Source organism: Pleurodeles waltl, chromosome 3_1 (assembly GCF_031143425.1).
Source record: "Pleurodeles waltl isolate 20211129_DDA chromosome 3_1, aPleWal1.hap1.20221129, whole genome shotgun sequence".
Lineage (NCBI taxonomy): Eukaryota > Metazoa > Chordata > Amphibia > Caudata > Salamandridae > Pleurodeles > Pleurodeles waltl.
The window spans coordinates 967656424-967728512 of NC_090440.1; positions in this window are offsets into that span (position 1 = coordinate 967656424).

Sequence of the window (72089 nt, forward strand, 5' to 3'; positions counted from 1 at the left end):
CCCATCCAGAACCGCAGTCATACAACTCTGCGCATGAACATAACTCTCCACCTGCCAAAAACTTAACAAAAAGGGAACCTGAAACATTCCCAAATTAGCCCCATCCTCCCACCACCCACGCAGGCCCCCCAATCGGACCCTCGCAGTGACCCACCCAACCGACCCCAAAGCCCACACTGCAAACATAAAACAAATAGCAACCGGACTCATCCGTGGGGGCAGAAGCCTGCCAATCGACTCTCCACCCAGATGTTCTAGGGGAGAGGGGCCACGGGCCAAGCAACAGCTACACATCAGGGGCCAGATCGCGGAGCGGACCCACACGCCCCCACAGCTTCAGACGTATAGGTGTCCCGCATATGACACTTAATCATTATCACTAAGAGAGGCGTCCTCAGCACCCACTCCCCCCGACCCCCCCGCCCCCGACTGCTTGGGTAATCGTCTAACGAACTTAGTCGCCTGCTTTGGGTCCAAGAAGTACAGCACTTTGCCTTCATGTCGCACCCTCAGTTTAGCTGGGTATAACAGGGCAAACCCAACTCCAGCTTGGCTGAGCAGGCGCTTTGTCGATAGGAAAGCCCGCCTCTGGGCCTGTATACCTGGGGTATAATCGGGAAAAAAGTTAATTTCAGAGTTCTTATATACTAAAGGTCTTTTCTCCCTAGCTAACCGGAGCACAGTATCTCGGTCCCTATAATTCAATAGTCGTGCAATAATTGGGCGTGGAGGAGTGCCAGGAGGAGGGCGAGGACCCAAGGAACGATGTGCCCTCTCAATCACCAACAGCCGAGAGAACTCGCCAGCAAACAGCTCTTGTAACATATTCTCGACGAAGTCCTCCATGCGGCCCATGTCGTTTGCCTCCGGCAGCCCCACGATATGGATGTTGTTGCGTCGGGACCGGGCCTCCAGGTCCTCATTTTTGTTTTGTATCACCTCCAGGAGATGCTCCATCTGCGCGATCTGTTCTCTATCACCACTGCGCGCATCCTCTACCTCAGATGTGCGAGTCTCCAGAGTCTCAAACCTGGCATCGTGGTCATCCACCCGGGCTCTGATGCGGTCAAGTCGCTCCGATACATGGTCTAGCTTAGCGTCTATACCTGCCAAGCTGGTCTTAAGTTCCATGAACATGGATCTCACAGACATCTCTGGAGGTTCCCCTTCGGCGTCTGCGTCTCCAGGCCGGGAGGCGGGAGGGGCACCGTGTTTTTCTCCTCCAGAGAAGGAGAGTTTAGCCTGTCGCTTATCTGCCTTGCCCATCTTGCAATACTTCACGAATAATGCAACTAGCGCCAGTCCAAGTGGACCTAACCAAGACTGCAAGTCTCTGTCTCCGAAAAATCACCCGGACGGCAACTTCGTTCTCCTCACCAGGCCACCAGGCGGCCCCCAGGCGCACTTAACGGTCTCTCCGTCTCCCAGGTCAAATCCGTTTTCTGGATAGGGGTTCCACAAACCCCACCAGCAGCAGGGAGTTCCACACAGCCCAGGAGGAAAGGGGGAGGGGGGCCAGCCGGGCACCAGATTCCAAAACCAGGATGTTTAAGCCCCACGAGCCAGGGGAGAACTCAGGAGCACGCTGCCGTACCAGCCAGGGCCTCCGCCCCCGCCTCACCTCTCGCATCGCCCTTCACCTGGTTCTGTGCTGCCAAGGCAGTGCAGGGCTCCCGATGCAATCCGCAGGGCCTCAGCCATGTTCGTATGAAGGCAACCGGGGGCCAAGCCGAGGTCCCCCCAGGTCGTCTCTCCACCAGGGCCCCGAATTCAGGCCCCCTCCTCCTCCAGTCCCAGCACGCTCCCAGAGCACCTATTATCGACCGGGCCCAGCGCGCACCTGCCGGGGGCCCGGGAATCAGGAATCCCGGAAGAACTCCCTAGTCGATGGTCGGAAGAGGCCCAGGGGGGCCGGCATCCCCAGCCGCCGCGCACACCCGAAGTAAACAGCGAAAGAAGGGGGGGGGAGCCGCGGCCCGAAGCAGCCGCTGATCAGGCTCCCCGGGATCCCCCGCACTCCCGTCTCCTCTCCCCTCGGCCGGGAGCAGCTGAAGCATCTCTCCTCTCCGCACGCACTGCAGGAGTCAGCGCGCATGGGCGACCGCCGGCGCCAGGCCCATCAACACGAATCCGGCTCCCGGGCGCCCGCAGCAGCCACGCCCGGCTCACGTAGCGTCGTTGGGGTCCCCAGGGGGGAGTCTCAGTGGTCCGCTCCCTTCACCGCCGCCTGCAGGATAAGTTATATCGCATAAATTGCCCGGCCCCGGCAGAGCCTCACAATGTGACGGCCATCTTGCCCGGCGGCCAAGCCACGCCCCCCATCGCACCAGGAGTTAGATCAATTTGACAGTCCTAAGGTCTATGAAGAGGCAAGGTTTCTGCTTCCCTCTCATCGGACATGTTCTTCGATCTCCCCCATCACAGATCACCGACAAGGGGACAGTCTAAAGAGTTACTGGGCCTCCAGTTAAGAGTTTTCCATCTACTGCTTGTATTATTTCTGGAGTCTTCTTCTTGGTGCATGGGATCCCCCATGCGCGAACGAATTGGGCTTCAACAAAATTCCCGGTAGCCCCAGAATCTACTTTTTCTTTACTTGAACTTCAATGTCCAACTTGAGGTGTCTAGACTGTGAAGGGTCTATGGTGACACCCAAGAGCGACCCTTCTTTACATCTTGGGTGATCTAGTTTTTCTGGCTCGACTTGTACATTGGCAGCAATTTTCTGGACAGGACCTTGTTTGCTCTTTGGTTTGATTGGACAATCTTTGGCGAAGTGACCCTTGCGCCCGCAATAAAGACATTGTCCGTTCTTTCTGCGGATGTCCTTTTCGTCTTTGGTCAAAGGTCTCCTGTTAGTTCCGATTTCCATGGGTTCTGGGATACTCTCTTTCTGAATTCTTGATGCTCTATGTTCGTGAACACGCCAGGAATGTTTCTCAGTCTTTTTGCGTGTTCCCCATCGTTCTGCAAGACGATGATCTAGTCTCAAAACAAGGTTTATCAGATCTTGACAATCTGTAGGCTGAGGATCTATTTGGACATGAATGTCCTTTAGCTCATCCTTGAGTCCTTTATAGAACAAGGCCGCTTGCTTTTCTTCAGGCCAGGATGTCTCTGCTACTTGCCGATTAAAACTAGCTAAGTAGGAAACTAAGGTGGTCATTACAACCCTGGCGGACGGTGTTAAAGGTGCGGTAATACCACAAACAGGCCGGCGGACAAAAAAAGGGAATTACGACCCTGGCAGAAACCGCCAACAAAGACAGCCACTTTAACACACCGCCCGCCACGGCAGTACAGACAAGCAGCGCGGCGGTTACCGCCAACAGACAGATGGGATCCAATGTACCGCCCACACTATTACAACCCGCCAATCCGCCACCTTTTCCGGGGCGGATTCACCGTGGATAAAAACGCGGCGGAAACAGTTTCTGCAATGGGAAATCGCTCACCTGAACACCTCCCATGAGGAACGAGGACACCATGGAGCCGGAACTACAAATACTCCCTGCCCTTGTCTTTCTGCTCCTTTAAGACCAACAGCTACGTAGGTGCAGAAGATACCGGTGAGTACTGCATCTACGACACAGGGGAGGGAGGAGGCAAAAGTCAGGGGGACACCCACCAAACACCCCCACCCTCGCATTATACAACATACACACCAATGCAGTCACAAAAATCACATTAACAACCCACAATCCCCCCGGAAGAATGCAAAGACAATGCAAAATTCGGGCAAACATTGTAATGTGCCAATATACATGTCATACAAAAATATACAGATATATATCTCTAAATCACTCTTATTTACACATACAGTCCAAGAAGTAGTGCAGATATGTACACAACAATGTCCGTGCACCAACAGTCCAAAAATGCATGGGCGAGGCCCACAAAAGATGCCTGACCAAAATCGGAGAGAACACTGCCGGGGCATCAGATGGAAACACTACAGGCACCTCAGGGGGAAGGGAAGGGGGGGCACCTCAGCCACATGAATGTGAAGCCAGATCCACAACGGGGCTCCATGCCCATTGATGTATCCTGGGGAGTGCAAAGCCACAGTCTCTCAATTCTCTACAGTGGGTGGTTTGCCCACTGTGCCATCCTGGGGAGTGCAAAGCCACAGTCTCTCAAGTCTCTACAGTGGGTGGTTTGCCCACTGTGCCATCCTGGGGAGTACAAAGCCACAGTCTCTCAAGTCTCTACAGTGGGTGGTTTGCCCACTGTGCCATCCCGCGGAGGGCAAAGCCACAGTCTCTCAAGTCTCTACAGTGGGTGGTTTGCCCACAGTGCCATCCTGGGGAGTGCAAAGCCACAGTCTCTCAAGTCTCTACAGTGGGTGGTTTGCCCACTGTGCCATCCTGGGGAGTGCAAAGCCACAGTCTCTCAAGTAGATGCAGGTCTCCACTGGTTCTGGAGGGGGACTGGTGCCCAGACTGGATGAGTCTCCCCGTGAAAGTTCCTGTCCTGTGACTGTCCCAGCTGCACATGGGATAAGGATGCCTGATGTGGCGGTCCATTCATTCCTACACGGCGCATGCCCTATTCAGCGGTGCTTTGACATGGCGGTCTTTGCCCTGTTCAGCGGTGCTTTGACATGTCGGTCTTTGCCCTATTGAGCGGTGCTTTGACATGGCGGGTCTGGACTGTTCAGCGGTGCTTTGACATGGCGGTCTTTGCCCTGTTCAGCGGTGCTTTGACATGGCGGTCTTTGCCCTGTTCAGCGGTGCTTTGACATGGTGGTCTTTGCCCTGTTCAGCGGTGCTTTGACATGGCGGGTCTGGACTGTTCAGCGGTGCTTTGACATGGTGGTCTTTGCCCTGTTCAGCGGTGCTTTGACATGGCGGGTCTGGACTGTTCAGCGGTGCTTTGACATGGCGGTCTTTGCCCTGTTCAGCGGTGCTTTGACATGGCGGTCTTTGCCCTGTTCAGCGGTGCTTTGACATGGCGGGTCTGGACTGTTCAACGGTGCTTTGACATGGTGGTTTTTGCCCTGTTCAGCGGTGCTTTGACATGACGGTCTTTGCCCTGTTCAGCAGTGCTTTGACATGGCGGTCTTTGCCCTGTTCAGCGGTGCTTTGCCATGGCGGTCTTTGCCCTGTTCAGCGGTGCTTTGACATGGCGGGTCTGGACTGTTCAGTGGTGGTTGACATGGCGGTCTTTGCCCTGTTCAGCGGTGCTTTGACATGGCGGTCTTCGCCCTGTTCAGCGGTGCTTTGACATGGCGGTTCTGATACGGACATTGGTGTGTGGCATGACGATCTCCACACTGGACATTGGTGTGTGGCATGACGATCTCCACACTGGACATTGGTGAGTGGCATGACGATCCCTACAATGGGCATTGGTGTGTGTGGCATGACGATCCCTACAATGGGCATTGGTGTGTGGCATGACAATCCCTACAATGGGCATTGGTGTGTGGCATGAAGTTCCATCATTGCCCAGTGGGGCTGTGGCATCCTGGCCCCTCCTGGGCTGTGACTCCGGCAGTGGTTTCTGGACCAGTAACGATACTTGTGCCCTCCTGGGCTGTGACTCCGGCGGTGGTTTCTGGACCAGTAACAATACTTGTGCCCTCCTGGGCTGTGACTCCGGCGGTGGTCTCCTTACCAGTAACGATACTTGGGCCCTCCTGGGCTGTGACTCCGGCGGTGGTTTCTGGACCAGTGACGATACTTGGGCCCTCCTGGGCTGTGACTCCGGTGGTGGTTTCTGGACCAGTAACGATACTTGTGCCCTCCTGGGCTGTGACTCCGGCGGTGGTCTCCTGACCAGTAACGATACTTGTGCCCTCCTGGGCTGTGACTCCGGCGGTGGTCTCCTGACCAGTAACGATACTTGTGCCCTCCTGGGCTGTGACTCCGGCAGTGGTTTCTGGACCAGTTACGATACTTGTGCCCTCCTGGGCTGTGACTCCGGCGGTGGTCTCCTGACCAGTGACGATACTTGGGCCCTCCTGGGCTGTGACTCCGGCAGTGGTTTCTGGACCAGTGACGATACTTGCGCCCTCCTGGGCTGTGACTCTGGCGGTGGTCTCTGGACCAGTGACGTGGTGCTGACGGTTGTGTCTGGACCGCCGGAAATGATGGCGCATTTCTCCGCCGTGACACTCACAACAGGCTGGGCAGACTTCCTCTGGACCTTCCCAACCTTTTTTCGAGTTACAGCTGACTCACCAATCGCCTTCGATCCCATGTCACTTGATGTCCCACCAGGAGTCTTAACACGGTCCCATCGTTCACTCTCCAATTTCAGAGCCTTTACAGGGGGTGGGCTGCCAGTGCCTTTGCTCCGGGTCCTACTGCCTGCCCTGGTGGCCGGTGCACTCCAAAAACCTGGAACACGCACCACTGGTACTGGAGGCTTTTTGGCTGAGGTGCTATGACGGGACTGATGAATTGGAGGGGGGGTGGGGGCAAAAAGGTCAATTTGACATAGGGACAGTTTCTGACGGACACTGGGATGGGTAGCTGGAGGGGGTCTGGGAGTGAAGGAAGAGGAGGTGGTTGTAGGAGGTGTCACTTTAGGTGTTTTGGGTGCAGGTGTAGGTACTGGAGGCTGTCGTGAGGTGGATGGATGTTGGGTGAGTGATTGCCGGCGTTTGTGTACTTTGGGAGGGGGCGTCACAGACACAGGGGACGTGTAAATGGCAGTGGAGGTGGTGAGTGCAGGTGAGCGGCTTGTGGTGTTGGGTGTCCCGGTGTGAGTCCTAGTGCCTGTAGATGTGGTGCATGCAGGTGTGTGTGTAGAGGAGACTGGGAGGGCGGAGGGAGAAGAGTAGGAGGGGGACACAGTGGAGACAGTGGATGTTGCTGTGTCTGTATGTGGGGTGAGGCTTGCGTGAGAGCCTGTGGTGTGTGTGGTTCCTATGTTTGCTTGAGCTACTTGTGTGTGTTGACTTGTGTGCATGCTGGTCTGTAGGTGTGCTTGGGATGGGCTGGGGTACAGGGGATTGGGTCTGGGTGGAGGAAGTTGGAGGGGGGAGGCTGGACATAGGGACAATGGCTGCCATCAGTCCTGAGGCCAGAGATTGCAGGGTTCGCTGAAGGGCAGCCTGACCAGAATGAATGCCCTCCAGGAATTCATTACTGTGTTGCAACTCTCGTTCTACACCCTGGATGGCATTCACAATGGTAGACTGCCCAACAGTGAGTGACCTGAGGAGGTCAATGGCCTCCTCACTGAGGGCAGCATGGGTGACAGGGACAGGGCCTGAGGTGCCTGGAGTGAAGGTGATGCCCACCCTCCTGGGTGAGCGGGCACGGGGCGAACGCTGAGGGGCTGTTGGGATGGCGGTGCTGGTAGGGGAGGTGTCGGCTGTACCTGTAGAAGTGGGGCGCACAGATGGTGCCGCCACCACAGGGGAGCTCCCATCAGCAGACGAGTCTGTGTCGCTGGTTGGTGATCCGGTGGCCGACGTGAAGCTCGCCTCGCCCTCCGTCCCACTGGTGCATTCAGAGTCTGTGGTGTGGCCCTCCATGGCCATGTGGGATGCAGCTCCCTCGTGCTCCGGTGCCACTGTACCTCTGCCTGATGATGCTGATGTACAAAAGGACAGGGAGAGCAGGAAAAGGGGGGAGACAGAACAAAGAGAGTTTTAGTGCATGGCATACCGCTACCGTTGGCGGACAAGACAGACGCAGCAGCCCCATGCATTATGCCGTGCTCCTGACCTCTGCACATGCAATTTCTGGGATATGGCCTACATGGCAATGGTGGAAATCTGCGCACATGGATGCCACAGGGGCAACTATACCTCAACTTGGCACTCTGATGAGGTGGGGTAGAGTGCCACATGGCCTACATAACGGAGGGGCCTTGCCTACCTAACTCGCCCTGGCCTAGGGACACCCACAGCCCACCACCCCCACCCAGACCCCTCCACTGCACGCAAAGTCCACAGAATGAGGTTGTACTCACCCCCTTGTGCCTGCTGTGATGTCCTCAAGTGCCCATCCAACTCCGGGTAGGCCACCGCCAGGATCCGGAACATCAGGGGGGTCATGGTGCGACGGGCACCCCTCCCACGTTGGGAGGCCATCCCCAGCTGAGCCTCCGCCGTCTTCTTGCTGCAGCGGCGAATGTCCTCCCATCTCTTCCGGCAGTGGGTGCCCCGTCTCTGGTGGGCCCCCAGGGTCCAGACCTCCTTGCCGATGGCACGCCAAATGTCCCTCTTCTGGTGGGCGCTGACCTACATGACATGCACAAGGAAAGAGGAAGAGTCATTACCAACTGCACCGTCAATGTGAGTGGCCCTCTCCCTACTCTGACCATGGGGCCCATTAATTCCCATGCATTAATGTACTATAAACTCTGGCCCCTTCCCTCTTCCACCCAGCCCTCTCCACCCAGACCTAGCCCATACAACGTGCTCCCTCTGTACTAGCCTGTTGGTCTGGAGGACCGTAGAGTAGCATGTACTGGGGGATGACCCCATCCACAAGTTTCTCCAACTTCTGTGCAGTGAAGGCAGGTGCCCTTTCCCCAGACGCAGCAGCCATCGTCGCTTCCAGACCGAGGTCACAGCAGCACTAGCAGTGTAGGTCCTCTCCTGTCGAAGGTCAGGTATCTAGTGATTGAACAGATAGAAAATGGCGGTGACGTCCGCGGCGGGGCGCATCATCACCGCCGGCGCACCTGTTCATGGGCTCCTGGGACCCATAGGGTCCAATGTTAACCAAAGCAGCAGTGCGCCGCGGTCTACGATCGCCTACCGCGACGGTGTGCAACGCCAGCGCAGTTACCCCACAATCCCATTGTCCCAGTTTAGAGGTCAGGCAGCCGCCATTTCAGGGGCCCACATGGCTTCATTTACTACTGCTTCACACATAGCGAGGCCTATACTCAACACACATACAGGAAGGGTTTATTGTCTGGTGTAGTCTTGTGTGTAACTGTGGGTACATACCTGGAGGAATAGTGACTGGTTCTTCGCTGTTGTCCTTTTTAGGCACCGTCAGCTGGGACATTTGAGAAGATGGCAGAATCCTCTGGTGTACCGACCGCTGGTGGACCTGTTGACAATGGAAGAAAGACATGCCATCGTCACCTACAGGTTTGACCGTGTCACAATCCAGGAACTATGTACCCAGTTGGAGCCAGACCTGATGTCACCAATCCGCCATCCAACTGGAATCCTCCCAGATATGTAGGTGCTGTCAGTGCTCCATTTCCTTGCAAGTGGGTCTTTTCAGACAACTGTGGCCATGGCATCAGGGATGTCCCAGCCTATGTTTTCCAACGTCTTGTCCAGAGTGTTGGCTGCCCTGCTGAAACACGTAAGGACATACATCATATTCCCTCAGGTGGAGGATTTGCCTACTGTGAAAGGTGACTTCTATGCCCTTGGACATATCCCCAACGTCATAGGTGCTATTGATGGGACCCATGTAGCTCTGGTCCCCCCCCACAGGAGTGAACAGGTGTACAGGAACAGGAAGAGTTATCATTCGATGAATGTCCAGAAGGTCTGTTTGGCAGACCAGTACATCTCGCAGGTAACTGCTATGTTCCCTGGCTCTGTGCATGATGCCTACATCCTGCGGAATAGCAGCATCCCTGATATGATGGGTCAACTCCAGAGGCACCGTGTATGGCTATTGGGGGACTCCGGTTACCCCAACCTTTCCTGGCTATTGACCCCAGTGAGGAATCCCAGGACCAGGGCAGAAGAACGGTACAATGAGGCCCATGGGCAGACTAGGAGGGTAATCGAACGCACCTTCGGCCTTCTTAAGGCCAGGTTCAGGTGCCTCCATATGACAGGTGGATTCCTATTCTACTTACAGAAGAAGGTGTGCGACATCATCGTCGCCTGCTCCATGCTCCATAATTTGGCATTGCGACGCCAGGTGCCTTTTCTGCAGGAGGATGATCCAGAAGACGATGTTGTGGCAGCTGTGGAGCCTGTGGAGCCTGTGGACAGTGATGAGGATGAAGCTGAGGAAGAAGAAAACGACAACAGGGATTCAGTCATACAGCAATATTTCCAGTGACACACAGGTGAGAACATTTTCTGGTTTAACATTACATTAACTTTCACACGTTTACCTCTATCCTATACCTACATTTCACTCACTATTTGTTAATTGAGTTGTACCCTTCCATTTCAGTTTCATAAGTGTGGTAACCTACGTGTCAACTGCTTGCATCCTTGAAGGGCTTGTGATGTGTGACATTGGTATGTTGGCCTTACAATGGGTAACCCATTGTGACACTGTAATTGATAATACAAAGTTCCAAATCATAGACTGACTCCAGATTTTTGTGTGTTTCAAGGGTGTTTATTTAAGTGCTCAAAAAATGAAGGGGGGTTGTAAACTGGTGATGGGGGATGGTGGAGGAATGTCCATGGTAGAGTCCAGTCTATTAGTCTCACAGGTGCACTGGCCATCTGGGCATTGGAAGTGGAGCTGGGGCAGTTCAAGTATGGACAGGGTGACAAAGTGGGACAGTGGGAGGACAATCAGGGTGGTCTCATTTCCTGGCGGGGGTCTTGCCATCTTGCTCTGTCCTGTTCCTGGATCGCAGAGACCACTTGCGTGGTGGTTGTCCATCTGCAGGGGGTGGGGTGCTGGTGTGGTGGTCCTGTGGCGGGGCATCCTGTCCACTAGCGCCGGTGGAGCTGGTGGGCAGTTCATCGTCGTGGCTAGTGTCAGGGGCCCCTTGGAGTGCCATGGTGTCCCTTAAGGTCTTTTGAATGTCCGTCAGCACCCCTATGATGGTTCCCAGGGTGGAGCCGATGGTCCTGAGCTCCTCCCTGAACCCCAAATACTGCTCCCTCCTGCTGACGCAGGGTCTCCTGCAACTTGTCCAGGACCGTTGCCATCGTCTCCTGGGAATGGTGGTATGCTCCCATGATGGAGGATAGGGCCTCGTGGAGAGTGGGTTCCCTTGGCCTGTCCTCCCTCTGTCGCACAGCAGCCCTCCCAGTTCCCCTATGTTCCTGTGCCTCTGTCCCCTGGACCGTGTACCCACTACCACTGCCCCCAGGTCCCTGTTGTTGTTGGGGTGGTGGGTTACCCTGGGTGCCCTGTAGTGGTGAACACACCGCTGATTGACCTGTCCTGGGTAGGGAGGTTTGGGCCCGCTGGGTGGGTGCTGTGCTGGTGTTACCAGAGGGTGGAAGCTCGGTGTTGGGCTGTGGCTGGGCAAGGGGAACCGACTGTCCTGAGGCTGACGATGGTCCGGGCTGGCCATCACGATCCAGTGGGGCAGAGCTGCTGTCGTCACTGTAGGACTCTTCTGTGGGTGGAGTGGTGTTGTCTGGACCCTCTGGTGTGGTGACATTCCTTCGGGTTCCTGCAGGGGTATAAGAACATGATTATTGCATGTGTGTGTTTCATGGTGTGCAATGGGTGGGTGTGCGTGAACCCAAGTGCAGGCATTCCTGTGTGGGGGCTTGTGTGATGATGGTTGGGGGGTGTTCTGGGTATGTGCAGTGAGCATGCTTTGGTGAGGGGTGAGCATGCTTAGTTGTGTCATGCAGGGCTTGGTGTTGGGATGGGTGGTTTGTGTTATGGGTATATTACTGAGGATTCAGGGTGATATGGGAGGGTGTGAGGGTGGGGGTGTGTGAGAGCATGCAGGTAGGGTGGGGGATGTGATAGTTAAGATTTGACTTACCAGTGTCCCATCCTCCACAGACTCCTCCGAGGCCCTCAGGATGCATGATGGTCAAGACTTGCTCCTCCCATGTTGTTAGTTGTGGTGGAGGATGTGGGGGTCCGCTGCCAGTCCGCTGTACCGCGATGTTGTGCCTGGAGACCGTGGAACGCACCTTCCCCTGTAGGTCATTCCACCTGTTCCTCCCTATTTCTTGGGTGCTGTCCCACGGCGTTCACCCTGTCGACTATTCTTCGCCATAGCTCCATCTTCCTGGCTATTGATGTGTGCTGTACCTGTGATCCAAATAGCTGTGGCTCTATCCGTAGGATTTCCTCCACCATGACCCTGAGCTCGGGGTGTCTTTGGCGTGACATGGGGTGGTGTGTGTGATGTGTGGGGTGGTGTATGTGTTGATGAGTGTGGTGAGTGTAGTGGTATGTGGTGTTTTGTGCATGGATGTTGTGTGCCTCAGTGTGATGGGGTTGTCAATAGCTGTGCTCTATCTCTTGCCTTCTCTCAGAATTTTTGGTTGTAGGGGTTTGTGGGTGATATTGGTGTGTATTTTATATTGTGTTGGGTGTGTAGGAGTGGTGTGTGTATGTGTCTCAGGTGTGTGTATTTGGAATTGTCCAATGTGGTGGTGTTTTGGAGCTGTGTGTGTATTTTGAGCGCGGCGGTGTGTATCGCCAATGGAATACCGCGGTTGAAAGACCGCTGTATGGATTCGTGGGTGGTATTAGCATGGGCTTGTTTCTGTTGGCGTGGAGGTGGAGGATTTGTTTCCGCATGTTTATCGCTGACCTTTGGTGTGGAGGTGTTGTGTGGGTGTCTGCATTTCGGCGGGTTCCGAGATGTGTGTCATAATAGCTGTGGCGGTCTACCGCGGCGGTGTATTGGCGGTCTTCTGCACGGCGGTAAGCGCCTTATACCGCCAATGTTGTAATGACCCCCTAAGTCTTGGTTACCTTGTCGCAAGTCCAACAGTACTTCATCTGCCGACAAGGTCACTGTTCTTTGATCAAACACTCGTTCAAACTCACGGACAAAATGTCTCGAATTGTAAAGCAGAGGATTGTCTTTACGCACAAGAGGGATTGCCTAGGTGGCCACGTCCCCAGTCAGGTAAGATAGCAAGAAGGCCACTCTGGATTGGGCAAGTGTTTGGTCGACAGGTAAGAGGTAAAATGTAATTCCAATTGAACCAAAAAAGATTGCGCTTTCAGGGGATCACCTGAAAAATGTTCTGGAGGAGCCAGGGGAATAGCTAAGGGAACATTGAGGGAAATGTCTGTTGGAAGATTAACTCCTGAACCTTGAGGAGGAGGACCAGGCCAAGCCGCACCCAAAGGACTTTGTGCCTTCTTTTCTACCCTTTCCTGCAACTGACTCACTCTCTCAGCTAAGCTAGCTGCTATGTCTTTAGATGATACTACTTCTGCTTGGAGCTGCGTGATAACTTTAACTAGCTCGTCCAATGTGGCCATGCTGAGAACAAACGCACACCGTGAGGATATTAAATTTGTGGGCTCACTTTTCTGTCAGGGAGACCAGATCCTCGGGGCCTGCGCACGTTCCCAACATGTCCACCACTAGACAGCTACAAAACTCCAGTAGATATACCACAGAGCCTGAGAGAGTCCAAGTGGGGAAAAGGGGATTAGGTAGGTGATTTTGGTCAGGAGATCGCTCCCCCATGTCCGCAGCACCACCAAGCTATCCCCTTGACCCCGCACACGCTGGCGATCGCGTGTTCGAGGCCCTTCCCAACCCGCAGGCATCCGCCTGCGCCTCATACCTGGTGTCTAGTGGGCTCTGGTAAGCGTCACAAGACTTGTGCTTTGTGCCTTTTTAACTTTTTGTGACTCGTTCTCTGTGCCTTTGTGCTGTTCATGTTATTGTGACTCGTTTTCTGTGCCTTTATGCCGTTCATGTTATTGTGACTCGTTTTCTGTGCCTTTGTGCCGTTCATGTTACTGTGACTCGCTTTCTGTGCCTTGAATTATTGTGCCGTTCATGTTATTGTGACTCGTTTTCTGTGCCTTGAATTACTGTGCCGTTCTTTCCTCAGTTTCATTATGTGCCTTTTTCTGCCACTTTTGCCCCTTGTGCGCTCCCCTTGCCGGCTCTCTCTGAGCCGCTTTCCCCACCGCTGCCTCCCTGCGAACCCGCCCCACTCGCGCCCCCATTCGCTGCTCCCTCCCGCCTCCCAGCTGCTCCTCCCTCCCCCCTCCTTTCTTAATGGCGGTCGCTGCGTGTCGAGAGTGAGCGAACCTCTGACCTGATTTTTGTCAGGAGATCGCTCCCCCACGTCCGCAGCACCACCAAGCTGTCCCCTTCTCCTTGACCCCGCACACGCTGCCGATCGCGTGTTCGAGGCCCTCCTCCACCCGCAGGCATCCGCCTGCGCCTCAGCCCTGGTGTCTAGTGGGCTCTGGTAAGCGTCACTAGACTTGTGCTTTGTGCCTTTTTAACTTTTTGTGACCGGTTCTCTGTGCCTTTGTGCCGTTCATGTTATTGTGACTCGTTTTCGGTGCCTTTATGCCGTTCATGTTATTGTGACTCATTTTCTGTGCCTTTGTGCCGTTCATGTTACTGTGACTCGCTTTCTGTGCCTTGAATTATTGTGCTGTTCATGTTATTGTGACTCGTTTTCTGTGCCTTGAATTACTGTGCCGTTCTTTCCTCAGTTTCATTCTGTGCCTTTTTCTGCTGCTTTTGCCCCTTGTGCGCTCCCCTTGCTGGCTCTCTCTGAGCCGCTTTCCCCGCCGCTGCCTCCCTGCGGCTCGCGCCCCCATTTGCCGCTCCCTTCCACCTCCCAGCTGCTCCTCCCTCCCTTCTTAATGGCGGTCGCTGCGCGTCGAGAGTGAGTGACCTCTGACCTGATTTTGGTCAGGAGATCGCTCCCCTACGCCCGCAGCACCACCAAGCTGTCCCCTTGTCCTTGACCCCACACACGCTGCCGATCGTGTGTTCGAGGCCCTCCACCACCCGCCAGCATCCGCCTGCGCCTCATCCCTGGTGTCCAGTCGGCTCTGGTAAGCATCACTAGACTTGTGCTTTGTGCCTTTTTAACTTTTTGTGACTCGTTCTCTGTGCCTTTGTGCTGTTCATGTTATTGTGACTCTTTTTCTGTGCCTTTATGCCGTTCATGTTATTGTGACTCGTTTTCTGTGCCTTTTTTGTTGTTCATGTTACTGTGACTCGCTTTCTGTGCCTTGAATTATTGTGCCGTTTATGTTATTGTGACTCGTTTTCTGTGCCTTGAATTACTGTGCCGTTCTTTCCTCAGTTTCATTCTGTGCCTTTTTCTGCCGCTTTTGCCCCTTGTGCGTTCCCCTTGCCGGCTCTCTCTGAGCCGCTTTCCCTGCCACTGCCCCCCTGCGGCCCGCCCCCCTCGCGCCCCCATTAGCCGCTCCCTCCGGCCTCCCAGCTGCTCCTCCTTCCCCCCACCCCCCTCCCTTCTTAATGGCGGTCGCTGCGCATCCGCGCCGCTGGCGCGCCAGAGGCGTACCAGGGCAAGCCCATCTGCGCCCGTCCGCCCCTGGACGATGCCCAGCGCCACACCCCTCACTCTGTGGATCAACAATTGCGCCAGCACCCTCGCGCCACTCAAGAAACCCACCGACAACCAAACCAGAAAAAAAGCCACCTGGTTCACCTACGAGCTCCTAAACTCCAAACGCGACTGCTGGAAGCTAAAAAAGGAATGGCTCCTCAAACGCACACCCGACAGCCTCAAAGCCCACAAGGACGCCACCCGCAAGCACCACCAACTCATCAGACAAGCCAAACGATTCCATTTCAAAGACCGCCTGGACAACAACGCACACAACAGCAAAGAGCTCTTCAGCATAGTGAAAGAACTCTCCAACCCCAGCGCCAACGACATCCCTCCATCCCGAGAACTCTGCAACGCACTGTCCACCTTTATCCACTGGAAGATCACCGACATCCATGACAGCTTCAACGCCACTCCCACGCCAGACTCCACCCCTGAACACCCCACCTGCACAAACCACCTGACGTCCTGGACCAACGTCAATAACACAGAGACACGCAAGATCATGAACTCCATCCACTCAGGATCTCCGTCAGACCCCTGCCCCCACCACGTATACAACAAAGCCGGCTCCACCATCGCCCCCCAACTACGGAAGGTCATCAACATCTCCTTCGAAACAGCGACATTCTCGGAAAGATGGAAACACGCCGAAATCCGCGCCCTCCTCACGAACCCCAAAGCAGACCCCAACGACCTCAAGAACTTCCGACCCATCTCCCTACTCCCTTTCCCAGTGAAGGTGATTAAAAAAATCGTCAACACACAACTAACCAGCCACCTTGAATGCAATGACATCCTGGACCCCTCCCAGTCCGGCTTTAGACAAAAGCACAGCACTGACACCGCCCTTCTCGCCGCCACAGACGACATCAGACGGCAAATGGACAACGGTGAAACATCAGCCCTCATCCTCCTGGACCTATCTGCCGCCTTCAACAAAGTCTGCCACCGCACCCTAAAATTAGGCCTCCAAGAAATCGGAATTCAAGGAAAAGCACTCGACTGGATCATCTCATTCCTCTCCGGCAAAACCCAGAGAGTCCGCCTCCCCCCCTTCCGCTCCGAAGCCACCGACATCATCTTCGGCGTCCCCCAAGGCTCATCCCTCAGCCTGACGCTGTTCAACATCTACATGGCCTCCCTCGCACAAGTGTTCCGACAACACAACCTCAACATTCTCACCTACGCCGACAACACCCAGCTCATCCTTTCACTCACCAAAGACCTGCGCACCGCCAAAACCAACCTCCATGAGGGAATGAAATCCATCGTCGAATGGATGGGAAGCAGCCGTCTGAAACTAAATTCGGACAAGACGGAGGTCCTCATCCTCGGACCCATCCCCTCCGCCTGGGACGACTCCTGGTGGCCTACCGCACTAGGAACCAGACCGACACCAACTAACCACGCTCGCAACCTGGGCTTCATCCTCGACTCCTCCCTCACCTTGTCTAAACAGATCAACGCAGTTTCTTCCTCCTGCTACAACACACTCCGCATGCTCTGTAGAATCTACAAGTGGATCCCGACAGAAACCAGAAGAACTGTGACACAGGCCCTCGTCAGCAGCAGACTGGACTACGGCAACGCACTCTACACAGGCATTCCAGCAAAAGACCTACTACGCCTCCAACGCATCCAAAATTCCTCGGCCCGGCTGATCCTCGACGTACCCGGCCACAGCCACGTCTCCCACCACCTGAGAAACCTTCACTGGCTCCCCGTGGACAAGAGGATCACTTTCAAGCTCCTTACCCACGCTCACAAAGCGCTCCACGGCGCCGGTCCAGCCTACCTGAACAACAGACTCAGCTTCTACACCCCCACCCGTCAGCTCCGCTCCACTAACCTCGCCCTCGCCGTCGTCCCCCGCATCCGAAGAAAGAACTCCGGCGGCAGATCCTTCTCATACCTCGCTGCCAAAACTTGGAACACCCTCCCCACCAACCTACGACAGACCCAAGACATACTCACCTTCAAAAGACTCCTCAAGACCTGGCTCTTCGATCAGTAACAGTACCCCCCCCCCAGCGCCTTGAAACCCTCACGTAGAGCGCTTTATAAATCCAATGATTGATTGATTGATTAATAGGGAAAAGCTGGGAAGGAGACCTTTAGGAAGCAAGAGGTTAAAAAACACAATGTAAAGATATAATCACATTGACTTTCAATAGACTATGGTTTTAAGAATTCTTATACTGTAATCATGGATAACCTAGGACATGACTATAACTAGGCCTCAAGAAATCTAGATACTTGAAAAAGTCAAGAATGGGTTAATACAATGTTTCATTTGAGCTTTTCAGGAAATACCACATACTGTCTAGAATACAAGAACCTTCTTCAAAATAGTTTCAGAATAAACATTGCATTTTTACAGGACAAAGGCTGTCTGAACATTCCATGAAAGAACAACAGGAAATGTACTAGGAGCTTAATTGGCACAAAGAATGCTGCACTTTGAATTGAGCATTTCGAGAAAACCAAAAGCTCAGGAGAAATGTGTGCACCTCAACAACACTGCACACCCAAGTATTCAATGCCATGAAAAGATCGCGCGCACAGCCGATCTGAAAATCAAGAGTTTACTGCCAGAAAAGAATCACGCACCTTGCTGCCGATTCAAAGTTTTACAATGCTAATGTCATGAAATGATTGTGCACACTGCCGATCTTAAAGTCTAGAGTTTTTATGTCAGGAAATGAATCGCGAACCTTGCCGATTCGAAATACACAATGCAAATATCATGAAATGATCGCGCATACTGTTGCCGATCTGAATGACAAAGCTAAATGCCAGTAAATGAATTGCGCATCCTTGCCTATTCAAAATACACAATGCAAATATCATGAAATGATCGCGTACACTGTTGCAGATCTGAATGTCAAAGTTAAGTACTAGGAAATTAATCGCGCACCTCGCCAATTCGAAATACACAATGCAAATATCATGAAATGATCTCGCACACCGTTGTGATCTGAAGGTCAAGGATCATATGAAAAAATTGAATTGTGCACGCTGTCGATTCAAACAAGAATATGTAAATGTCATGAAAACACAATCACACACACAAAGAGTTTCACAACTAGGTCCAAAACCCGAATGTCTTTGAAAAGAGGGGTCAGGGGCCAAGCACGACCTCTGCCTTACAGCCCTGCTAAAGGATTGTCAATATAGTGAGGGCAGGCCTGGAAATATAATTGTAGGCCTCCAGGACCGGAGCTCAGGAAGATGCTGCTGCTCTGCACCGGGACCTCTGAATAGTGATCACATGGAGCTGGGCTGACTCCCTTATATAGAGTCAAGCCCAGGCCACAGACCACACGCAGTCATGGGCAGGGAAAGCTTCTAGAAGGTTCTAGAAAGGGACCACACCCTGACACACTCGGTAAGCCTGCAGCAATACCTTGCAAATTAACAGTTATTACAAACATCATTAATAGTGGTTTTCAAGGTTAGAATCTGCAATGCAAAAGGTTAACAAACTGCATATAAACATAATGCATGAATTATGCCTTTGCATAAAGACTGGGTTTTTGCATTTTAGTCGCCCATAGAGCGCGCACTTTCCTGATGTTGACAGATAGTGTCAAAGTCTTTTGCCATTTGTACAGCAAAGTCTTTAAGCATAGGTTTGACACAGTGTCAACCTTGCCGAGCTGTAAAATAACAAAAGCCATTTACTACTCCAGGTACAGTATTACTGCTTTGGACTGGTAAAATGCCATCCAAGCCAACCTGGAATGAGTAAAAGCAACCTCTGACACGTGTTTCACTCTCATTAGAGCTCATCAGAGAGGTTTAGCTTTGTCCAGGCACAAGGGAGCACCCAGTATAAGTCAAAACAAATCCCTTTCAGGGTTAGAGTGATGCATAAATTATGCAAAAAAAGAATAGAGAACTCTTGGTAGTTCCCAAGTTTAGGTGGAGAGTAGCTCTAGTAAGGAGCACCCTGCAACACCAGCTACACTCTAGATTTGCTCACCTCAAATGTCTGTTTATCTAGGAAAGTTTTTAAGCATAAGATCAACACAGTGCTATCCAGGCTGAGATAGATAGTGACGAAGTCTTTTGCCATTTGTTCAGCAAAGTCTTCAAGCGTAGGTTTGACACAGTGTCAACCTTGCCGAACTGTAAAATGACAAAAGCCATTTATCACTCCAGGCTCTCCACCTAAACCTGGGAATTACACAGAGTTCTCTATTCTTTTTTGCATATATATATCTAACTATCTATATAGTTTCACTTAAAAAACTAAAAAAACAAAAGGCTACAAGTACGTTATAGTTAAGCTCACATCACACCCGCGCCATGCACAGTTTTTTCGTCAGAAATATTACAGCAAATATTACATTGATATTATCAATGATATTATCAAAGATGTCATGAGTGCCACAATTTAGTGCATGGCGAGGGCGCAAGTTATAGTAACCTTAGGCACGAGTTATAGTTATTTAAGATAATTCTAACCATAAAAGGTGAATTTCGATGGTTTTGTATGTTTAAAATGTGAGCCGAACTATAACGTAACTGTAACCTTTGTTTTTTTCAGTGCAATTCTATGTTTTTTTTTTAACATATAGTAATTTTCATTATCATACATTAATTCAACTACCCTTGTGCATGGCCTTTGAGAGAGAGTGATTAAAGATTTGGTGAATTATATACTTAGAATGGGATATTTCCAGACAAATTGAGATGAAAAATATTTTTGTCAATTAAAAGGAATGAGATCACCTTTCAGTATATAACTTTAATATTTATAGTTGAAAAGAAACTGACGCAGGAAATGACCACAGACTCACCTAGATTAGAACACTGAACCTTTAGTTTGCATATCTGACACATCAACCACTAGGCCAGAGGTAACTCTTTAGTGTGCAGTCTCCAGACTTAACTTTTACATTTAAACCCCAGATTTTGAGGGGGAAAAGAATTCAATGCTCCATCACTAGGAATGTTTAACTATAAAAACACTAGAAAATAAACAGACATGCTGCAAAGCAATACTAGGATTTGAACCTTCATCCTACTGAGTGACAGCGCAAGACCTTGACCATTAACCCAGAAGTGATTATTCTGCTCTGTATTCAAAGTTAAGTATAACATTCTTTCCAAACATCTTCTAGTCTGACTCTTTAAAGTCACTGCATGGAGGGACCATTTCAAAGACAATCTCTCTGTCTCTTCCATCCCATTTTAGGACATGTATTGCTTCAGGGAGGTTGTGGTCCCCGGGCAAGGAGTCCAAACATTACCCCCCTCATTTTGTTTCCCCAGGGAGGTGGCGGTCCCTGAAGCTGCAGGGAACCATACATCTCCCCACATAGAATATTACATTGGCCCCAGGGAGGTGGTGGTCCAAGAGGCTATGGTGGGTTCATGCGGCTCCACATGCACGCATCTACATCTTTTCCTCAGGGAGGTGGTGGTCCCAGGGCTGTGCACCCCTTCCACACATTCCTAAGTAGTTTAGCTGAAGCCGAGTCCCAAGATGGCTGCCAACACTTCCTTATGGAAGTGTTGGCAGCCAATCAGATATCTTCATGGGACCAGTTGGATCTGTGGAGTATCAACGTGCCCAGATATCTATATTTTTTTAACTTCAATTTTCCTAAACTACTGAATGGATTTACATTGAATTACAAAAAGCACAATCTGCATAACAAGAGCTACCTTCCTGCCAAATTTGGTGTATTTCCGTTCAGCAGTTTGGGCTGTACGTGTGGTTAAAGAAGCTATAGGAAAATCAATGGGAACCCTACCACTTTGTTCTCAGCTTGCACTTGTCGTATCACCACAAAACTTACAAGACAGCAGCTGAACTGAGTAAGTATAAGTTTTGAAAATGTTGTGAAGAATCGTTAATTCGTCAAGGGGCGCCAAAGTTATTGGCAATACAATAAACTCTCTTCCTATGGAAATTAGGTCCTAACTATAATTACCTACTGGCGACCGCAGGTTGTACATAAATATATATACATATATATATACATATATATATATATATATATATATATATATATATATATATATATATATATATATATATATACATATATATATATATACATATACATATATATACATATATATATATATAAATATATTTATATGTATATATATATATATATTTATATATATATATATATATATATATATATCCAAAAACAAACCGCACTCCAGAAGGAAGTTATTTCTTTTCATTGCAGATAAGATTAAATCACCATCCTTCACCACCGACACGTTTCAACCTACTGGTCTTGATCACAGTAAATTAGTCCTATCTCCATGTCACCTATTTATAGTGTCTCTCCTATGACCCCTATTAGTGCATTGTGGGACATGTAGTCTATGAAAAATAAATTAAATGTTGTGCATTAAAAACCAAGCTCCCCACCACCACAGAAAGTGCCCAACGCTACACAAATTGTCTAAATCAATATGTACAAAGAATATCACTATTCACAACAATCATTATGTCCATTTCTATTCGGTTGGAACTATTAACCTTGCTTAATGCAATTACCTCTGTGATTGCTATATATACCTGATATCAGATTATTATTTTTTTCATACTTTCTTATATACATCCTAAATTTACCTCATTTTCTCCTTGATATTTATCTATAAATGTCCTCTATCCACACATCCACAGGTAATCTTATCTAATACCTGTTAGCAAGAGCGTTATATATCCTCAACATACAGATGATAATGCAATTCTTCATCCCCATTCAGACCCCTCGGGCTTTTGGTTTTGAGCTGTATTATGAAGCGTGACTCCAAACGTCTCAGTTGTAACTCTCTATCTCCTCAACCTTTCATTGCTATCTACACTCGCAATACCAACAAATCTCATGTCTGTCCATTTAGCTCCATCATGAGTCATAAGGTGTTTTGCAACAGCATGGGTTGTATCCTTATTTTGCACGGCTCTAATGTGTTCCAAAATGCGTTTTTTTAAAGGACAAATTATACTGCCCACATAACGCAGACCACATGTGCATTGAATCACATATACCACATAATTGGAATTACATGTGATCTTTTTGTTGATAGTCATCTTGTTACCACCAGAGTCCTCAAATTCCTTCACGTTAATCCCAATGCGGCATGCTTTGCACTTCTTACAGCAAACAAAATCATTTGTTTGGCTCGAGAGCCAGTTTGACTGTTCTTTGATCTGAAAGTAACTATTAACCAAAAGGTCCTGTAGAGATAGTACTTTTTTATTGGTAACCATAGGTTTTTCCTCAACCAACTTTCCCACCTCTGGGTCCTTCCTTATAATGTACCAATATTTCCCCAGAATTTTCGAGATTAAATGGCTCTCCTTGGTGTATGTCATCACAAATCTGATAGTTGTATCTTTCTGAGGTTTTTTCATCATTGTTTTGTTCAATACATTATCTCTGGTTCGAGCTCTTGCTTTTAGTTCCCCAGCTCTAATATCTTTGTATTTGTATTTTCTTTGAAGAAATCTCTGTCTCGTTTAATGAAAGAGCACGCCAGAAGCAGGACCAGTTTGTTTTCTTATATATATATATATATATATATATGTATATATATATATATATATATATATACATATATATATATATATATATATATATATATATATATATATATATATAAGTATATATATATATATATATATATATCAAATCCAAAAGGTCCAGAAAAGGCGTGCTTGCTTTATGTCAGGGCCTACGCCAGGGAAGAACCTATTCCCTTCTTTAATCTTCATACCAGTTTGACAATTATGTCAAGGATGCAGCACTCACAGGATTGCATTAATCTTCTTTTAATACATGAAATGACCCCAAACAAACTGTTGAATGCGCGATTAATTTCTTGTGTTGAACTCATGTTATTCAGCGAGTATTACCATTTCATGGCATTTACTTGGGGGTGCTTGAATCGGCAATACGCGCAATTAATTTCTTGTGTTTACAATCAAGGTGTTCATTATGCGCTACCACTTCATGGCATTTCCTTGGTGACCTCCGAGTCAGCAAGATGCGCAATTTATTTCTCGAGTCTAACTAATGTTATTCATGGTGCACAATCATTCCATGGTATTTACAACCTTTGTGAAAATCTGCAATGTGCGCAATTCATGTTCCTGCAATTTTGAGGAAACAAAAATTCTAGAGTTCTAAATTTGATGTTGTATGTACATAATAAATTCCTCAACCACGATTCATATGATGGTTTAGAAATCATTCAGATTATTTCCTGATCCTCATGCAAAAGATAATACTTGAATTTGAAAGTTGCATTTAACCTTTCTTGATTCCCTCACAGGTATTTAGTCATCTTGAAGCTTAGATATTTAAGTCTATGCTTAAGTTGTCCATGTTCTCAGAATGACAATGCTTACGGTCATAGCCTAGTACTGATTAATATGATATAATCTTGATATTGTGTGTTTTTACATTTTTGCTTCCTACAGGTCTCCTTCCCAGCTGTTCCCTTCCTAATCCCCTTTTCCCCACTTGGACTCTCTTAGACTCTGTGACAATTCTAATCAGAGTATTGGAGCTGTCTTGTGGTGGAAGTGTTGGGAACGTGCACAGACCCGAACATCTGGTGACTCTGACAGAATCAGATTGGCTGTCCATGAAATATTATGGCATTGCGACAATACAAAAACATGAATGGGGAGGTAATAGGGTTCAGAGATTGAGACGTTTGGAGTCTAGATATATCATCAGACTGAAGACTAAGATGCCATTTGGGATCAACTATGATGAAGAATTATAATGTAATCTTTAATTTTGGTTGTACAATATGAACAATATTATACTGTTGATGGAAAAACAAATAGATTATATTATTTGTGAAAAAATTAAATAGCTAAAAGTCAAAACAGTTGTGGTACTAAACCCTATAGGGAGGTGATTGAATATGAGCTGAAATTTTGTTCGAGAAATTTTAGAAAAATGGATTTACATAATTGTGACATTGGGAGTTAAATAATGAGGATAGTGTAATATCATAATTAATTGGAGTAATGAGTAGAGTATTGGTTTTTATGTTTATTTTACTATTTTGCTATTACATAGTTGTTTGTTAGTTTTCTTTGTCATAGGAATGTATTGGGTGTAATTAAGGGTATTGGTTTGGTGTTGATAGATGTACACATTGTGAAGACTACATATCCCAGAATGCCACATAAGGGCATGGCTTAGAGGATTAGTATAAATAGTGCACGTAATGGACTGTGTAATCACCGTGATCAAGACTGTGAAGGTTGAAACGCGTTGGTGTTAGTTTGTTTGGGGTCATTTCATGTATTAAAAGAAGATTGATGCAATCCTGTGAGTGCCGCTTCCTTGACATAATTGTCAAACGGGTGTGAAGATATATATATTAAGGGCCTGAGAGGAGTAGCCTCTCCTGGCCTCTGGAAATGCTTTGGAGGGCACAGATGGTGCCCTCCTTGCATAAGCCAGTCTACACTGGTTCAGGGATTCCCCCCAGCCCTGCTCTGGCTTGAAACTGGACAAAGGAAAGGGGAGTGACCACTCCCCTGACCAGCAGCTCCCAAGGGGAGGTGCCCAGAGCTCCTCCAGTGTGTCCCAGACCTCTGCCATCTTGAATGCAGAGGTGTGAGGGTACAGTGGAGGCCTCTGAGTGGCCAGTGCCAGCAGGTGATGTCAGAGAGCCCTCCTGATAGGTGCTTACCTGGTTAGGTGGCCAATCCTCCTCTGAGGGCTATTTAGGGTCTCTCCTGTGGGTTTCTATTCAGATAACGAATGCAAGAGCTCACCAGAGTTCCTCTGCATCTCTATCTTCAACTTCTGCCAAGGATCGACCGCTGACTGCTCCAGGACACCTGAAAAACCACAACAAAGTAGCAAGACGACTACCAGCAACATTGCAGCTCCTAATCCTGCCGGCTTTCTCAACTGTTTCCTGGTGGTGCATGCTCTGAGGGCTGTCTGCCTTCACCCTGCACTGGAAGCCAAGAAGAAATCTCCTGTGGGTCGACTGAATCTTCCCACTGCTAACGCAGGCCCCAAACTTCTGCATCACCAGTCCTCTGGGTCCCCTCTCATCTTGACGAGCATGGTCCCTGGAACAGAGGAGCTGGATCCAAGAGAACCCGACAGTCCAGTGGTCCTTCTGTCCAAATTTGGTGGAGGTAAGTCCTTGCATCCCCACGCCAGACAGTAATCCTGTGTACTGCGTGATCTGCAGCTGCTAGGGCTTCTGTGCACTTTTGCAAGGATTCCTTTGTGCACAGCACAGCCCAGGTCCTCAGCACTCTGTCCTGCATTGCTCAACTCACTAAGTTGACCACCGGCTGCGTAGGACCCTCTTTTGTTGTGTTGAGACAACTGCCATGCTCAGATTTCCTGAATGCTTGTTCAAGTGCTTCTGCGGGTGCTGCCTGCTTCTGCATGGGCACTCTCTGTTGCTGAGTGCCCCCTCTGTCTCCTCCTCCAAGGGGCAACCTCCTGCTCCTTCCTGGGCCCAGGCAGCATCCATTATCTTCAACCACGACTCTTGCAGCTAGCAAGGTTTGTTTGCAGTCTTTCTGCATGGAAACAACTCTGCATCCTCCAGCACACCGTGGCACATCTTCTGAGCAAAGGAGAAGTTCCTTGCACCGTCTGTTGTTGCAGAAACTTTGGCATCTTCCACCCAGAGGCAGCCCTTTTTCACCTTCATCCGGGGTTTAGTGGGCTCCGGCCCCCCCTGGACACTTGCGTGACTCTTGGACTTGGTCCCTGTTAGAAATGGGGTCTTTGGTTGGCAGTCAGGTTACCCCCTGCCCAAGGAAGGACCTTCACTCTAGTCAGGGTAAGTCACGCACAATCCAACTTATCCTGTGCCCACCCTCTGGTAGCTTTGCACTGAGCAGTCAGGCTTAACTTAGAAGGCAATGTGTAAAGTATTTGTGCAATAAATCATACAATAACACAATATAGCACCACAAAAATACACCACACAGTAAATATAATATTTATCTGGATATTTGCAGGCCAAAACGATCAAAGATGCAATAAGTAAATGTAGAGATATCACTGAAAAGTGATATAAAGTGTCTTAAGTCTTTTAAAAGCAAACAAAGGGGGTAATTTTGACCCTGGCGGTACATGACCGCCAGGGCTAAAATGACAGAAGCACCGCCAACAGGTTGGCGGTGCTTCCTGGGTCATTACGACCCCAGGGGAAGCACCACGGTCGCACCACCGGGGCCGGCGGTTTTCCGCCACAATGGCCCCAGCGGTAGTAATCCACCAGGGCAGTGCCGCTAGCAGCGTTGCCCGACCGCCAGCCTTTTCCTGACGGTTTTAACCACCAGGAAAAGGCTGGCGGTACGGGGAGTCGTAGGGGCCCCCTGACAGGGCCCCATGCAGCTTTTCACTGTCTGCTATGCAGACAGTGAAAAGCGCGACGGGTGCAACTGCACCCGTCGCACGGCTGCAACACCGCGGGCTCCATTTGGAGGCGGCTCCCATGTTGCAGCCCACATCCCGCTGGGTCGGCGGGCGGAAACTCGGTTTCCGCCCGCCGGCCCAGCGGGGATGGCGAAATGGGCACTGCGGGAGTACGGCCGCATTGGCGGCCGCATGGCCGTTACAACTTGGCACTGCCCGCCAATGTTGTAATGAGGCCCAAAGTCTCTTTTTAGCATAAAGTACCTGGTTTGTGTGAAAAATCTCTGCAATGGGCCGCAGAGGAGGAGAAGCATGGAAACAAAGGGGGTGTGAGTCGATTTCTCGGGCCGCACACGCTGATGTGTACTTTAGTTTCCATGCAGGGACGGCTGTGCATCGATTTCCGGTGCTCGGTTGTGGATCTTCTTCAGGTTGCGGGGTTTTCAGACGTCCCGGGGTCTGTGCGTGGAATCCTAGGCTTGTGGAGCGGAGTCACAAGCGCTGCGTCGTTCCCGGGGGCATTGCATGGAAATTTCCTCCGCACAGCAGGCGCTGCGTCGATTTCCCCTCTGGAAGTCGGGCCGCGTCATCCCAGGTCAGCTGTGCGTCGATCCGGTGGGCCATGCGTCGAAGTTCCGGTCGCAATGCAGGCGCCACATCGATCTTCTCCTTGCGAAGTTGGGCTGCTTCGTTCCGGTTCGGCGTGCGGTGAATTTCTCACCGCAGGGCAGGCTGTGCGTCATTTTTAGCAAGGTGTGCATCGAATGTTTGCTGCACAAGAAGTCCAGTTGCAAGAGAGAAGTCTTTTTGGTCCTCAGACTTCAGGGAACAGGAGGCAAGCTCTATCCAAGCCCTTGGAGAGCACTTCTTCACCTCAGCCAGGGAGCAGCAAGGCAGCAGGGCAACAGCAAGGCAGCAGTCCTTCACAGAAAGCAGTCAGTTGAGTCCTTTGTGCAGCCAGGCAGTTCTTCTTGGCAGGATGCAGGTTCTGGTTACAAGTTTCTTCTCCAGGAAGTGTCTGAGTTGGAAGGGACAGATGCCCTGTTTATATACCCAAATGTGCCTTTGAAGTGGGAGAGACTTCAAAGAGTGGCTTAGATGTGCACCAGGTCCCCTTTCCGTTCAATCCTATCTGCCAGGGTCCCAGTAGGGGGTGTGGCAGTCCTTTGTGTGAGAGCAGGCCCTCCACCCTCCCAGCCCAGGAAGACCCATTCAAAATGCAGATGTATGCAAGAGAGGCTGAGTATCCTGTGTTTGGGGTGTGTCTGAGTGAATGCACAAGGAGCTGTCAACTAAACCCAGCCAGAAGTGGATTGTAAGGCACAGAAAGATTTATATGCAGAGAAATGCTCACTTTCTAAAAGTGATATTTCTAAAAATCTTCTCTTCAGATTATGGCTTCGTAGAATCCACCCTGACTCCTCTACACTTCTCTCTTTGACTTCTGCCAAGGATCGATGTAGGAAGGTAGCCTCTTTCTAGCCTTGTTACCCCCACTTTTGGCCTGTTTGTGAGTATATGTCAGGGTGTTTTTACTGTCGCACTGGGATCCTGCTAGCCAGGGCCCAGTGCTCATAGTGGAACCCCTATGTTGACAGTGTGTTTTATATGTGTCACTGGGATCCTGCTAGCCAGGACCCCAGTGCTCATACGTTTGTGGCCTATATGTGTTCCCTGTGTGATGCCTAACTATATCACTGAGGCTCTGCTAACCAGAACCTCAGTGTTTATGCTCTCTCTGCTTTTAAAATTGTCACTGCAGGCTAGTGACTAATTTTACCTATTCTCATTGGCACACTGGAACACCCTTATAATTACCTAGTGTATGGTACTTAGGTACCCAGAGTATTGGGGTTCCAGGAGATCCCTATGGGCTGCAGCATTTCTTTTGCCACCCATAGGGAGCTCAGACAATTCTTACACAGGACTGCCACTGTTTCCTGGTGGTCCATGCTCTGGGGGCTGCCTGCCTTCACAATGCACTGGAAGCCTCAAAGAAATCTCCTGTGGGTCGACAGAATCTTCCCCTGGAACACAGGTGGTGGACCCAAGTGACCCCGACTGTCCAGTGGTCCAACTGTCTGAATTTGGAGGAGGTAAGTCCTTGCCTCCCCTCCCCAGACAGTAATCCTGTGCACAATGTGATCTGCAGCTACAAGGGCTTCTGTGCACATTTCCAAGAAATCATGCATGCACAGCTGAGCCTATGTTCCCCGCACTCCGTCCTGAGATGCTCGGCTCCCTGAGTTGATCTCCAGTGTTGTGGGACCTCTCTTTGCAGTGTTGAGACGACCGCCATGTTCAGTCTTCTTGAACCCGTGTTCAAGAACTCCTGTCGGTGCTTCCCTCCTTTCAGTGGGCTCTCTACTTTGCTGAAGGCCTCCTCTGTCTCCCCTCCTGAATGGCGACATCCTGGTCCTTCATCGGCCCAGGCAGCACCCTTTTCTTCAACAGTGACTCTTGCAGGTAACAAGGCTTGTTTGTGGTATTTTGGCAAGAAAACGACTCTGCGTCCACCAGCACGCTGTGGGACATCTTCTGCACAAAGCAGAACCTCCTACCTCCTTTTGTTGGTGCAAAACCAGCATCTACTTCCAGCCGGATTAAGTCATTTTGCACCTTCATCCAGGTTTTAGTGTGCTCCTGCCCCCTGGACACTTTAGCGACTCTTGGACTTGGTCCCCTTCCTTGACAGGTCTTCAGGTCCAGGAATCCATCTTCAGCGCTTTGCAGTCTGTTGTGGTCCTTGCAAAATCCTTTATCATGACTTTATTGTCTTTCTGGGGAAGTAGGGTAACTTTACTCCTGCTTTCCTGGGTCCTGGGGTGGGGTCTCCTTTACACCCTTGGTGTTTTCTCACATTCCCAGCGACCTTCTACACACTACACTTGCCTTGGGGTGCATTTGTGGTTCGGATTCCACTTACTTAGGATATGGTTTGTGTTGCCCCTAGGCCTGTTGCATTCTATTTTCTTTTACAGTGTTTGCACTACTCTCTGACTGTTTTACTTACCTGATTTGGTTAGTTGTGTATATTTGTGTGTATATTATTTACCTCCTAAGGGAGTATATCCTCTGAGATATTTTTGGCACATTGTCACTAAAATAAAGTACCTTTATTTTTAGTAACTCTGAGTATTGTGATTCTTATGATATAGTGTTACATGATATAAGTGGTATAGTAGGAGCTTTGCGTGTCTCCTAGTTCAGCCTAAGCTGCTCTGCTATAGCAACCTCTATCAGCCGAAGCTGCTAGAGCATTACTAATCTACTAAAAAGGGATAACTAGACCTGGCACAAGGTGTAAGTACCATCAGGTACCCACTATACTCCCAGCCAGCCTCCTACAAAAGTTACATTGGCAACTGGATATAGCTTTTGATCTCCATGGACTTAAGTAATTAAGACATGTGCACCCTTTTCCCACTGTCCAGGTTGTACGTATGTTTCATTTACTACACTTTGATTACATCCTGAATCCACAAGCATGCACCTTCTTTCATTATTGACAATTATGGGGATGGTATATTTTGCTTTTCCTGAGCCAGCTCACAGGACTCGTCCCTTTGCTAGTCCTATTTCCATTGGCTCTTCTGCTTCTTTCTTAAGGGGACAATGTCTGGCTATATGTCCCCACTCTGTGCAATGGAAGCATTGGGGTCCTGCATTAAAGTCTCTGGTTGGGGCACAGAGAACACTAGGTTTTACCAGGCTAGGGCTTGTGATAGGTTTTACAAATAGAGGTTTAGGGATGGAACACCTGCTAGAGGGAGGAGTATTTTTGATGGTAGAACTCCTGAATTCTGGGGCTCGATGAAAGGCGCATGCTGAATCAACAGCAGTTGTGTTATTGAGATTTGGATGCTGCCGGATCCAGTTTTTAGTGGATGGAGGAAGAACATCTGCATATTGTCCTAACACTACAGTATCAAACATAGTGTCCTTAGCTTTTTCTGTGGGATTTAACCATTTTCCTGCTTCTTATTACACTCTATAGTACAATGTACAAGGGCTCTCCTAGGGGGCCCACTTGGTTTGGCTGATCCGGACCCGATAGCTCTCTTGAGCTAATCCATTTCTCTCCAGGATGGCTTTCTTGATCTCTGCGTAGGGCGCCACATCACCCGGATTTACTGCCTGATAGGAAGCTTGTAGTGTTCCTGTAAGAAGAGGCGCAATGTATTGTCCCCATTTCTCTGGTGGCCAGTTAGCGGAGCTAGCAACCCGTTCAAAATTGGTGAAGAATGAGTCTGGGTCTTCATTTTTTTGGTACCTTTGCAGTAGACTACTGGGGACATTGGGGTGTACTTTGCTGTTGGCTATAATATCATCAGTCAATTTCCCCAGAGCTGTCTCATGAACCAGCTTCAACTCTTCAAAGCTGTCTGAAGGGCTTCCCTCTCTACCTTGGCTTCTCGGATTTGCTCTTCCCAAATGAGTTGTAGATGCCTCTGGCCCTCGGCTAACCGTGCAATAATGTTGGCCAATGATGGTTTGTCCTCCATTTCTGTCTTGCTTAATGGTATGGGACCAATAGGGTATATCCCACTTCTGACACCACTTTAAGAGGAGTCACAAAAATGGAGGAATGCACTGGTCTTGTTATATAATAGTTTATTAATTTAAAGTAGAATAGTAACAGTCTCTTAATCAGTTTATTCTTGGTTGTTGTTGATTCTTTCCTTTTCGTTTCTTTGCCTTCTTTGTTAATCTTCGATCTTTCTTCTCTTGTTCTTCTTTTCTTATCCAGGGTCAACTCAGGAAGAGCACGAAAAGGAAAGAAGAACACGGAGGTTGGTAAGTATGTCCTCTTTTTGTTACCTGTTCTTCCCTTTCCTAGTTGCCTCTTAATTTTTCTCTATCTTTCCTTTTCTGGTGCTCATCCCTCTTTGTTCCTCTCGCTGTCACTCTCTGTTTCTGTACTTTCCTTAACTTCCTGTTGTCCTTCCTTCTTTCTGTCCTGCTTCTGTTTTTCCTGTCTTTTACTGGTTTTTCTGATCTGCGAGTTAGCGTTTTGTCTTCTTTATTATTTTTACCAATTAAAACAAATAACTTCTGTGCTTCTTAATAAAGATTTATGCAAGTCAATGATTCCCTTGTTTCCGTTGCTTCTTTTCTGTTTTTTTTGTCTTGTATTTTCCGGTAGGAAAATGACCAATCACAAACAAAAGAAAGGAGAAAATAATAATACAATTCAGACTGTGCTCCGGTCCTTCTTATCTGGGCTAATTTCTTTTTAAGTAGCACCAAAAACACCAAAATAGAAAAAAGGAAAAAGACAACAAAACTAAAGCAAGGCCCACAAGACAAAAGTAACCTGTTCTCTTCTCTTCTCTCCCGCCTCCCTCCCGTACGTGGCTAGGCCACACTCTCCCTGAGCGTGGCCGGCTTCAACGCGTTCCTGCCTCCTGGATGCCCCTTCCGAAGTATGGCAGTCCTGTGAAGTCGTATCCGTCCACATCGCGGTCGGCCCGTCTCTCCTCGTTGGTTCCTGGTTCTCCGGCGTCTGTGGTGGTCGACGCCCTTCCTGGATATTTTGGGCCATTTAAAGGCCCCACCATCCCTGATGTGCCTTAAGCGGTTGGCTCCAGAAAGATGCATCCAGGTCAGCTAATCCGACACCGGAAGTATCCTCAGGGCTGTCAGTGTTCGAGGACGTGGCCCCGGGGCACCTGCGGGCACAGTCCACGGAGGACGCCACGTTACAGTCCTGATAGTGAAATACTGCTAACTTCAGTTTTCACTATTGCAAGAGCTAGCTCTCCCATAGGTTAATGTGGGGATTACCTTGAAATATCTTTCAGAAGTAATTTCCCATTCAGAGCAGATAGAGATGTGGAGTTTGGGGTCTCTGAACTCACAATTTAAAAATACATCTTTTGGTGAAGCTAGTTTTTAAATTGTTAGTTTGAAAATGTCACTTTTAGAAAGTGGGCATTTTCTTTCTTAACCTTTCTGTGCCTCTGCCTGCTTATGGAAAACACGTTTGGGTCATGATGACAGTTGGGATGTTTGTGAATTCACTCTAGACAGTCAAACAAAGGGAGCGGAGGTGTGCCCTGCATATCCTGATTGGTCTTCCTGGACTAAAGTGGAGGGAGGAGCTGACACTTGCACCTGAATAGGGCTATGCCTGTTCTTACACAAATAAGACTTCACCCTTTGGAGTGTGTCTGGAGCCAGGGGAGGAGAGGCAGGGTTGTGTGCACTATAAAGATTTTACATTGAAGTTGCCTACTTCAAAGGCAGAAATGAGTATACGTATTGGGCCTTTGAGACCACAACTTCAGAACACTTCTGGACTGAAGACATTCTACCAGGAAGAAGACCTGGATGCTGTAGGAGAGACTGCCACTGTGACTGTTGCTTTGCTGTGCTGGCCTGCTGCTTGCTGCTTGCTGCTTCTGTTCTGGGAGTAAAAGGACTGGCCTTTGCTTTCTCCATCCTGCCTTCCAAGGTTCTCCAAGGGCTTGAACTGAGCTTTCCTCCTGTTAAGAAGTCTAAGGGACATCAAAGCCTTCATCTGCCTGCACCTGGGATCTCTGGCTGAGAGTCCTGACTCACCAAGTAGTGCCAAATCAGTCCCAGGGCCCTTAGGAGTGAGCTTTGGTGTAACCAAGAGGAAATCAAGCGTGTCAACTCCAGAGTGACTTCGGAACTGGTGCTGCTGTCTGACTCTCTGACTCTGGGGCGCTGCCTTAACCAGCAGCCTTGGTGGCAGGCCTGCCCCTTCTGCAGCGCACCCAAAGTCCAACCTGTAGGAGGCTGGCCTGGTTTGTAGTGGGTGCCTAAGGTACTTACACCTTATACCAGGTCCAGTTATCCCTTATTAGTGAAATGTATGCAGTGCTCTAGCAGGTTAGGCTGTCTAGAGGTAGCTGTAGCAGAGCAGCTTAGGCTGAACTAGGAGACATGCAGAACTCCTGCAATTCCACTATAGTTACACAGTACTTATACACAATAAAAGACAATACTCAGTGTTACCAAAAATAAAGGTACTTTATTTCAGTGACACAAGGCCAAAACTATCTTAGAGGCAAAAATCCTTCTGGAGGTAAGTATTATACACATTATATACACTAGTAACCAAAATCAGGTAAGTAAACAGTCATAGAATAGTGCAAACAGTAGAAAATTCAATAGAGTGCAATGGGCCTAGGGGCAACAAAAAACATAAACTAAAATAGTGGAATGCGCATCACAAATTCCCCCTTGGCAAGTGTAGTGTGTAGAGGGGTGCTGGTAGTGTAGGAAAACACCAAAGGTAAGTAAAGTACCCCAGAGCCCAGGAAAGCGGAAGTAAAGTACAGCAGGTTTACTCAGGACGCACTACAAGTCGTGATAAAGGATTTTGCAAGAACTTCTGCAAGACTGCAATTAACAAAAGATGGATTCCTGGACCTGAAGACCTGTGGAGAGAGGAGACCAAGTCCAGAAGTCGAAGAAGAGTCCAGGAAGGACAAGAGCCCCTGCCAACCTAGAAGATGGTGCAAAATTGGATTCTCCGGTAAGAAGAACAGTACAGAAAAGCCCCAAAGAAGATGCCTGCGGGTTCCGGAGATGTCCCATGTCGAGTTATTGGATGCAGGCTGTTTACGTCACTGGATTCTGCCAACAAGCCTTGCTTCGAGCAGTAGGCAGTTTGTGTCAAAAAGGAGCTGCCTGCACCCATGAGGGACCTGAGGGTCTAAACCTGGACTGAGGAGACAGAGGGGGCTCTCAGCATTTCAGAGAGCCCTCAGAAGACCAGGCAGCACCCACGAGAGTCCCAGAACACGGGGGCAAAGTGCGGTCATTGCAGCACTACACAGGAAGGTCCCCTGCCACCGGAAAACAACTCAGTGAGTTGTGCCTCACAGGATGGAGTGCTGGGGACCTGGGCTACACTTTGCACAAAGGATTCTCGGAAGAAGTGGACAGAAGCCCAAGGAGCTGGAGAAGACACGGTCCACAAGGGTACTGTTACAGCATGGGAAGGCAAGCTCTTACCTCCACTAAATTTGGACAGCTGGACCATTGGACAGTCTTGGTCACTTCGGTCGACCACCTGTGCTCCAGGGAGCATGCTTGTCATGAGGAGAGGAGTCCCACAGTACCGGTCATCGATTTAGAAGGGTGCCTGCTGAAGCAGGGAAGTGACTCCGTCACTCCACAGGAGATTCTTTTGGTTCTTCTGGTGCAGGGTGAAGACAGGCAGTCCTCAGAGCGTGCACACCTTGGAAACTGTTGCACAAGCTGTCTGGAGCTGAAGTTGCAGGTCACAGGAGTCATCCTGGATACTTTATTGCAGTTACAGCAGTTCCTGGAGCAGTCTGCGGTTGATCTGCTGGTCAGAAGCTGAAGAAGAGGATGCAGAGGATCTCTGGAGGAGTCTTGCAAGCTGAATCTGAGGAAACACCCAGAGGAGAGACCCTAAATAGCCCTGAGAGGGGGATTGGCTACCTACGCAGGTATGCACCTATCAGGAGGGGTCTTTGACATCACCTGCTGGCACTGGCCACTCAGAGGTCTCCAGAGTGTCCCCACACCTTGGAATCCAAGATAGCTAATGCCAAGGACACACTGGAGGATCTCTGGGCACCACCCCTAGGGTGGTGGTGATGGACAGGGGAGTGGTCACTCCCCTTTTCTTTGTTCAGTTTCACGCCAGAGCAGGGACTGGAGGTCCCTGAACTGGTGTTGACTGGCTTCTAGAAGGAGGGCACTATCTTTGCACCTAGCCTTCAGTAAATGAAAGTTAAACATATAGGTGACTTATAAGTTACTTAAGTGCAGTGAAAATAGCTGTGCAATAGTGTGGGCACTATTTCACTCAGGCTGCAGTGGCAGTCCTGAAGAAAGGTTTGTCTGAGCTCCTTATGGGTGACAAAAGAAAGGCTGCAGCCCATAAGGATCTCATGGAACCTCACTGTCCTGGGTACCTAGATGTCATATATTAGGGGCATGTAAGGGGGATCCAGTGTGCCAACTAGAATTGGAATATGGAGTCACTAAACTATAGTGACAAATTTGGTAACTAGGGAGAGCATAAGCCCTGGAGTTCTGGATAGCAGAACTTCAGTGTCACAGTTAAGCATACTGACAACACGCACATAGGCCACAAACTATGAGCACTGGGGTCCTGGCTAGCAGGATCCCAGTGAGACAGACAAAACATACTGACAGACAGGCAGAAATTGGAGAAACATGCCAAGAAAGAAGGTCCTTTCCTACGCAACCCCTCCAAACGAGGGACAGTAAGGCTAACCTTGCCCAGATGAGTCTTCATTGTCTAAGTGGAAATATCTGGAGAGTCCATCTGCATTGGAGAGGTTACTCCCAGGTCTATGTTCCACTGTAAAGTCCATCCCCTGTAGAGAAATGGACCACCTCAACAATTTAGTTTTTTTTTCTTTCATCTGTTTTAACCATAAGAGAGGTTTGTGATCTGTCTGAACAATGAAGTGAGTCCCAAATAAGTATGGGCTCAATTGGTCATTCAAAGGGAGCGGAGGTGTGCCCTGCATATCCTGATTGGTCTTCCTGGACTAAAGTGGAGGGAGGAGCTGACACTTGCACCTGAATAGGGCTATGCCTGTTCTTACACAAATAAGACTCCACCCTTTGGAGTGTGTCTGGAGCCAGGGGAGGAGAGGCAGGGTTGTGTGCACTATAAAGATTTTACATTGAAGTTGCCTACTTCAAAGGCAGAAATGAGTATACGTATTGGGCCTTTGAGACCACAACTTCAGAACACTTCTGGACTGAAGACATTCTACCAGGAAGAAGACCTGGATGCTGTAGGAGAGCCTGCCATTGTGACTGTTGCTTTGCTGTGCTGGCCTGCTGCTTGCTGCTTCTGTTCTGGGAGTAAAAGGACTGGCCTTTGCTTTCTCCATCCTGCCTTCCAAGGTTCTCCAAGGGCTTGAACTGAGCTTTCCTCCTGTTAAGAAGTCTAAGGGACATCAAAGCCTTCATCTGCCTGCACCTGGGATCTCTGGCTGAGAGTCCTGACTCACCAAGTAGTGCCAAATCAGTCCCAGGGCCCTTAGGAGTGAGCTTTGGTGTAACCAAGAGGAAATCAAGCGTGTCAACTCCAGAGTGACTTCGGAACTGGTGCTGCTGTCTGACTCTCTGACTCTGGGGCGCTGCCTTAACCAGGAGCCTTGGTGGCAGGCCTGCCCCTTCTGCAGCGCACCCAAAGTCCAACCTGTAGGAGGCTGGCCTGGTTTGTAGTGGGTGCCTAAGGTACTTACACCTTATACCAGGTCCAGTTATCCCTTATTAGTGAAATGTAGGCAGTGCTCTAGCAGGTTAGGCTGTCTAGAGGTAGCTGTAGCAGAGCAGCTTAGGCTGAACTAGGAGATATGCAGAACTCCTGCAATTTCACTATAGTTACACAGTACTTATACACAATAAAAGACAATACTCAGTGTTACCAAAAATAAAGGTACTTTATTTCAGTGACACAAGGCCAAAACTATCTTAGAGGCAAAAATCCTTCTGGAGGTAAGTATTATACACATTATATACACTAGTAACCAAAATCAGGTAAGTAAACAGTCATAGAATAGTGCAAACAGTAGAAAATTCAATAGAGTGCAATGGGCCTAGGGGCAACAAAAAACATAAACTAAAATAGTGGAATGCGCATCACAAATTCCCCCTTGGCAAGTGTAGTGTTTAGAGGGGTGCTGGTAGTGTAGGAAAACACCAAAGGTAAGTAAAGTACCCCACCCCAGAGCCCAGGAAAGCAGAAGTAAAGTACAGCAGGTTTACTCAGGACGCACTACAAGTCGTGATAAAGGATTTTGCAAGAACTTCTGCAAGACTGCAATTAACAAAAGATGGATTCCTGGACCTGAAGACCTGTGGAGAGAGGAGACCAAGTCCAGAAGTCGAAGAAGAGTCCAGGAAGGACAAGAGCCCCTGCCAACCTAGAAGATGGTGCAAAATTGGATTCTCCAGTAAGAAGAACAGTACAGAAAAGTACCAAAGAAGATGCCTGCGGGTTCCGGAGATGTCCCACGTCGAGTTATTGGATGCAGGCTGTTTACGTCACTGGATTCCGCCAACAAGCCTTGCTTCGAGCAGTAGGCAGTTTGTGTCAAAAAGGAGCTGCCTGCACCCATGAGGGACCTGAGGGTCTAAACCTGGACTGAGGAGACAGAGGGGGCTCTCAGCATTTCAGAGAGCCCTCAGAAGACCAGGCAGCACCCACGAGAGTCCCAGAACACGGGGGCAAAGTGCGGTCATTGCAGCACTACACAGGAAGGTCCCCTGCCACCGGAAAACAACTCAGTGAGTTGTGCCTCACAGGATGGAGTGCTGGGGACCTGGGCTACACTTTGCACAAAGGATTCTCGGAAGAAGTGGACAGAAGCCCAAGGAGCTGGAGAAGACACGGTCCACAAGGATACTGTTACAGCATGGGAAGGCAAGCTCTTACCTCCACTAAATATGGACAGCTGGACCATTGGACAGTCTTGGTCACTTCGGTCGACCACCTGTGCTCCAGGGAGCATGCTTGTCATCAGGAGAGGAGTCCCACAGTACCGGTCATCGATGTAGAAGGGTGCCTGCAGAAGCAGGGAAGTGACTCCGTCACTCCACAGGAGATTCTTTTGGTTCTTCTGGTGCAGGGTGAAGACAGGCAGTCCTCAGAGCGTGCACACCTTGGAAACTGTTGCACAAGCTGGCTGGAGCTGAAGTTGCAGGTCACAGGAGTCATCCTGGATACTTTATTGCAGTTACAGCAGTTCCTGGAGCAGTCTGCGGTTGATCTGCTGGTCAGAAGCTGAAGCAGAGGATGCAGAGGATCTCTGGAGGAGTCTTGCAAGCTGAATCTGAGGAAACACCCAGAGGAGAGACCCTAAATATCCCTGAGAGGGGGATTGGCTACCTACGCAGGTATGCACCTATCAGGAGGGGTCTTTGACATCACCTGCTGGCACTGGCCACTCAGAGGTCTCCAGAGTGTCCCCACACCTTGGAATCCAAGATAGCTAATGCCAAGGACACACTGGAGGATCTCTGGGCACCACCCCTAGGGTGGTGATGGACAGGGGAGTGGTCACTCCCCTTTTCTTTGTTCAGTTTCACGCCAGAGCAGGGACTGGAGGTCCCTGAACCGGTGTTGACTGGCTTCTAGAAGGAGGCCACTATCTTTGCACCTAGCCTTCAGTAAATGAAGGTTAAACATATAGGTGACTTATAAGTTACTTAAGTGCAGTGAAAATAGCTGTGCAATAGTGTGGGCACTATTTCACTCAGGCTGCAGTGGCAGTCCTGAAGAAAGGTTTGTCTGAGCTCCTTATGGGTGACAAAAGAAAGGCTGCAGCCCATAAGGATCTCATGGAACCTCACTGTCCTGGGTACCTAGATGTCATACATTAGGGGCATGTAAGGGGGATCCAGTGTGCCAACTAGAATTGGAATATGGAGTCACTAAACTATAGTGACAAATTTGGTAACTAGGGAGAGCATAAGCCCTGGAGTTCTGGATAGTAGAACTTAAGTGTCACAGTTAAGCATACTGACAACACACACATAGGCCACAAACTATGAGCACTGGGGTCCTGGCTAGCAGGATCCCAGTGAGACAGACAAAACATACTGACAGACAGGCAGAAATTGGAGAAACATGCCAAGAAAGAAGGTCCTTTCCTACGCAACCCCTCCAAACGAGGGACAGTAAGGCTAACCTTGCCCAGATGAGTCTTCATTGTCTAAGTGGAAATATCTGGAGAGTCCATCTGCATTGGAGAGGTTACTCCCAGGTCTATGTTCCACTGTAAAGTCCATCCCCTGTAGAGAAATGGACCACCTCAACAATTTTTTTTTTTTTTCTTTCATCTGTTTTAACCATAAGAGAGGTTTGTGATCTGTCTGAACAATGAAGTGAGTCCCAAATAAGTATGGGCTCAATTGGTCATTCCATTGCTTTTGAAGCTCTTGGCTGGCCTGAAGGTTCTTAATGGCCTTTTTCATACACTCAGCCATTTTTAATCTTAGGCCAAGTACATAGTCGACAATGTCTTGTTAGGTGGCTTCAATGGTTGTTCCCACCCCTTTTCACAAGAGCAAGGGGACCCCTAACAGGGTGACCAAAGAGGAGTTCAAAGGGGCTGTAGCCCACTCCTTTCTGGGGTACCTTCCTGTAGGCAAAAAGGAGGCATGGCAGGAGGACATCCCATCTCCTTCAGAGTTTTCAGAGAGTCTCATGATCATGCCTTTGAGAGTTTTGTTAAATCTCTCAACCAGCCCATTTGTTTGTGGATGATAGGGTGTGGAGAATTTTTAGGTTTCACCACACTCGTTCCACATAGCTTTCAAATATGCAGTTATAACATTACTACCCCTGTCTGATACTACGTCTTTAGGGAAGCCCACCCTGGAAAATATTCCCAGGAGGGCTTTTGCCACTGGTTCCACATTGTCTTGCGATATGCAGACATGAAGTTACGACCTCTGTCTGATACCACTTCCTTAGGGATACCTACCCTGGAAAAGATTCCCAGGATTTTGCCACTGCAGGGGCTGTAGTGGTCCTTTAGGGGATGGCTTCTGGATGTCTTGTGACATGGTCCTCTACTACCAAGATGAACCTATTACCAGAAGCAGTTGGAGGGTCAAGGTGGCAACAATGTAACCCCCACCCTTTCAAAGGGCACCCCAACCACTGTCCGTGGGATTAAGGGGGTCTTTGGGGTGCCACCAGTCTTGCCACTGGCTTAGCAGGTCACACAAGAGTGACAAAACTCTTCGATGTCCTCTGACAAATGAGGCCAGTGAAAGTGAGGGACAAGTCTGTCCAAGGTTTTACTTTGCCCCAGATGTCCAGGCAAAGGAATATCATGTGCCAGAGTTAGGAGGAATTCCCTATACTGCAAAGGAATGACCAGTCTCCTGGTAGCACCAGGTTTAGGCTCCCTTGCCTCAGTATAAAGGAGATTGTTCTCTCAGTAAACCCTGTGTGAGTCACTGATATCCCCATTTTGCTGTTTGACAGCTTGCTGTCTTAGACCCTCTAGTTTGGGACAGGTCTGCTCTGCCACACTCGGTTCCTCCCTGGCAGGCCCCCCTGCACCCAAGAGCCCAGCTGTGTCAGATTGAAGCTCTTGTGGTGTAGGTTCTGCAGAGGGAGTTGACTCCTCCTCATCAAAAGGTGAATCTTCTGGAGAGGGAGTGATAGTGGACAAGAGTTTGCCCTTTCTACCCCTAGTTTTAGGAGCACTTGGTCCATTATTCCAGGATCCAAGTTTCCCTGTCCTCTTTGTTTCTTGGCCTGAGCCCTGGTAAGAGCAAATATATGCTCTGGAATGCCCAGCATGGCTGCATGGGCCTCCAACTCCACTTCAGCCCAAGCTGAAGTTTCCAAATCATTGCCCAATAGACACTCTACAGGTAAGTCAGTGGACACCACAACCTTTTCAGAACCAGTAACCCCACCCCCAGTTGAGATTCATAACAGCCATGGGGTGGCTAACAGTATTGTTATTGGTGTCATAACTTGGCACTGATGACCAAGTAGGTGTTGCTCAGGGGCAACCAGTTTCTCCATCACCATATTGACACTGTCTCCTGTGTCCCTGTAGGCCTCAACCTGAACACCATTTATTTTGGGTAGTTGCTTGAATTTATCCATATTAAGGTGACAAGCAACTAAGGTGGCAATGTCAGTGCCCCATCAGAGACTAAAACAGCCTCAGTGGTCTCCCTAACTAGACCAACCCCCACTACATTACCAAAAGTGAGCCAAGCTACACCCTTTGTTTGGCTATTAGTAGATTTTTTCCCACCACCACTGCTAGAACACTAATACATTTCACTAATGAGGGATAACTGGACCTGGTATAAGGTGTAAGTACCCAGGGTACCCACTACAAATGAGGCCAGCCTCCTACAAGTAGAGAGAGCATAAGCACTGGAGTTCTGGTTAGCAGAACTTCAGTGACACAGTTAAGCATACTGACAACATGCACATAGGCCACAAACTATGAGCACTGGGGTACTTTCTAGCAGGATACCAGTGAGACAGGCAAAACATACTGACAGACAGGCAGAAATTGGGGGTAACATGCCAAGAAAGATGATACTTTCCTACACCACCACCATACTGTGAGTCCTGAGCGACATGTCCCTGACGCCCCAGACACCCAACTCCTCCCACCATCTGTTGCCCCGTAGTGTGATTGCGACACTGCGAAGTCGACACTGCATGTCTTGTCCCGGTTGGATTCATCTAACCCATCAGACCATAAGGAATCAACACCTCGTCACTGACGGGGTATCACTTTCCCTGAAACTGTAAGGAACCAACGCCTAACCTCCCCAGCCTGGCAGTAAGGATCTGACTCCTCCCCTCCCTGGTAGCATTATGAATCCAAAGCCTCACTAGCTGCAGTGATGCCTCACCTCCCCGACTCGGTGTAGCATCTTTGTTTCATTGTTTACCAAAGGTGCTGTGCCTGGGGTTCGTGTGACTCTGTGGCCAGCCCACACTCCTTCATGAGTGGCGCCAGACTGTTGGGAATGACTCCGCAAATGACATTGTGATAGCCCCAGTTGGAGCTATTGTGTTTCTAAGTACTTTTATTGACATGTAAACTTTGAAAATTCATATCTTTGCTTGTGTATGTTGTATTTTTGTCATTTTGGTCTTTTGTTATTCAGATAAATATTGGCAAATTTTCTAAACCGATGTGGAGTACTTGTGCGGTGTTTTCATTGTGTTACTGTGTGTGTGTCTGTGCAAATACTTTACACATTGCCTCTAACATAAGCCTGACTGCTCGTGCCAGGCTACCAGAGTGAACGGGGATAACTTAGTTGTGTGGATGGGGATGCATATGTACATATAGCTGGAGTTTGGAACCTGATTTTTGAAATACAACAAACCACATTAAGATACTGTAAGGGAATAGGCAAATGCAAGGGGTGATCCATGGAGAAAAACACTCAATCTGACAACACAATATGTTCAATTTTAAATAGAGAGAATCAACCATGATGCTACTAATTTGAATAACACAAGATATTTTTTAAACTGAAGTTTGAATATGTATGTTTTGATAGGTGTCTAGAAATGTAATTAGTGTGACATACATCGGTGTAACTTACGGTGTCTCCACTCCACAAGGGATTACTGTCACACCTTCAGTCTTTAGGATCTGCAAAACCTCTGCTCTCTGGGAACGAGCTGTAATTGGAGGCTGGGAGAACCACCAACAGTTCTCGGGGCCTCCAGATGGTTCTTGAAGGCCAGGGAATGGACTCTCTCTCGCAGGTCATTCCATCTCTTCCTAATTTCCTTCTGTGTGTGCAGATTGCTAGCTACAACATTCACTTTGTTGACTATTCTGTCCCACATTTTCCTTTTTTGAGATATGGTAGTATTTTGTATTTGTGCTCTAAACAATTGTGGCTCTACTCTAATCATTTCATCCAACATGACTGTCAATTCTTTCTCCTTGAAACATGGGTTTCTCTCCCCTGCCATAGTGATAAAAACACAAATATAATGGTTCCACTAAAGTGATTTAAAAAATAATGAAAAAGTGAAAAAACAGAGGGAGAATTGAATAAAGAAAATAACCTGGCTGTTCAGTGGCCAGGTGTTGGAGACTGGCCTGGTTTGTAGTAGGTACATAAGGTATTTACACCTTATACCAGGTCCAATTATCCCTTATTAGTGAAATTTAGACAGTGTCTAGAAGCCAGGCTCTCTAGGGGTAGCCGTAGCTGAGCAGCCAAGGCTTCTCTAGGAAACATGCAATGCTCATGCAATACCACTGTAGTCACGCAGTACTCACACACGAAAGAAAATACTCAGTGTTACAAAAATAAAGGTACTTTATTTTAGTGACACAATTGCCAAAAATACCATAGAGACTATACTCCCTTAGGAGGTAGGTAATACACAAATTATATATACTAGTATGCAGAAATAGCTGTAAAAACAGTTAGAAAACAGTGCACATATTGAAAATCACAATAGTTAGAAATGGGCCTTGGGGGAACACAAACCATATACTACGAAAGTGGAATGCGAATGTCGGTTTCCCACCTAGGCAAGTGTCATGTGTAGAGGGGCACTGGGAGTAATAGAAAACACCAAAGTTAAGTACTAGAACCCACCCCAGTGCCCAGGAAAGCAAGAGTAAATCACAGTAACTTTCCTAGAACACATAAGAACACGAGAAAGAAGACAATGCAAGAACCAGAAGAGACTGCAAGACACCAACAATGGATTTCTAGACCTGAAGACCTGTGGAAGAAGGGAACCAAGTCCAAGAAGCACAGAAAAGTCCAGGGAGAACAGGAGCCCCTGCTAACCCAGATGAAGGTGCAAAAAAAGAAACACTAGTGAAGAAGAACATTCAGGACTGCACCCACAAAGATGGATGCGGGTTCCTGTTTGGTGCAGATGATGTCCCACGCCGGATGGATGATTGCTGTCTGATTTGCATTGCAGGATTCCACAAACAAGTCTTGGCACACGCAAAGCTTGCAGTTAGCAGAAAATGGTGCTGCCCAGGACCAGGAGGGGCCTGGTGGACTCTACCCATGAGATGTAGTCAGAGGGGTCTCTCAGCAACTCAGAGAGACCCCTCTGACCCCTCAGAAGACCAGGCAGTGCGTACAGAAGTCCCCCAGCATGGGGACACAGAAGGTACAAAAGGAGGCCTACGCAGCACTACAACAAAGGGTCCCACGCCGCCGTAGAACCACGCAGGAAGCTGTGCATCGCAGGATAGAGTGCTTGAGACCGTAGATGCAGGGTGCATGAAAAACTTTGTAGAAGGATGACAACAAGCCTTGGCAACTGCAAAGAACGTGGTGCATGGAGGTACTGTATTGTGTGGGGAAGCAAGCCCTTACCTCCATCAAAGTTGGACAGTAGGATGTCAGGACCATTGGGCCCACTTCAGTCCACCACTTGTGATGCTGGATCCATGCCACTCATCAGGAGAGGGGACTCACAGCACCGGTTGACGATGCAGAGAGGTACCTGCTGAAGAAGGGGAGCAACTACTTCACTCGAAGGGAGATTCCTTCATTCTTCTGGTGCAGGCTGACGACAGACTGTCATCTGAGGATGCATGACCAGGAAACACTTGCAGTTGCTGCCAGGAGCTGAAGTTACAATGTTGCAGATGTAATCTTTCCTTCTTTGTTGTAGTTTATAGAGTTCCTGGATGGTCCAGATGCAGTTTCTTTGGTGAGAAGCTGTAGTAAAGGATGCAGAAGATTTCTGCTGGATTCTTGCAATCCGAATCTGAAGAACCACCCAAAAGAGAGACCCTAAATAGCCTTGAAAGGGGGATTGGTCAGCTACACAGGTAAGCACCTATCAGGGGAGGGCTCTGACATCACCTGCTGGCCACTCAGATGTTCCCAGAGTTCCCTGTCAACTTGAAATCCAAGATGGCAAAACCCAGGGACCCTCTGAAGGAGCTCTGACCACCACCCCTGAGGTGGTGATGGACAGGGGAGTGACCACTCCCCTTTCCTTTGTCTAGTTTCATGCCAGAGCAGGGACTGTGGGACCCTGACCCAGTGAAGACTAGATTATGCAAGGAATGCACCATATGTGCCCTTCAAAGCATTTCTAGTGGCTTGGGGAGGCTACCCCTCCCAAGCCTGTAACACCTATTTCCAAAGGGAAAGGGTGCATCCCTGTCCCAAAGGAAATCCTTTGTTCTGCCTTCCTGAACTTGAGCTGCTCAAACAACAGGAAGGAAGAAACTTGTCTGAGAGGTGGCAGCAGCTGGGGCTGCCTGGAAAACCTCAGAAGGCTGGAATGGCAATTCTGGGGGTCCTCTAAGGAGCCCCCAGAGTGCATGGAATCATACAACCAATGCTTTCAAAAGCCTTGGGGTATGATTCCAACAAGTATGATACCAAACATACCTATGTTCGGAGTTACCTTTATGTAGCTGGACGTAGGTATTGACCTATGTCCAGTACACACATAAAATGGCGCCCCCACACTCATAAAGTCTGGGAAAATAGTCCTGGATGTCGTGGAGGCACCTCTGCTGTGCAGGGGTGCCCTCACACACAGGTACTCTGCACTCTGGCCTCCTTAGGGTCCACAATGCTACATTGGCAATGAGGTGGACTAGACTCAGCCTGCTGTCACAGCTTGGGCATCTCAAGGTCCACAGCATGCTGTTTTGCTAAGGCGTCCATTTGCTGTCCATGGCTGCTGACATTCGTCCCAGTGAGTGAGGAAAGTGGGGAGCAGGCCATCACAGCAAAGTGTAAGCTGGGCACTTATCCACCAGTGGAACCCCCAATGTGTGAGGAATGTGTTCACAAGGCTCCAGAGTGCTCACACAGTGAGAGGCATAACTGCACTCCATAGATGTCATTTAGGGGTTGCCAGGGGTCCCAGCGGTGACCCCTAGCTCGCCCTTAGCCACCCCTGGCACTGCCTTTGCCACCCCTCGCCTCAGACAATTGTTTACCATATGGCTGGTTGCCATTTTATGCAGCCAGCCAGTGTGCCTTTAGCATAGGCTTGCATGTGTTCTTTCTTCCCCATGCCTCCTTGTTTGCTGTTGTGTTATGACCATTTGGCCATTTTGTGCATCCAGTCAGTATGTTTTTGTCATAGGCATGCATGGCCTTTCGTTCTCCATGCCTTTGTGCTTGCTGTTGTTGTTTGACCATGTGGCCGATGGCCATTTTGTCTAGCCAGTCACTGTGCTTTTGCCATAGGCCTGCATGTGTTCTTTGTTCACCATGCCTCCTAGCTTATGTCACTGTTTTGCCATGTGACTGAGAGCCATTTTGTATAGCCAACCAGTGTGCCTTGCCATAAGTGTGCATGTGGTTTTTGTTCTCCATGCCTCCCTGCTTGTTGTTGTTGGTTGACCATGTGGTTGGTGGCCATTTTGTGAAGCCACCCATTATTCCTGTTTTCAAAGCTATTTTCTAGGGGGATTTATAGGAGAATGAGTGAATTTTTGTATTTGTTCATTTTTTTGTTAGTTTTCGCAGATATACGTTTACTAATAAGCTTGGGGATCATTGTAGTATATGTAGGTTATGATTATGATGAACAGTAATTTATAGTGTGTCTATTAGTTTGACAATATTCACCTGCACCTCCATGCCTCCCTCTCATAGTCCTGTAGTACACCATCAGATGTTTTTTGTTTATAATTTTTCTATTTTACTTTTTTAAATGTTTTATTTTATTTCATTTTAATATAATGTTTTATTTTATTTTTTTAAGTTGCGTTTTTTTATTTTAATTTGTAAAGGTTTTTCAAAATAATTATTAAAATTTTAGTTTTTGCTTTTTGCTTCTATTTATTCATCCCCTGACTTCCATAGGCACAGTGCCACACAGCGGCGTTCATTTTTGAAACATTATTCGATTTTCCCCTGGGACCTCTGCCTGCCATAGTAAGTGCTCACACGGTACACTAGCATTATTTATTTTTTAAGGATTATTCCATTTCCCCCGACCACCCTTGACTGCCATAGGCTTACACCACATTTCATTTTTTTTATGATTATTCAATTTTCCCATGCACCTCCCTGACTGTCACAGGTGTCTCCCTTAGAAAAGAGTTGAATCTGTATGTTGTTGTCCTGATTTGAAATTACATTTTATGTTATGGTGGTGTGGTTGACTTTGGAAAGGTTGACTACACTATTGTTGTTAATAATTTAGGATGAATAACCAATAACACTAAGTTATATTGCCTTTGACTGTACTAATTCAAACTGCAACAATGCCATGTTTTACTAAACGTTTTTCTTGCCTGTTTGCTTTTAGGTGTATAAGAGACATCACCCACAGACTGCTAGAAGGCCTGTACAAAGTGATGTCCATGACCACACAACACGTGATGTTAGTTCTCCAATCTCTTCAGCTTGCGCAGCTTATTGCTACTGCCAACTGACAGCTTTCAGATGGCCCCAAAGAAAGGTGCTGCCAAGAAAGTGGCCAGTGAGAAGAAGCAGCATTCCACTACTGGTGTGCCGATCACAACCTTTTTCTGGAAAGCTTTGCCTATCGTACCGTTCTCCGAGGAGCAAGCTGGGAACAGCACTCCTGTATCAATAGCACCACTCCAACATAATTCCAAGCTCATGTCCGTTAGCAAGGAGGCCACTGCAATTATGGTGATGCCAACAAGCAATGACATTGAATTGAACTTGTCCCATTTGCAAAATAGTACACAATTGTTGCAGGAAGCTGATCAAAGAGGACAACAGCCACAGCCAACAATAGTAGATTTTCTTGAAGTAAGTGCAGAATGGGAGGTTTAACTTCCTGCTGAGCCTCTCTTTTAGAATCATTGGCTACCAGCTCTCCAGCAAGAAAAAGGAAGGATACTCCACTGTCTTCTTCAAGCACACCTTCTGATAATCTGGACATGGACTGGACCCCGGCAGAGTCCAAGATACGCCAGGAGAGGTAAGGGAAAAGGAAAGTTGCTGAAAGCCTAAGAATTATGGAGGGGGATGAGGAAATGCCGAGCCAGTCATTGTTGTGGAAACTGGCCCAGAGAGACTGACATTACTTCTACTATTCAACCCGCTCTGAGGGATGTGGCACTGGTACCACCACCAGCTCCAGCTCCCATATTTGTAAGGCACCCGCTGAGACCTGCATCCACTCCTACTTCAGTCTATGAATGCACTGCAGAGAGGCAATCGACAACACACCCAACTACCTCAAGTTCTTCATCAGGCACTGGCACACTTAAAAAGTTCTCCTCCCTAGTTTGGGGCTTTTAGCAAGCTGGAAGATAACACTGTAATATGCTCCAATTGTCATGCAAATATTTGACAAAGTAAGCCTGGTTCACAGTATGGTACTGGAGGACAAACAATCCATATGAGAAAACATCATGAAATCCAGTGGGAAGAGCACCTTACAATATTGCTGCAGGTGGTGGTGTTTAAAGTGAAGAGAGAGAAGAATTAGCTCCGATCACGGTGGAAAGTGAAGGTGATGAGGAAGAAGAGTGTGACATCTTTACGCAGGCAGCCCTGTCCTCAACAGTGCAGCAGTTTCACCCTCCTCAGCAACCTTGAAATGGCACGAGTCAGTTGGAGACACCACAACATACAGTGACTGACCCAAGACATAAATTGAGTCTATCACCTCCTACATCTTGGAATTTGCCTGTGTCAGTAGCACCAGAAAAGAAAGAAATCTAGGCTACTCGTATGCACATGTTTAAGCAGGAGAGGGCCTACAACTGCAAACACCCAATGGCACATTTGTGCGATGGAAAGCTAGATAAAATGTTAATGCTGGACCTCCTCTCTTTTTCTTTTGTGGAAGGAGTGGGATTCTTATAATTTGTGGCAGCCATCTGCCCAAAATAGAAGGCTCCAGTCAGATCTATTTTGCCAGTGTTTCTGTTCCAGTGCTCTATCACGCTGTACTGCAATTGTTTGGACATGCATTGTAGCAGTGTGACATTCACACTATCCAGCTGATGACAGACATGTGGACCAGTTGTCAAGCAACAGATTACATGTGTATCACTGCACAATGGATCCCTTTTGCAGGGGTAAGGCTACAGCTACCTACAGGTCATGGTACTGAAGAAAGTGTTAAAAGCATTCAGCAGCATGCTACAATAGCCATTTTGGTCATAGAGAAATCCCACATAGCTGCAAGTATCTTTGAAGACTTTAATAACCAAGGTGTTTGAATGGATGCGACCCAGAGGTCTTAGTATTGGATTTGTTGACACAGATTATGGCAGTAATATAATAAAGGCCATGGGAGATGGTGCCTATTTCAGGGTCCTATGTTTGGCGCATTGTGTCAACCTGGTTGTGCAGGACTTTCTAAAAAAAACGAAATAGGGCCTGATTTAGATCTTGGCAGATCTGGACACACTGTTGTATTTCCCAACAGTTTCTCCGTCCATCTAGACGGCGCACCCGCTCTATTTAGATGCTGGCAGGTCGATGAGCAAAAGTCAGTCGGAGTGCCACTGTTTCCATGAGTATTTTCCTCCCACGTCGGTGGCGCCATGGGCAAAAGTGGCTGTCAGAGGGAGTACAGCCATTTTTTCAGCCAGGCTAATCATGAAGTGCTTTCCCACCAACAAAACTGTGGCAGAATCAAAGTTACATGTCTTTTTTACCAGTTTATTTAAAATTGTCTATTTATATTAGCTCTGGACTCATGCATTTTAATTCACACTTGAAAGCAATATTTAACTAATGTGCTATGTAGGCCTGGGTGGAGTTCACATAATGGCACTACACGGAGCTACGCAGAGTCAAGGCGGAGTTTCTTGCCACGCCCGTTCACGTGACGTTTAACACCACTGGCAACACGAAGTTGTACCTCACATTGGAATGCTCACACGAACTGCATCACGCGGTTCTCATGGCTGCGGCCATCTTGTTTTTTTTGCTTGTGGTGCAGTGGCCTACTTTCTATCCATCTATCTCTTTCCCATCAATCTGTTTTAAAACCTAATTTCCCCTAATTAATTTTCTATTATATTACCTTTTCTCTTTCTCTTTTTATATTTTAACCTTTCTCCTATTTTATTGTGACTTTTTAACTTTTTCTTCTTTTCTTTATTATTTTCCTAATCCTTCCTTCCATATCTCTTTCCCCCCAAGTCCCCAGTGCCATGGCAAAGCAGGGGAGTGGCAGCACCAGGCTCCTATCCGTCAGCTGCCTTCCTTGCTGGCGATGGCAACATCAAGGGTTGTAGCCCCGCGTCATATTTGCTGAGGTGAAGGTGGCTGCCTTGGTGTTCTACGTGTAGCGCCACCTCCCCTCCACCTTGACAGTAGATGGCAGGCCCGGGTATGGTTACTGCCTCCTGGAGCACTAGCAGCACTGATAAAGGGTGCTCCGGGCTGCGCGCCACAGCTCTTTGGTCCAGTGCACCCAGCAACAGCTGATGCACCAGTGGGCCGACATCCTCAATCGGGAGACGGACCTGATCGACCTGCTAGGCATCAAGGTTGCGGGGCTCAGTGAGTAAAAATTAATTATTAATTGTGCTCTGTCTTCCTAAATAGCAAGCATGCTGCTCTCACTCAGGTAAAGTAAGTTTATGTTACAAATATAATATTATGTGATCATCATCTAGACAGGTGCTCAGCGCTACCTATTTGTACTTCTTTTTGGCACTTGCTGTGGATGATTAAGAAGTAATGCAGAGACTCCTCCTATGCCCTGTCTAAGATAGTCATTGTCAATATATTAGAATTAGTGATTTTGCATGTTCTCTCACTTCTCTGTGCCTTTTTTTTTTGTAGCTCTTACCATGCCAATTGCCAAGCAATTATCCAGTGATGTGTAGTAGTATTGCATGCATCCAATCTATGCATTGAGAGATTGAGAATGAGATGAGAACTGTAGAAATCATTCATTGCAATTTATTAGTGATTCCAAAATGTAGTTTAGAAAATTAGAAATAGGTTTAGGAAATGTGGTATAGAATGGTCTATGATACTAGTATCATTATTATTATGCAGGCACTCTGAACCTCGTACTGCATTTGCCTTTTCATTTAAAAAATATATATATTGGAGAGATTATTTATTAACAGTACTCTTAATCTTTTCTATTTTTTTCTTGCATCATGCAGCATTCAGGGGCAGGAGGATGGCTGGTGTTGAGGCAGGTGAGGAAGCTGAAGGTGGCCCCTCCACAAGTGCTGGGGCAGATGGCTCTACTGGATCCAGTAAGTCCTCCTGTTGTTGTTAATGTTAATATTTATTTCCCTAACATTTGCTCTCTATACTCAGAATTATTTTCTACCTTTTAACTGTGCCTGTCTCCTATTTTTTTTCAACTCCACCTCGATTTATGTGTTTCGTAAATTCTTATTATCCCTGGATTATCCTATTTACTTATTTTCTATAGTTCAAGTTCCTTTACTTCAAACTGTTTGGCTATGCTAGTCTGTCTGTAGCTTCCTTTCTTCTTCTTTGGCATTGAGCTTTCCCTCTCCCCTTGTGGATCTTATCTTGTGGATTGGCGGTAAGGCTCAAAGTACACATGTACTGAAGATTGCATGCCCATGTAAAGTATTCTACACATGTTTTGTGAGAAGGCTTTCTTTTTTTGATCCAGCTCAATCATAAAAAAAAAAAAAGGTGTATTTGAACATTGTCATGTAATTGTTTGTACCCTCCAATGTCTGTATGTGGTATTATACTAGCAGTTAATGACTGTGCACCAGGGTTGGAAGTATGAGGATGGCTCCATTGCATTAGCGAACCAAAACCATATGTCCTTCATTTACCAAATATTGCACCTTTTTATTTCTCTTGAAAACTCCGATTCATCAGTAGCTAGTTCTGCCCCTCCATTACATTTTTTTTACTTGAGTACCTGGCTTTTAAGATATTGTCAAACAGCAAAATGGCCACCTGTTATTTTGATAGAATAGAATCTGTAACTGAGGTATAGTGATGTACTGCAGTTGCATTTTGCTATTACAAAAAAACTATTGGTGGAGGCATATGTGACGTCTAAATTGTGAAACTTTTTTTTATAGCCGCACCGACCACCAGTGCTGGGGCCAACAGCGAGAGTGTGAGCACCGACGTAGTTGCGGGAAAGGATGAGGTGCAGTCTCTACGATGGCAGAGACAGGCAGTCGTAAGTCCCATTGCTTGCCTATTGACAATTAGTAATAAAGTCACTACAAGGGTGTACTAGTGTGGTTGACTTACTCATCAACACCCTGCTTTTGCAGATGCAGCAGGATTTAAGTAAATATTGGGCTCTCTATATGCAACTCAGCAAACAAAGGCTAATAAAATGAACTTGAACCACAATGTGTTTTGGAAAATTGAAAGAAGGATGGTAGTAGAATGGATGGGTGAAATACAATATGAGTGAAAGGATGTGTGTGTTGATGAAAGGGTGCATAATAATAATCATATAGGTGGGTGATTGGAAGGATGATAGGATGCGTGGGTGGGTGAAGATGGATGAAAGGATATACGGGTGAAGGATGCCAGTTCAGGTGGTTGAAAGGGTATGAGTGAAAGGACTTCATGCGTGGGTGGGTTAGACCTCTTGGATCGGTGAATGGGTGAAAGGATGCATGGGTGGTTATATGTTGGCAAAAGGTTAATAGAGAGCCATTTTGAAATGTGGATGGTTTTAAATGGTGAAGGAATGGATGAGAGAATGTAAAGCGTAGCTTAAATAGTGTGCATCAAAGGATGAAGAATAAGAGCACTAGAAGAACACAGTTGCAATGATTAATAGATAAATGATTAGAATGAAGAAACATGGAAACTCTTCTGGATAGGGACATTCTTCTCACCTACTTTACTTGCTGGGAATGTTTTTTATCAAAGGTTTGATGCATAGGTTTGGATGGTATTTCAAAATATTCCCTTGACTCATAGTAGTTTTCAAGCAAGGCAGGTAGTGTGTATCCCAGCATCCATTTACTATCACCTCCCTCTCTCTCTATGGCCTTTCACCAGTGCCACCCATGATGACCTATCAGCTGCATGGTTCAGTTTGGCAGAATCGGCACTGCAATGTTGGCTGTGCAATGTGTGTCTGTCAGCTTAAGTTAAGTTAATGTGTCAAACACTTTTCAATGCATGGCAATGAAAAAAAGTTTTTCCCTTTCCTCACAGTGCCCACTGTGTCCGTCACTTCCTAGTACTTCAATCCTTGAACCTTTCTAAAGTTCTGTCCCAGACTTCTGAATAATTTGAAAAATCCAATCTTTGGTTGCGCAACATTTTTCTAGCCAAGTGATAAATATAATTCATTATGGCTTCTATTATAGATTTACTTCTGTTCTAATATTTTCCTTTAAAAATTTGCCAACCACAGTGAGTCACACTACTAGCCAAGCCTTCGGCACATAATGATGATGATAATGAATGGATTGATCTGTAAAGTGTGTACTCTACCTACCATCCTAATCCACTCTACCTTACCCTGCAGTTGAGTATGTTAAGAAGATTCATTTCCTTACTGCAAAACACTCAATCAATCAATCAATCATTTGTAGAGCACGCTACTCACCTGTGAGGGTCTCAAGGCGTTGATTGGAGGAGGTGGTACTGCTCGAACAGCGAGGTCTTGAGGCACTTCCTGAAGGTCATCAGGTCTTGGGTCTTTCGTAGGTGGATCTCAAGGCGCTGAGGGGAGGGGGGGAGGAGGTGGTACTGCTCGAACAGCCAGGTCTTGAGGTGCTTCCTGAAGGTCATCAGGTCTTGGGTCTGTCGTAGGTGGACAGGGAGGGTTTTTCAGGTCTTGGCGGTCAGGTGGGAGAACAATCTGCTGCTGGCTGTAGTCCGGTGGATGCGAGGGACGGTGGCAAGGGCGAGGTTGTCGGAGCGGAGTTGATGGTTGGGAGTGTAGAAGATGAGTCACTCGTTGAGGTAGGCAGGGCCGGCAATGTTGAGTGCTTTGTGGGAGTGGGTGAGGAACTTGAAGGTGATCATCTTGTTGACGGGAAGCCAGTGTAGATCTTTCAGGTGGGCTGAGATGTGGTTGCGGCGTGGGATGTTGAGGATGAGGCGTGTGGAGCCATTCTGTATACGTTGTAGTCGTTTCTGGAGCTTGGCTGTGGTTCCAGCATGAAGAGTGTTGCCGTAGTCCAGTCTGCTGCTCACGAGGGCCTGGGTAACCGTCCTTCTGGTTTCAGTAGGGATCCACCTGAAGATCTTGCGGAGCATGCAGAGGGTGGTGAAGCAGGAAGATGAGACGGCATTGACTTGCTGGGTCATGGTGAGCGATGAGTCCAGGATGAATCCTAGGTTGCGTGCGTGGTTGGTGGGTGTTGGTGCGGTTCCTCGAGTGGCAGGCCACTAGGAGTCATCCCAGGTGGAGGGGTTGGAGCCGAGGATGAGGATCTCTGTTTTGTCTGAGTTAAGTTTCAGGCAACTGTTCTCCATCCAGTTGGCGATGGCCTTCATTCCGTTGTGGAGGTTGGTTTTGGCGGTGGCGGGGTCCTTGGTGAGTGAGAAGATCAGCTGGGTGTCATCGGCGTAGAAGATGATGTTGAGGTTGTGTGATCGGACGATGTTGGCGAGCGGTACCATGTAGACGTCAAAAAGGGTTAGGCTGAGGGAGGATCCTTGGGGAACGCCGCAGATGGTCTTGGTGGCTTCAGATAGGAAGGCAGGGAGGCGGACTCTCTGGGTTCTGCCGGAGACGAAGGAAGTGATCCAGCCCAGGGCTTTGTGGCAGATCCCTGTGTCGTGGAGGCATGTGCGTAGGGTGTGGTGGCAGAAGGTGTCGAAGGCAGCTGAGAAATCTAGGAGGATGAGGGCTGCAGTTTCACCTCTGTCTAGCATGGTCCTGATGTCGTCAGTGGCGGCGACGAGGGCGGTTTCGGTGCTGTGGTTGCTACGGAAACCAGAATGCGATGTGTCCAGGGTGTTGTTATCTTCAAGGAGGCGGGTTAGTTGACCGTTGACGTTCTTCTCGATGACCTTCGCTGGGAAGGGGAGGAGGGATATGGTCCGTTAGTTCTTGAAGTCTCCAGGGTCTGCTTTGGGTTTCTTTCGCAGGGCATTGACTTCGTTGTGTTTTCAGCTTTCTGGGAAGGTGGCGGTCTCGAAGGAGTTGTTGACAATCATTTGGAGTTGGGGGGCGATGATGGAGCTTGCTTTCTTGAAGACGTGGTGAGGGCAGGGGTCAGAGGGTGAGCCGGAGTGGATGGAGCCCATGGTTTTGATGGTATCCTCGTCTTTGATGTGGGTCCAGGAGAGCAGGAGGTTGGTGTGGCTGGGGTCCAATGAGTCGGGGGTTGTGGTGACAGCAGCTGTTGTGGGTGTTGAGGTGTAGAAGTGTAGTGAATCCTAGTTTGTTTTAATGGAAGAACAGGAGTAAGCTTAGCGTTTAGCTTGCAGACTCGTCCCACCGTCACCTAGTGACTTTTAACCTACTTAGCTTGCACTGTCTTAGACCATTTATTTAATTAATTCTTCTAAGATGGCTGCCTTGTTTATAGTTAGGCCCTTTTGTTTAGACTTATGTTATCAGTGTCACCACGCTAAGGCGTCAACTCATGAGACAAAGACAAACAAACTGTAGGTGCTCACATTAGAAATTACCGTCCCAAGCATGCAGTGTCATCTATTGTTTTGGGACAACCTACGTCAGGGGTCCAAGTAGATCTGTATTAATACATCACACTTTAGACAGATACCCACACAGATTCCGACCAGATACCATTGCTGCTATTGATGCTGCACGTCGCCTTGACTCTGACCCGGACTTCGCGTTCTACCGAAATCTGGGCTCGAGACCTCATTCAAGGTAACCAGGGTTGGGGGCTCCTTCCAGGGACATGGTATTGGCAGATTAGGTTTAACATACCCAGCTCTCCTCTAGGTATAATGTTAGGCCTATTACGATAGGGTATGCGCACATATTATACATTTGGGGCCTCATTACAACCCTGGCGGTAAATCCCGCTTTCCACCGTGCTGATCACTGCCAACATGCCGTTGCGGCGGCGGAATTCCGCTGCAGGTATTATGACCCACATCTCAGAATCCGCCACAATACAGACACCCACACAAGTCCGCCACACCAAAGGTCAGTGATAAAATGGCGATACCAAAACCTACACAGTCACACCAGCAAGAATAGGCCCACACTATCACGACCCAAGAATCAACGCGACAGTCTTACAACTGCGGTAATCCATTGGCGGTACATACCGCCGCTGTCAAAATACACACACATTTACAAAGCACAACTACATTGGACAATTCAAAATACACACACCTGATACACACAAAACACTATAAAACACACACCCACATTACCCACAAACCCTTACAACAAATATTTTGGAAGAAGCAGAGAGATGGATTAGCAACACCACCATACACGGGTACACAATACCATCACCCATACAACATCCACGCACCTCAAACAACACACACCAACACATCCCCCCACATCACAACAGACAGCACCTCACACATCACCCACACCACATCATGGCACCTCAAAGACACCCCAGGTTTTCAGAGGAGGAGCTCAGGGTCATGGTGAAGAAAATCATCCGGGTAGAGCCACAGCTTTTCGGATCACAGGTGCAGCACACCTCCATTGCTAGGAAGATGGAGCTATGTCAGATAATCGTTGACAGGGTCAACGCAGTGGGACAGCATCCAAGAACACGTGATGACATCAGGAAGAGGTGGAACGTGTGTTTCGTGGTTTCAAGACATCAGATTGCTGTACAGAGGACTAGTGGTGGACCCCCACCTCCTCCCCCACAACTAACAACATGGGAGGAACAAGTCTTGGCAATACTGCATCCTGAGGGCCTCGCAGGAGTAGCAGGAGGACTGGACTCTGGTGAGTCATATCTTTATTACCATATCCCCCACGCCCCACCTGCATGCCATCACATACCTGCACCCTTACCCTCACTCCCATCACTCCATCATCTCACATATGTCCCACTATCACAACCCACACATCGCAACACCAAGGCCCTGCATGCAACACCTATGCATGGACCACCGTTACCAAGCATGTCCAGTACAGATACCCACACAGACCCCAAACCAACTATCACAAAAAGGGCAAACACAATCATGCAAGCACAGGAGTAGAGGGTACCTCACCCAATACACAAGATGGCACACACAGATACTAAAACTATGCATTTACACCCCAACAGGACCCATACCCAATGTCACTGGACAGAAGGTGCCAGACATATCCAGTCCCCCCACAGAAGAGGCCTACAGAGATGACAGTAGCTCTGCAAACCTGGCTCAAGATGACCAGCCCGGCCCATCAGGGACCTCTGGACAGTCGGTTCCCCTGCCACTGTCACTAGCCACCACAGACCCTCCCCCCTCAGGAAACACCACCACAGCACCCACCCAGCGGGACCATCCCTCAGTCCCCAGGACACATCAATCAGCAGTGTGTCTACCACTAAAGGGAACCCAGGCAAACCCACCAACCCAAGACACTCAGGGACCGGGGGTCAGTGGCAGTGGGCACACGGTTCAAGGGACAGAGGCACAGGATAACAGGGAAGCTGGGAGGACTGCTGTGCGACAGGGGGAGGACAGTCCCAGGAAACCCACTCTTCACAAGGCACTCTCAAACATCATGGGAGAATACCACCATTCCCAGGAGACCATGGACACAGTACTGGCCAAGTTTCAGGAGACCCAGCGGCCGCAGGAGGAACACTACCTGGGGAGGACTTGAAGTCCATTAACACCACCCTTGTCACCATTGCAGGGGTGTTGGCAGACCTTGCCAACACCATGAGGGACCCAGTGGGACACAAACGGGCCCCTGACACTAGCCTGGACGATGAACAGCCCTCCACCTCCGCAGGCCCTAGTGGACAGGAGGCATAGCCACAGGACAAACAGGACACCAGCACCCCACCCCCTGCAGAAGGAGAACCACCCCGCAAACGGTCCCTGAGATCCAGGAACAAGACAGAGAACATTGCCAAGACCCCCGCCAGGAAATAAGACCCTCCTGAATGTCACCCTTCTGTCCCACTTTGTCACCCTGTCCAACTTAAACTGCCATTGCTCCCCTTCCTATGCCCCACTGGACAATGCACCTGTGAGACCAAGAGACTGGACTCTACCATGGACATTCCTCCACCATCACCCCAGCCAGCCCATTTCACACCCCCCTCCACTTAATAGCACTGAAATAAACACCCTTGAATCACCAAAAAATCTGGAGTCAGTCTGTGCTTTCACAAATGTGTAATTGCAACATCTCTGAAATATAGCAATGTCAATGTACTTGTTCACATACCAATGCTACACAGCTGTAGGCCAGGAGTAAACATAGCAGATGGCACACATTGGGACCCAGATCTGTGAAATGGAAAGCCAAAGTGACAAGTCAGGGTCCATACACAGAGGTAAAAAGGGAGTTTAATGCTAGGTCTTACAATAGTATGAGATGTGGGAAGCAGTGCCAACCTCTTACCTGTGTCTCACTGGAAGTATTGCATGATGATGTTGTTACGGTTGTCTACATCTTCTTCTTCTGCCTCCTCTTCTTCACTGTCCACAGGCTCCACAGCTGCAACAAGACCACCATCAGGCCCATCCTTCTGCAGAAAAGGCACCTGGCGTCGCAAAGCCAGGTTGTGTAACATACAGCAGGCACTGATGATCTGGCACACCTTCTTCGGTGAGTAGTATAGGGAGCCACCTGTCAGATGGAGGCACCAGAATCTGGCCTTCAGGAGACCGAAGGTGCGCTCTATTATCCTTCTAGTTCGCCCATGTGCCTCATTGTAGCGTTCCTCTGCCCTTGTCCTGGGATTCCTCACTGGGGTCAGTAGCCATGACAGGTTGGGGTAACCAGAGTCACCTGCAAAGATCGAGGAACAACATTAGGGAATCTCCCATACCCAGACTGCAAATTAAACTCTGTGGGGACTTTAGGCTCACCTATTAGCCACACACGGTGCCTCTGGAGTTGCCAAATCACATAAGGGATGCTGCTATTCCTCAAAATATAAGCGTTGTGCACTGAGCCAGGATACTTGGCATTCACATGGGAGATGTACTGGTCTGCTAAACACACCATCTGCACATTCATAGAATGGTAGCTTTTCCGGTTTCTGTACACCTGTTCATTCCTGCTGGGGGGACAAATGCCACATGTGTCCCATCAATGGCACCAATGATGTTGGGGATATGTCCCAGGGCATAAAAGTCACCTTTCACTGTGGGCAAATCCTCCATCTGATGGAAAACGATGTAGCTGCGCATGTGTTTCAGCAGGGCAGATAACACTCTGGACAACACGTTAGAGAACATTGGCTGGGACATTCCTAATGCCATGGCTACTGTTGTTTGAAAAGACCCACTGGCCTGGAAATGGAGTACTAATGGAGCTGCACTTGAGGCGGGATTCCTGTGGGATGGTGGATAGCTGACATCAGGTCAGGCTCCAACTGGGCACACAGTTCCTGAATTGTTGAACGATCAAGTCTGTAAGTGATAATGATGTGTCTGTCTTCCATTGTCGACAGGTCCACCAGCGGTCTGTACACCGGAGGATGCCGCCATCTCATCAGCTGCCCCAGCGGACATGCCCTGTGGAGGAGAACGGTGAGCAGAGGATCATACAACACATAGGTTTCACAGGGCTGTTTAGCACTAACGTTAACATTTCTCTGTGTGCCTTTGTCTGTCCGTATTCCTGGCCTAAATAGGTGTGATGCAGTTATTTGGCCTGCCACGTGGTCCCCTGAAATGGCGGCTGCCTGACCTGTAAGTTGGGACAAGGGGAAATGACGTAACTGCGCTGTTGTTGTACACCGTCGTGGTAGGCGGTCGAAGACCGCGGCGCAATCCAGCATTGGTTATCATTGGGCCCTATGGGTTCCAGGAGCCAATAACGATGTACGCTGGAGGTAACGATATGCACCGCCGCGGACGTGACCACCATTTTCTATCTGTTCCCTCACTTGATACCTGACCTTAAACAGGAGAGGACCTATACTGCAAGTGCTGCTGTGACCTGTGTCTGGAAGCGACAATGGCTACAGTGTCTGGAGAAAGAGCCCCCGCCTTCACTGCGGAGGAGTTGGAGAAACTGGTGCATGGGGTCCTCCCCCAGTAACATGCAACTCTATGGTCCTCCAGACAAACAGGTGAATAAACTGTGTGCATGGTGGATGGCACATGATTGTATGGAGTGTCGTGGATGGAGGAGACGGGGGGACAGGCCAACATGTGAGGATGGGGTGTGTATGTATGTCTGGTCCAGGGTGGGAGGTTTGTGGGCAATGTGTGAGAAGAACAGTACGAGGGAGTAACATCCATTTTTACTTCACTTTTCCTCTAGGTCAGCACCAACCAGAAGAAGGGGATTTGGCGTGTCATCGCCAAGGAAGTGCGGACCCTGGAGGTCTACCATAGACGGAGCACCCACTGGCGGAAAAGATGGGAGGACCTGTGCTGCTGGACCAAGTAGACGGCGGAGGCCCAGCTGGGGATGGCCCCCCAATGCGGAAGGGGTGCCCATCACACCATGACCCCACTGATGTACCGGATCCTGGCAGTGGCATATCCGGAGTTGGATGGGCGCTTGAGGGCATCACAGCAGCCACAAGGGGGTGAGTACACTCTCATTCAGCTGACTCTGCGTGAATTATGAGGTGTCTGGGTGGGGGAGGTGGGCTGTGGGTTCCCCTGGGCCAGGGCAGACGCGCGAAGATAGATCCATTGATTTGCAGCCTCATTCCCTCTCCAACCCCAAAGGTGGTATTTGCCCTCTACACCTAGTCAGGCTCCTATGGCTGCCAGCTGTGCATCAAATGGGCCTAGGCAGAGTCCCCGGTGGGCATGTGCTTTTCCCCTGCCCTATCAGTGCATGGCTTAGTGCATAGGGCTGCTCCCTGTGTGTTGTGTCCACCAACAGTAGTGGTGTTGCAGGCATTGACCATGTGTCCCGTCTGTCTACCCCACCTTTTGTTATGTCACCCTGTCCTTGCGTGCATTAGCATCATCTGGAGGAGGAGCAGTGGCACCTGAGCAGGAGGGAGCTGCATACCACATTGCCCTGGAAGGGGCAGTAACGGAGCCAGAAAGCACCAGTAGGACAGAGGACGAGGGGAGCTCCACGATGGGGACAGGAGCTGACACCAGCGACAGGGACTCCTCCTCTGATGGGAGCTCCCTTGCGGTGGCGGGCACCTCTGTGCCCACTGCATCAACATGTTCAGCCGCCACCCCCCCCCACCAGCACCGTCCTCCCAGCAGCCCCTCATCGAGTTTCCTGTGTCCGCTCACCCAGGAGGGTGGGCATCTCCTTCGCCCCAGGCACCTCAGCCACTGTCCCAGTCAGCCCTGCTGCCCTCAGTGAGGAAGCTGTTGACCTCCTGAGATCTCTCACTGTTGGGCAATCTACCATTTGGAATGCCATCCAGGGTGTTGAGAGGCAGTTGCAGCAAACAAATGCATACCTGGAGGGCATTCATTCTGGCCAGGCGGCCAAACAGAGAGCATTTCAGGCTCTGGTCTCAGCACTGATGGCAGTCATTGACCCTGTGTCCAGCCTCCCCCCTCCAACTTCCTCCACCCAGACCCAATCCCCTGTACCTCAGCCTATCCCAAGCACACCATCTGACCAGCAAGCACATTCATCAACACACAAGAGTGGACTTGGCAAACATAAGCACCACACATCCCACAGGCACTCACACAAGCACTATCCCCATGCAGACATACCAACATCCACTGCCTCCACTGTGTCCCTCTCCTCCACATCCTCCTCCTCCCTCTGTGTCTTGTCTCCACTCACACCTGCATGTACTACATCCTCATCCACTACCTCTATCACAAGCACGCCCATCACCACACACTGCTCACATGCACTCACCACCCCACTACCATTCACACATCCCCTGTGTCCTCTCCCAGTGTGTCTGTGAGCCCTCCTCCCAAACTACACAAACGCAGGCACACACACGCCCAACAGCCATCCACCTCACAATAGCCTCCGGCCCATGTACCATCACCCAAATTCAGCAAATGTACGCCTCCTACAAAAAGTATCTCTTCCTCCACTCCCAAACCCCCTCTATTTTCCAGTTCCAGTGTGTCTAAGAAACCTTTCCTGGCTAACATTGACCTCTTCCCTACACTCCCCCCCCATCCTTCCCCTGGGGCAATGCTGTCCAGGTCCCAGCCCAGCACCTCAGCCACCAAATCCTCCAGCACAGTGGTCTCAGCAAGTCTGGTCACATCGCGGGCACCACCCATCAGGGCTGCCAGTGTACCACCTAGCGAGGCCAAGGAGCTGGCCATTCCACCACCATCAAGGTGAAGAAGGTGCCCACATGCCGGAGGGAGAAGCCGCACCTACCAGCAACCAAGGGCTCCTCTAAGCCAAAAGGGGACAGTGGCAAGGCACCAGACTTCAAAGGTGGGGAAGGGACACAAGCCGAAGAGCAGGTCAGGACAGGGAACGGAGGCTCCGGCTGAGGGACCAGAGTCACCCCTTCTGTCAACCACAACACCAACCTGTACAGCAGTGGACACCGCCACCTGCACCGTCACCACCTGCATGTCTGCTGCCTCACCAACAGTCCCCAGAATCATCCCCAGTGGGCAGCTGTTCGAGGCTGCAGGAGACGTCCTGTTGTGTCCCTCAACAAATTCAGACACATGCACCACCGCCAGCACCTCCTCCACAGACACCGCCGCAACCACCACCACCAGCCCCGCAACGTGCTAAGACAGTACCGCCCACAGCTGACATGGCAATCATCCCCAGTGGTCAGCCGTCCGAGACTGCAGGAGACGTCCTGGACCCTGCCCAGCGTACATGAGGCATGATTCCCAGCACTGTTTGTACCAGCAGGTGGCAGGCGAAGCCACAGCAGGGTGGAGTGTGTCTCTGCCTCCATGGAGTATCATGCTACCTGTTCCCAGGCAATCTCGTGGCACATACACCCAGGTGAGGGAATGGTACCTGCCACACTGCATATGAAGCACTCTGGACACCACGCCCCCACCAGAACCAGTGGAGAAAGGCATCCACTACCTCAGTACTTGGCAGGATGAAGCACTCTGGGCACAAAGCCCCCTCCAGAACCAGCGGAAATTGACATCAACTCACTCAGTCCTTGGCAGGATGAAGCACTCTGGGCACAAAGCCCCCTCCAGAACCAGTGGAGATTCACATCCACAACCTCAGTCCTTGGCAGGATGAAGCACTCTGGGCACAATGCCTCCTCCGGAACCAGTGGAGATTCACATCCACTACCTCAGTCCTTGGCAGGATGAGGCACTCTGGGCACAAAGCCCCCTCCAGAACCAGTGGAGATTCACATCCACTACCTCAGTCCTTGGCAGGATGAAGCACTCTGGGCACAAAGCCCCCTCCAGAACCAGGGGAAAATCACATCCACTACCCCAGTCCTTGGCAGGATGAAGCACTCTGGGCACAAGCCCACTCCAGAACCAGGGGAGAATCACATCCACTACCTCAGTCCTTAGTAGGATGAAGAACTCTGGGCACAACGCCCCCTCCAGAACCAGTGGAGATTCACATCCACTACCTCAGTCCTTGGCAGGATGAAGCACTCTGGGCACAAAGCTCCCTCCAGAACCAGTGGAGAAAGGCATCCACCTGATGGACTGTGGCTTTGCACTCCCCAGGATGGTACAGTGGGCAGCCCACCCACTGTAGAGACATTGAGAGACTGTGGCTTTGCACTCCCCAGGATGGTCCAGTGGGCAGCCCACCCACTGTAGAGACATTGAGAGACTGTGGCTTTGCACTCCCCAGGATGGTCCAGTGGGCAGCCCACCCACTGTAGAGACATTGAGAGACTGTGGCTTTGCACTCCCCAGGATGGTACGGTGGGCATGGTGGCTCCTCGTGGATCTGGCGTCGTGGACTCATGTGGCTGTGGTACCCCCCCTTTCCCTTCCCCCTGAGGTGCCTGTAGTTTTTACATCTGATGCCCCTGCAGTGTTCTCTCCAAAGGACTCAGGTCTCCTGTGTGGGCTTTGCCCTTGTTTCTCAAAACTTTGGCCCACGGACATGATGAATTCGTAGGATGTGCAGGACTTGTTACTTCAGTTATACACTGATGTGTATGTCATTTGTTTTCTTGTGAATATCTTTCATGGTTGTACGATATTTTTCAGGACCTTTTTGGTACATAAATATTTATTCCAAATTTGATTATGTCCTAGCATTTTTCTGGGGTGTTTGGGTGGTGTCACTGTGACTTGTTGCTCTGCATTGGTGTGTACATAGTTGGGGGGGGTCGCATATGTGTGTGCCCGTAACCTTTCGTCCTCCCCCCTCCCGTGTGTCGTAGGTGCAGTACTCACCGTTGTCGTCTGCGCCGGACTTCGTACTCGTGGTAGATGAGAAGGTAGACGAGAGCAGGTAGGATGTTTAATTCGGGTTCCATGCTGTCCTCCTTCCTCCTGGAGTGCGTAGTGGTGAGCGTTTTCCCGTTCGTAGTCTGTTTCCGCCGTGTTTTTATCGGCGGTGCTCCCGCCCCGGAAATGGTGGCGGATAGGTGAGTTGTGATAGTGTGGGCGGTACATTGTCTGCCGCCTGGCTGTTGGCGGTGACCGCTGTGCTGTTTGTTTTTACCGCCGTGGCGGGCGGAGTGTTAAAGTGGCTGTCTGTGTTGGCGGTTCCCGCCAGGGTCAGAATTCCATATTTTTTACCGCCAGCCTGTTGGCGGGTTGGCCGCCGCTTAACACCGACCGCCAGGGTTAGAATCACCCCCAATGTCTGCAGGATTGATTATATTGGGCCTGATTATGACCCTGGCGGACGGCGGAGGCCGTCCGCCAAGGTACCGCCACTGAATGACCGCACCCCGGTCAAAAGACCGCGGCGGCCATTTAGACATTTCCTCTGGGCCGGCGGGCGCTCTCCAAAAGAGCGCCCGCCGGCCCAGAGGAAATGCCCCTGCAACGTGGACGCCGGCTCAGAATTGAGCCGGCGGAGTTGCAGGGGTGCGACGGGTGCAGTTGCACCCGTCGCTTATTTCAGTGTCTGCTTAGCAGACACTGAAATACTTTGCGGGGCCCTCTTACGGGGGCCCCTGCCGTGCCCATGCCATTGGCATGGGCACGGCAGGGGCCCCCAGGGGCCCCGCGGCACCCCCTACTGCCATCCTGTTCCTGGCGGGCGAACCGCCAGGAACAGGATGGCGGTAGGGGGTGTCAGAATCCCCCATGGCGGCACAGCAAGCTGCGCCGCCATGGGGGATTCTAAGGGCAGCGGTAAACCGGCGGGAGACCGCCGGTTTGCCTCTTCTGACCGCGGCCGAACCGCCGCGGTCAGAATGCCCTGCGGGGCACCACCGGCCTGTCGGCGGTGCTCCCGCCGACCCTGGCCCCGGCGGTCTTAGACCGCCGGGGTCAGAATGACCCCCATTATGTGGAGTGTTTCATTCTTGGTATTCATCAGCCTTGTAGTCCAGGTACAAAAAAGAACAGGACCATTGGAATAAAATAATTTTCTAGTACAGCTGCCCCAGCTGCAAACAGTAATGAGTACGCCTATGGTGCCAGCTGAGATATCAATGCCACCATTAATTTAGCACAACCGCAGAGAGAAGAATACTTGTACTCCATAGTGCATATTATGGCTGTGACAGCTATCACCTTAAAATTGAGTGGCCTGAGATGACCACCAAACATACTGCTACTGTGCCTGTGCACTACATGATTTTAACCCCTTCGCTGCCAGGCCTTTTCCCCCTAATGTGCCAGGCCTTTTTTTGCCTATTTGGGGCAGTTCGCGCTTAGGCCCTCATAACTTTTTGTCCACATAAGATAACCAAGCCAAATTTGCGTCCTTTTTTTCCAACATCCTAGGGATTCTAGAGGTACCCAGACTTTGTGGGTTCCCTTGAAGGAGGCCAAGAAATTGGCCAAAATACAGTGAAAATTTCGTTTTTTAAAAAAAAAATGGAAAATGTGGCTGCAGAAGAAGGCTTGTGGATTTCCCCCTGAAAATGGCATCAACAAAGGGTTTGTAGTGCTAAACTCAGCAGCTTCCTAGCTTTCAGGAACAGGCAGACTTGAATCAGAAAACCCAATTTTTCAACACAATTTTGGCATTTTACTGGGGCATACCCCATTTTTGCAATTTTTTGTGCTTTCAGCCTCCTTCCAGTCAGTGACAGGAATGGGCATGAAACCAATGCTGGATCCCAGAAACCTAACCATTTCTGAAAAGTAGACAAAATTCTGAATTCAGCAAGGGGTCATTTGTGTAGATCCTACAAGGGTTTCCTACAGAAAATAACAGCTGAAAAAGAAAAATATTGAAATTGAGGTGAAAAAAACATCAATTTTTCTCTATGTTTTACTCTGTAACTTTTCCCTGCAATGTCAGATTATGGAAAGCAATATACCGTTACGTCTGCTGGACTCCTCTGGTTGTGGGGATATATAGGGCTTGTAGGTTCATCAAGAACCCGAGGAACCCAGAGCCAATAAATGAGCTGCACCCTGCAGTGCGTTTTCATTCTATACCGGGTATACAGCAATTCATTTGCTGAAATATAAAGAGTAAAAAATTGCTATCAAGAAAACCTTTGCATTTCCAAAAAGGGCACAAGATAAGGTACTGAGGAGCAGTGGTTATTTGCACATCTCTGAATTCCGGGGTGACCATACAAGCATGTGAATTATAGGGAATTTCTCAAATAGATGTCTTTTTTACACACTCTCCTATATTTGGAAGGACAAAATGTAGAGAAAGACAAGGGGCAATAGCACTTGTTTTGCTAATCTATGTTCCCCCAAGTCTCCCGATAAAAATGATACCTCACTTGCGTGGGTAGGCCTAGCGCCCGCGACAGGAAACGCCCCAAAGCGCAACGTGGACACATCCAAAATTTTGGGAGAAAACAGAGGTGTTTTTTGCGAAGTGCCTACCTGTAGATTTTGGCCTCTAGCTCAGCCGGCACCTAGGGAAACCTACCAAACCTGTGCATTTCTGAAAACTAGAGACCTAGGGGAATCCAAGGAGGGGTGACTTGCGGGTCTCGGACCAGGTTCTGTTACCCAGAATCCTTTGCAAACCTCAAAATTTGGCTAAAAAACCACATGTCCCTCACATTTCTGTGGCAGAAAGTTCTGGAATCTGAGAGGAGCTACAAATTTCCTTCCACCCAGCGTTCCCCCAAGTCTCCCGATAAAAATGATACCTCACTTGCGTGGGTAGGCCTAGCGCCGGCGACAGGAAACACCCCAAAGCGCAACGTGGACACATCCTAAATTTTGGAAAAAAACTGAGGTGTTTTTTGCGAAGTGCCTACCTGAAGATTTTGGCCTGTCGCTCAGCCGGCACCTAGGGAAACCTACCAAACCTGTGCATTTCTGAAAACTAGAGACCTAGGGGAATCCAAGGAGGGGTGACTTGCGGGGCTCGAACCAGGTTCTGTTACCCAGAATCCTTTGCAAACCTCAAAATTTGGCTAAAAAAACACATGTCCCTCACATTTCTGTGGCAGAAAGTTCTGGAATCTGAGAGGAGCTACAAATTTCCTTCCACCCAGCGTTCCCCCAAGTCTCCCGATAAAAATGATACCTCACTTGCGTGGTTAGGCCTAGCGCCGGCGACAGGAAACACCCCAAAGCGCAACGTGGACACATCCTAAATTTTGGAAAAAAACAGAGGTGTTTTTTGCGAAGTGCCTACCTGTAGATTTTGGCCTCTAGCTCAGCCGGCACCTAGGGAAACCTACCAAACCTGTGCATTTCTGAAAACTAGAGACCTAGGGGAATCCAACGAGGGGTGACTTGCGGGGCTCAGACCAGGTTCTGTTACCCAGAATCCTTTGCAAACCTCAAAATTTGGCTAAAAAAACACATGTCCCTCACATTTCTGTGGCAGAAAGTTCTGGAATCTGAGAGGAGCTACAAATTTCCTTCCACCCAGCGTTCCCCCAAGTCTCCCGATAAAAATGATACCTCACTTGCGTGGGTAGGCCTAGCGCCGGCGACAGGAAACACCCCAAAGCGCAACGTGGACACATCCTAAATTTTGGAAAAAAACAGAGGTGTTTTTTGCGAAGTGTCTACCTGTAGATTTTGGCCTCTAGCTCAGCCGGCACCTAGGGAAACCTACCAAACCTGTGTATTTCTGAAAACTAGAGACCTAGGGGAATCCAAGGAGGGGTGACTTGCGGGGCTCTGATCAGGTTCTGTTACCCTGAATCCTTTGCAAACCTCAAAATTTGGCTAAAAAAACACATGTCCCTCACATTTCTGTGGCAGAAAGTTCTGGAATCTGAGAGGAGCTACAAATTTCCTTCCACCCAGCGTTCCCCCAAGTCTCCCGATAAAAATGATACCTCACTTGCGTGGGTAGGCCTAGCGCCGGCGACAGGAAACACCCCAAAGCGCAACGTGGACACATCCTAAATTTTTGAAAAAAACAGAGGTGTTTTTCGCGAAGTGCCTACCTGTAGATTTTGGCCTCTAGCTCAGCCGGCACCTAGGGAAACCTACCAAACCTGTGCATTTCTGAAAACTAGAGACCTAGGGGAATCCAAGGAGGGGTGACTTGCGGGGCTCGGACCAGGTTCTGTTACCCAGAATCCTTTGCAAACCTCAAAATTTGGCTAAAAAAACACATGTCTCTCACATTTCTGTGGCAGAAAGTTCTGGAATCTGAGAGGAACTACAAATTTCCTTCCACCCAGCGTTCCCCCAAGTCTCCCGATAAAAATGATACCTCACTTGCGTGGGTAGGCCTAGCGCCGGCGACAGGAAACACCCCAAAGCGCAACGTGGACACATCCTAAATTTTGGAAAAAAACAGAGGTGTTTTTTGCGAAGTGCCTACCTGTAGATTTGGGCCTCTAGCTCAGCCGGCACCTAGGGAAACCTACCAAACCTGTGCATTTCTGAAAACTAGAGACCTAGGGGAATCCAAGGAGGGGTGACTTGCGGGGCTCGGACCAGGTTCTGTTACCCAGAATCCTTTGCAAACCTCAAAATTTGGCTAAAAATACACATGTTACTCACATTTCTGTGGCAGAAAGTTCTGGAATCTGAGAGGAGCCACAAATTTCCTTCTACCCAGCGTTCCCCCAAGTCTCCCGATAAAAATGATACCTCACTTGTGTGGGTAGGACTAGCGCCCACGAAAGGAAAGGGCCCAAAACACAACGTGGACACATCACATTTTTTTATAAAAAGCAGTGCCTACCTGTGGATTTTGGCCTGTAGCTCAGCCGACACCTGAGGAAACTTAGCAAACCAGTGCATTTTTGAAAACTAGAAACCCAGGGGAATCCAAGATGGGGTGACTTGCGGGGCTCTGACCAGGTTATGTTACCCAGAATCCTTTGCAAACATCAAAATTGGGCCCAAAAAACACTTTTTCCTCTCATTTCGGTGACAGAAAGTTGTGGAATCTGAGAGGAGCCACAAATTTCCTTCCACCCAGCGTTCCCCTAAGTCTCTCGATAAAAATGGTACCTCACTTCTGTGGGTAGGCCTAGCGCCCACAAAAGGAAATGGCCCAAAACACAACGTGGACACAACAGATTTTTTCACAGAAAACAGAGGTGTTTTTTGCAAGGTGCCTACCTGTGGTGTTTGGCCTGTAGCTCAGCCGGCCCCAGGGGGGGGGCAGAAATGCCCTAAAATAAATTTGCCCCCCCAACCCCCACCCCCCCCCCGGGAGCGACCCTTGCCTACGGGGTCGCTCCCCCTGCGTGACATTGGCGCCAAAAAACAAATCCCCGGTGCCTAGTGGTTTCTGCCCCCTTGGGGGCAGATTGACCTAAAATTGGCCAATCTGCCCCCTTGCCTAAGGGGTCGCTCCCCACCAAAAAAAAAAAATATATAACAAAAAACAAAAAAAAAGGTCCCTGGTGCCTAGAGGTTTCTGCCCCCGGGGGGGCAGAAAAAGCCTTCCCGAAAATATGCCCCCCATGGGAGCGACCCTTGCCCAAGGGGTCGCTCCCTTTTGTCAATAACAATAAAAAAAAAAAAAAATCCCTGGTGTCTAGTGGTTTCTACCCCCCTTGGGGGCAGATTGGCCTCATCAAAATAGGCCAATCTGCCCCCAAGGGGGGCAGAAATGGCCAAAATATAATTTTCCCCCAAGGGGAGCGACCCTTGCCTAAGGGGTCGCTCCCCACCCAAAAAAAAATATATAACAAAAAAAAAAAAAAAAAAAGGTCCCTGGTGCCTAGAGGTTTCTGCCCCCCCTGGGGGCAGAAAAGGCCTTCCCGAAAATATGCCCCCCCTGGGAGCGACCCTTGCCCAAGGGGTCGCTCCCTTTTGTCAATAACAATAAAAAATAAAAAAATCCCTGGTGTCTAGTGGTTTCTACCCCCCTTGGGGGCAGATTGACCTCATCAAAATAGGCCAATCTGCTCCAAAGGGGGGCAGAAATGGCCAAAATATAATTTTCCCCCAAGGGGAGCGACCCTTGCCTAAGGGGTCGCTCCCCACCAAAAAAAAAAAAAAATGGTCCCTGGTGCCTAGAGGTTTCTGCCCCCCCTGGGGGCAGAAAAGGCCTTCTCAAAAAAATGCCCCCCCTGGGAGCGACCCTTGCCCAAGGGGTCGCTCCCTTTTGTCACTTTCAATAAAATAAAAAAAAATCCCTGGTGTCTAGTGCGCGCTGACGTCACGGGGGGGGGGGTGGGGGGGGTCGGGGGTGTAAGGGGAAGGTCTTCCCCTTCCATCCCCGACTTGGGGGGGGGGAGGGGGGTGCACGGGGGGCGCGCTAGCGCGCCCCCAAGTTCCCCTGTGCCTAGGACGAGATGATCTCGTCCAAGGCACAGGGGAACTGTAGCCTTGGACGAGATCATCTCGTCCAAGGCACAGAAGGGGTTAAAGAAGTGTTTTGCTCAAAGCAGTATTTACAATTTCTCTTTTTTCTTTCTTGATATAACTATTCCTGCTGGTCCATCATCACGGCAGGAAATAGCAGCCCGGCTTTGGTGGACAAAGCTGGAGAGTATAAGGGCTGTGTACCAGTGGCTGGTAGTCCTCCAGGAAGAGGAGGAGGAGGCTGCTGCCGGTACTCAGGGCCCCAGCCAGGCCCCACTACCTCCAGCCCAGCAACACCTATGCTGCATTACCAGGGCAGCCGCCCACCATTGCATTATCCCTGCTGCCCCTCCCTCAGGGGCATCTTCCAACGTCCATCCACGTCCTTCAGAGGCTGGCACATTTAGAGGCCAGCCAGACATGTGTGGAGGGGCTTCTCAGGAGAATCCTGGCCCGCCTTTAGTGCCCCCTTCTGCCCCTTTTTGTAACCTTTTAATTTGGTGGGTGGGAATTGTTGTGGGTGGTGAGGGCGGGGATGGGTTTGTGTAGGACTTTTATTTTTTTATCATTCTGTGCAACATTGGACTATTGGACATTTTTTGTTTTGAACATTGGTTGGGGAAAAGGACATTTGTTGGGGAATGGGGTGGGCCAATTGTAGGTTGAAGGGGTGGCTATTTGTTTATTATTTTTGTTTTGGGAAAGGGTTAAATAAATAGTTATTTACAGTTCTTTATGCCGAACATTTGCTGATAGTATATTCCTTTTAGTGCAGCATGTTTTACTAATCTGCTGATAGTGTATAACAATTATTTCTGCAGTTAGGTAACCTTATCCCAATAGTCTTCTAGTCTCTGCAGTGCCTTCTGCAAAACCTGAGCCATAGGAATGGGGCAGAGTAATTTCCCATTGCCAATTATATTGCCTAAACTAAAGGCACAAGAATGCTCCATAATTCTCTTACCTGAATGGATCCTTACCTGAATGGATGAACCGAGAGCGGCATGGTTTCTCAAGGTACCATGGTGGTGTAGCAGTAGCATGCTAGCGCACTAACAGTGACGGCATCAAAAGCGAAGTCCCACCCAATCTAGGTGAAAGATTTATTTTTGAGTATCAAACATTTTGATTATTTACAATTTAAAGTGTATGATGGAAGGTAAAAATAAACAAATTGATAAAAGAAATACTACACCAGTTTTTTACTTTGTTGGCTTTGATTTTATTCAACAGATCCAAATAAACTAAAGCACAATAAAAAAAAAACTTAAAGAAAA